The 72,089-nt window shown below is 32.5% G+C and overlaps 2 protein-coding genes across 5 annotated transcripts; one reads left to right on the top strand and one right to left on the bottom strand.

Moving 5' to 3' along the window:
- The first annotated feature begins 23,229 nt into the window (after positions 1-23,229).
- Positions 23,230-59,427, top strand: LOC119603047 (putative phosphatidate phosphatase). Of its 2 annotated transcripts, none has more exons than XM_037954907.1 (7): positions 23,230-23,547; positions 26,652-27,725; positions 43,980-44,131; positions 54,817-55,035; positions 55,224-55,403; positions 55,560-55,736; positions 58,734-59,427. In XM_037954907.1, exons 2-7 carry the CDS (start codon positions 27,239-27,241, stop codon positions 58,749-58,751), a joined length of 1,233 nt encoding a protein of 410 aa, XP_037810835.1. In that variant the 5' UTR covers positions 23,230-23,547; positions 26,652-27,238; the 3' UTR covers positions 58,752-59,427. The 2 variants fall into 2 exon arrangements, with proteins under 2 accessions (XP_037810835.1, XP_037810836.1); XM_037954908.1 differs by having other exon boundaries at positions 26,635-27,725.
- On the bottom strand, positions 50,169-53,198 carry LOC119603048 (ficolin-2-like). 3 transcript variants are annotated; one of them, XM_037954911.1, is made up of 4 exons: positions 53,058-53,198; positions 52,400-53,001; positions 52,170-52,332; positions 50,169-50,284 (listed from the first exon to the last, which is right to left on the bottom strand). In XM_037954911.1, exons 1-3 carry the CDS (start codon positions 53,115-53,117, stop codon positions 52,197-52,199), a joined length of 798 nt encoding a protein of 265 aa, XP_037810839.1. In that variant the 5' UTR covers positions 53,118-53,198; the 3' UTR covers positions 50,169-50,284; positions 52,170-52,196. The 3 variants fall into 3 exon arrangements, 2 of the variants coding, with proteins under 2 accessions (XP_037810839.1, XP_037810837.1); XR_005231390.1 differs by lacking the exon at positions 50,169-50,284 and adding an exon at positions 51,975-51,996 and having other exon boundaries at positions 52,063-52,332; XM_037954909.1 differs by lacking the exon at positions 50,169-50,284 and having other exon boundaries at positions 52,016-52,332.
- Positions 59,428-72,089: the final 12,662 nt, after the last annotated feature.

The raw sequence follows: 72,089 nt of genomic DNA, 5'->3' as shown, positions 1-72,089 counted from the left end.
AGATTTATCTCTATCATCTGATATCTGATAGCCTTCTGGCTGTCGGTATATATTCTAATCCAATTTACGCATTCCGTTATGCTCGGACTTCTGCCTGGAAGCTAGTGTTGTGATTAGGTAAACGGTGGTATATTTCTGTTTCTGTGACTTAAATTTTAAACCCCAGGACTACTTTGTCTCCCAATTTGGAGCCATCCGTGTTGCAATGGATTCCTACTGGTATTTGCTCTAAAGATCCGCTTGACCAAGACATTCTATGTGGGATCAGCGATTCAAAGTTTTCGACATCTGGTATGCAATCGGGCATATCCGATGATTGTATATAGCCTTCCAATGTGTCCAGTATACGTTGATGACGTGTCCTATAACCACTTTTGGCTAGTTCGCCTAAATTTATGAGCATTTTGGCTGTAAATGCAGCCTAATATCTTATACATGTCTCAATAGGTGGAATATCTAGCATTGTTTCCAGAGTCTTGGTTGACATAGTGCTCATGGCTCCACTTATACCCAAGCAGCATATACGCTGAACTAACTGTAGTAGTTTGATATTACAGTTTTTTCCTAAGAAGTCCACCAGATTATTGACGCATAACTTAGAATTGGTCTAGTTACACTTTTATAAAGCCATTGTACCATAGTAGGACTAATGCCCCATTTCATGCCTATAGTTCTTCTATATAGCGCCCAGCACCGATGTTCCTTATTAATCCTTTCCTCTATGTGGTACCTCCATCTTATATACTGGTCAATGATTACACCTAAGTTCTTAACTCTGTCTATCACCGGTATCTTCTTGCCCAGGATACAGGGTTCAATATACTCAGAAATTTTCGTCTTTCTTGTGAAAAGATATATTCCCGTCTTTGCCAGGTTAACATTAAGACCTTCAGCCCTTCTACACAAGTAATTTGGATCCTTTCTCCTTAGCAGACAGGTCTAAGTTCTTTATCGGTTAGGGTCCTTAGGAGGCTATTTATCATGGTTTCCCTGAGAAAAGGGGACAAAGTGCCGCCTTGTGGTGTACCGAAAATACCTGATGGTTATATCGTACATCTCACAGCTTATCCATCTGCTCCTTAGCATGTAGTTGATCCAATTACGGAGCACCCGGTCAACATAAAACTGATCTAAGGATTGGACAAGAATATCAGAGTGTACGTTATTGAAGGCGCCTTCGATGTCAATACATACCGCCAGTGTATAAAGTTGGTTGTCGAAGGATTTTTGTTATTACTACATACATAAACATACATACATATGTATGTATTTAACAAACGCCTTCTTGAACTAACGATGCTCTTCTGTTTTATGTCTAATATGATTTACCCATTCGTGTTTTAAATTATACTTACTAACAAGTACGAATATTTTATGTTTTAATTTAGCATTTTTGTTAACAAATCATAGTGTAGTTTATCTTGACTTTTTGCCTTCCCGAAGCAAACATTTTAACAAACACCTTTGACTTTTTAAGTGCTAAAGCATGGATATATTCTTCTAACATTCATTTAGTGATCGTTTTATGTCGTGTTTATTCGTTAAATTCGTTTATTATTTTTATTATTCGATAAGTATGGGTTTGGGTTATACTATTTTCAGTTACAGTTATGAGTGTGCCAACTCTAAAGTCTGCCTGTCACTTGCAAATGATTATTACGGTGCTTGCCTAGATTTGTTGGATTTTTTTTTCTTTTCTTGTGGTGCAACAAAGTCTACAACATTATTCACACTAGTTAATTGATTGTTTTTAACAAACAGTCAAATTAATTGTGATTTTTCACAATTTTCCGCGCTAAGTTGTGTACATTGTATGCAGTATAGAGTGACAGATATTAATTGCTACATGTTTGAGATTCAGTTTAGTTGTACCAGATCCTTATAACGAATATGGCTCCATTATCATTAGATAATGTTACGGGGGATTTTTAAAACCTGATTTTTGACAAATTACTACAAAGGCAAATAAATTGTTTAATAATTTCCTTTATGTTCTCGTAACTGTTACGGTAGTCATTAAATAGGAGATTGGGTCATCTAGTCTGCTCATATATATCAAAAGTAGCCGGATCTAACAAATACCTACGACCATTGTAATGAGGCTAGGTTCACCACGATGTCGAGTAATTTATCAAGGACTACCATCTGGCGTGAAAAGACCTTTAAAATTTTCTCTGTTTGAGTTGGACCGCCAACTTATGTTAGTTTGTTCGCTATGTTACTCCCAGGTATGTCTAAGCGACATTAAACCCCGAGCAGCTCTAGCTTCGAATGGTTCTGAATTCTGATATTTCTATTATATATCCTGTAGTACATTAGTCAGTCCACTGACCATCTATATCAGCCTAGAAAGAACTCATACACTAGTTGAAGACGTACATACATATATATATGTATGTATATCTCGAGACTAGCATGCTTTGGAGAGATCAGCATGTATTGGAATAACAGTTGATGTGGAGATGAAAATAGGGACACTCGAGGATTTTAAGCAAACTGTCCCCCTAACTATCAGAATATATTACCTCATATACGGACTTAGATAGAATTTTCAAATTCAGAGTTCCTTCCAGAATGAGTGGTGTATAGGGAACTTATTGAACGAATATAAGATCAGTATTTAAAATAGACTGTGGTGTTAGTTCTGAGATAATAATCTATAATCGGCTTCCTAACAACTGAAGCATCTTTCAGGCAGAATATTTGCCGAAATGACAGTCTGTCATTTCATTAAACTGTACTATTTCCCTATTGGCCAGATAATACAAAAATGATCTGTTAAAGTTGGGTGATTGTCTGACATTATCCCTGTTTGGGTCCTGCGTATGAAGACTACTAAGAAAATTAACAGTCTGGAGAGATTGCCAGAATGGAATCTGCTTTGGAAATCACCAAATCTAGGGAACTAATAGCCCGAAATAGGTGGTATATGTTGAGGTTCAAAGTCAACTTGGGCTTCTCTTCGAATCAAGAGGAATCTGTTTTTTACCTTATCTGTGAATGTACTGTTCTTGCTGCTTAACCCGCCCGGAAGATGTTAACTTGGTAATACTACAATCCGGGGTATAGGGGTACTACCTTGGAATGATTTGCACTGATGTCCAACCAGGGAGCCTTATAATCTGGTACCACGGGAACCAGTGGTGCCAGGGAGTTTTGGACTTTGTACCTTCGGCGTGAACCTGGTAGCTGTGGTTTAAACCCAAATTCTAGGGAAGAGAATGTTGGTTAAAGACTGATCGACATTGAAATCTATAATTCGGCATAAGTTCGGTGCTGTTGCCGCGACAACAAATAACCCGCAGAAGATTGACTGTGTGAGTGTGAGTTAGTGTTTGATACGGGATGGAAGTAGCGTTATGCGGCCCTCACCCACCCGTAATTCCTAGTGTGAATGTGTCTGATGTTTTGACACTTGGTAGTTGTGTGTCATTCCGTAGATCGTTCTTTATGGTCTGAGAATAGAACTGATGTAATTGGTGAATTACTTCAGGGAAGTTTTCGGTGCTGTTGCCATCTCAACAGGATGCATATTGTTTCATGCTACTCGATTTATGGTTGAGGCCTTCTACTCAACTTGTTGGGGCAATTATTGTGTTCGAATTGACTTTGGAAATTCTTACATCCTTTGTCGCATTATCTGACATACAGAGGGATCCTGATTTATTTGCTACCAAATACGTCTCTAGGTACTGTTGCCGAATCAACAGAACTATATCAGTTGTATGGTTACGCGGGCTTTAAAAGGTTAAGGAGTGCACTGGAATGGGTCATTAGTTGATGGGGATTGCATTTTAAATAATTCAATCGTTCATGACATCAAAAGGGTGGTCACCTTACGGTATACCGGAAGATTGATTTCACCTGATGTTGGGGTAGTCTCCCCTTCTATTGACTTTAGACCAGTGAAAGCATTTTCCTTGTCGGAGTTTGCATTGGGATTGATCCCATGCTGCCTGTCATTCCGCAACGCGGCAACTATGGCAAGACATTAGGTAGCTCAAGTACTTCAGCAAAGTGCTTGTACATGGTCCGGCACAGCCATGTACAAAAATTGCCACCTGAGTTCTTCAAACATAGTTGGTATTAGGGAATTGTTTTTGAAATATTAAATCAAATTATATGGAATTTAGACTTACATTAGGGATTATATTCTTTTCAGAATAGAAATAAGAAATCTTCACTGTATGAACAACTCCTTGTGATATCGTAAATGTGAATTAAAATGATGTAGGAGTTTATATTTGTGTTAAATTTCATTAATATTGTATTGAATAAACATTTAAAAAGTTTAAATGAATGATTTTAATAATACTTATGAAAATATGTATTTGTATGAATGGATCGGATAGATGAATATTCGTTATACTTAACAATATAATTTCTATAGGAAATGTAGCTTGTTCGTTTGTCATATATTTTATTTGTTAAATATTAAATAAAATGTAGTTGTTTATATGTATTCCGATTTTTTGTTAGAGGCTTTTACAGTGATCGCACCACCACACATTATTGTATTTTTTGGAGTATAAAGCATTTTGTTTGTATCAATATTTTCCACACAGCAGGAGTTAGTAGAAATATGATTTGTTAGTGACTTAAAGTAGCAAATTACGTGCTTGGCAGTTGACTTTTTGTTGCACATGTTTGTTGCACTTTCAGACCAAATAAGAAGTAAGTTTATTAGAAATATAAATTTATGCAAATAATGTAACAATTGGATATAAACAAAATTGTACTAATAGTTTGATAAGACCCAAAAGGAAATTTCTTGTAATCAGATTACATTTATTATATCATTTGATAAACTATTAAAGATTTTCACATTCGATCCAGTACTTCGGATTTTTTTATTGTGATGATTCATTAAGAGATATAGAGAAAATTACTGCTACAGTTGGAGCCTCATTCTAAGACCAAAGTGGTTGCTCATGGACTGGACTAACCATGTTCAAAAATTGACACATATGAGTGCTTTTACAAGTCACAAAGGGGCGATGGGGAACCATCTCTAATGATCCCGGAAAATTTCAAATTTTTCTAATATTTACCTACAGTTAAACTATAACTACCATTAAAGACTTTCGTAATCAATTTCCTCTTGGGTTTATATTAAGTTGCATATTCAAAAAGTAACGCACCCATTAACCAACCAACAATTTTATACCTAAAATATTATGATTCATATTTCGAACATATAATTGACAGCAAATTAAAGAAAACGCCCTCATTTAAAAGTTATGTTTTTTGACGGAATTGTTGAAGGTGTCGTTAAGCTCATTTAAGTAATTGTTTAAAACAAAATCATGCTATAACAATTTAATATATTGCCCAACATTAGTCTAATCGACTGATATCTTAGGTTATTGTATAAAATTTAAGAGGGATATTAACTATTAAGCTTAAACGATTTGAATATTTTTATTTTATAAATATTATAATGATGCTGTTGATGGCTGCTTTCAATAAATGTCAAGATATTTTAATACAAGTCAGAATGATTTTCAACTAAAAATTTAAATATTTTGATTGATATTTTCAAGTATATATGTATGTACATAAATATTATAGCTATACCTAAACTTTACTGATCAGATGTTGCTCTAACTTCGATTTATTTGTATATAGGACTTCAAACTTTTCTATAAAAGGTTTCCTTGACTGGTTTTCTCACATTTAGGAATTAAACCATCTTTGGCCAAGATCATAACTAACAAATTTATCGGTTGTCCATCATCTGACTATTAATCTGCTGCTAGCAGAATAATTAATGATAATACTTGATTATGTGTGTAAATTGCAAAATATTTATAATTTATATCAATGTAATAGTTTTCAGACTTCAACAGATTTAATTTACAGCACCAACTGAGTAAGTTTCCGTTTTGCAAATTAGAATTCATTAATTTCGAAAAAATAATCATGTTATGCTGAAACAACGATATGTTAAATACATTGTATATATCAATATGTAAAAAAAACTAGTTTTATTAAATCATTCCTTTAGTTTTTAAATATGAAGTACTCTGTCAGACGTTTTTTATTGCAAATAAATCATTTTCTTTAATTTTAAAATTAAATTCAATCAATCATTGCAGTCGATACTGAGTTGTGTCTATATCATTCAAAATTTTTGCAAATATCATGTCATGTTGTTTCTATCGTATTTGATACGTCATACTTCAGTATTTGCATATACATATCTATTTACACATGCAAAGTTTATATGCCCTGCAGTTCGTGGTACCTAAACTACTCTAAATATACATGATGGGCAATTATTAGGAGAGCTCTCTGTTTGTAGGTATCTTATGCAGTAGTTTAGTCGTTAGTGTTCTAGTTTGTCAGGCCGGAGGTCGTGGGTTTGATCCCCTAACTAACTAACTAACTAACTAACTAACTAACTAACTAACTAACTAACTAACTAACTAACTAACTAACTAACTAACTAACTAACTAACTAACTAACTAACTAACTAACTAACTAACTAACTAACTAACTAACTAACTAACTAACTAACTAACTAACTAACTAACTAACTAACTAACTAACTAACTAACTAACTAACTAACTACTAACTAACTAACTAACTAACTAACTAACTAACTAACTACTAACTAACTAACTAACTAACTAACTAACTAACTAACTAACTAACTAACTAACTAACTACTACTAACTAACTAACTAACTAACTAACTAACTAACTAACTAACTAACTAACTAACTAACTAACTAACTAACTAACTAACTAACTAACTAACTAACTAACTAACTAACTAACTAACTAACTAACTAACTACTAACTAACTAACTAACTAACTAACTAACTAACTAACTAACTAACTAACTAACTAACTAACTACTACTAACTAACTAACTAACTAACTAACTAACTAACTAACTAACTAACTAACTAACTAACTAACTAACTAACTAACTAACTAACTAACTAACTAACTAACTAAACGAACGAACGAAACTAAGAAAACGAACGAACGAAGAACGACGAACGAACGAACGAACTAACGAACGAACGAACGAACGAACGAACGAACGAAAGAACGAACGAAACGAACGAACGAACGAAACGAACGAACGAAACGAAGAACGAACGAACGAACGAACGAACGAACGAACGAACGAACGAACGAACGAACGAACGAACGAAAGAAGAACGACGAACGAACGACGAACGAACAAAAACGAAAAAACGAACGAACGAACGAACGAACGAACGAACGAACGAAACGAACGAACGAACGAACGAACGAACGAACGAACGAACGAACGAACGAACGAACGAACGAACGAACGAACGAACGAAACGAACGAAACGAAACGAACGAACGAACGAACGAACGAACGAAACGAAAGAACGACGAACGAAACAAACAACGAACGAACGAACGAACGAAAAACGAACAAACGAACAAACGAACAAACGAACGAACGAACGAACGAACGAACTAACTAACTACTACTAACTAACTAACTAACTAACTAACTAACTAACTAACTAAACCTAACTACTACTAACTAAACTAACTAATAACTACTAACAACTAACTAACGAAACTACAAACTAGAACTAAACTAACATAACTAACTTAACGAACTAACTAACGACTAACTAACTAACGAAACTACACTAACCTAACTAACTAACGAACGAACTAACTACTAACTAACTAACTAACTAACTAATAATAAAACTAACTAACTACTAACGAACCTAACTAAATAACTAACTACGAACTACTAACTAACATAAGCTAACTACGAACTAAACTAACTAACTAACTAACTAACTAACTACTAACTAACTAACTAACTAACTAACTAACTAACTACTAACTAACTACTACTAACTAACTACTAACTAACTAACTAACTAACTAACTAACTAACTAACTAACTAACTAACTAACTAACTAACTAACTAACTAACTAACTAACTAACTAACTAAACTAACTAACTAACTAACTAACTAACTAACTAACTAACTAACTAACTAACTAACTAACTAACTAACTAACTAACTAACTAACTAACTAACTAACTAACTAACTAACTAACTAACTAACTAACTAACTAACTAACTAACTAACTAACTAACTAACTAACTACAAAAACAAACAAACAAACAAACTAACTGACTAAATAACTACCTAACCAACTAACTTAAAAGTTTCTTGCTACAGTCCTTTATGATCTGTATACCGATCATGCTGTTCGACGATAAATGCTAATAGATGCTTTTCTAAGGCCATTCCTTGATTTCTTGTCTGCTTAGTCGGCAAATAGGGTTCATCATCCCTCTCTTTTAACGCTGTCCTTCCGTGGATATTTAGATAGAGGATCGATCCATCCATAACTTTGTTGCTTTCAGTAAAGTTACATCTCTATGGCATTGAATGTTGAAGGATATTTTTTTAAATATGCAAGAGATTTCTCGTCGCTCGCATTCTCCTTCTTCGATCAAACAATATTTTTCATGTGTGTTTCACATGTGTTCGACGTCTAGACGACATTTAGCATTGGAGTTTTGTCTATTAAAACTTTGATGTTAATTTGGTGCATAAACGCTCGTAGGGCGTCAGTCTCTTCGTTTGAATCGTATGGTTCTAAGATACACTTTTCCCTAATCTCGTACATTGCTCTATATTCTCGTAGGCTCTTCCCTCTACACACTTTATAATATACAAGTGAAAGCTAAGGTAACTAAGGCATTTTCAAGTTTTGTTTAATTGGAAAATACCACCTTGGAAGCAGCAGGAACAACACATACTCTCAGATATACAAATCTACTTACATACTGCATATGTGAAATAACCCAGAGCAGTGTTTTTGTCAGCTGTTGAGGCAGTATCATAAATTTACAACTTTTAAACCTGCAGTTGGTTCGATTTTTTGTTGTTGATTTTTCTTTCGCGATTTAATAGAATCACATACATTTTGATTAAAGTTAAAGCAGTAAGTACCAAGTGTTGCCAGTAAGTGAGGTGGTCAAACTCCTTGAGGCGGAGTTATGAGCTTCACAAACATATATAGTGTGTGATTTTGTATTAATGGGTGGATGTGTTTTTGCTGTTGTTGTTCAATTTAATCCAAAATTGTGTAATTTTCTTGTCGTTATTTAGTGCAATTGTTAGTTTGGATCATGTTTGTGTAAACATTTTAAGCCCATTTAGTTAAATAATCGTTATTTTTAAGCCGCTCACACTAAATGAATAAATTATTTTATGTCTCAAGAATTTGCGACAATTTGACAAGGGAAAATAATTGTTTAAATTATAAATTATTACATTTAAGGACTTTGGTAATATTCATATCACTTTATATAGAACTATTTTAAGGCGATTATAATAGAGTTTGAATAGTGAATAGTTGCAACAAAGTATTTAAATTAAATTTGGCTTTTGAAGTGTGAATAGGGGAATTTTTCTGTAAATTAATTAAAGTATTGTTAAGCAATCAAGAGTTTATATCGAGACGAGTGAAAAACTGTGATCACTTACATATATTTTAGGCTAACATTGATTTCATATCATAATCTTTGTAAATATTGGGTATATTGAGACAATTATAAAAATTTATAGTCAGACATAATTTCATACACATTTTTATAAAAATACTTTAAAATAACTCTAAAATTTAGGCCCTTTTCATTACTCTGTGATACCTGTAATAATACCACATAAGCTAACAAAAATTTAAAGGAGTTAAACCAATATACATAGTCATGCCTTTCTATAGGATTGGTATGCGAGGTATCCTACATTTTGAAAACTCTTTCCAAACTAAAGTCTAGTCTAGTCTATAGACTAGACTATAGACTAGACTATAGACCAGGCTATAGACTTTAGAGTAGACTATAGACTAGACTATAGACTAGACTATAGACTAGACTATAGACTAGACTATAGACTAAACTATAGACTAGACTATAGACTAGACTATAGACTAGACTATAGACTAGATTATAGACTAGACTATAGACTAGACTATAGACTAAACTATAGACTAAACTATAGACTAGACCAGCGGTTCCCACCGGTTTTTACTTCGCGGACCCCTTGAGGAACTTATTTAATTTCGCGGACCTCCATACATATTTTGATATCTTATTGTTCTAAATAATTGTTCGTCCGAAAATTGACCTAGTCCATAAATCTCTAGGTCAAATAAATGTAGAGATGTCATATCTATAAAATATTCCCGATAGGTTTTTAATTGCATGGTTTTGAAGATAGAAAGACTTCTTTGTTGAAATGTTAACATGATGTTTAATTTTATGATCGTGAGATCTTTCATGTTCATTTTTCTTCAAGGTAACAAAAAGGTTTCTTTATCAAATATTGTCGGCATGTGCTTAAGGAGTCACGTTTCAAAAATTTATTGCGATTGCAAAGGGGTAAAGTGAGCTAAGTTTTCGGGAAAATAATATAAGAAAGTTGGACTTCATCCATGTTGTTGTGGAATGCATTATCCGCATAATATATGACATGAACACTTTTACTGCATGGTTTTGCCTACATATTTACGCGAAACGCTATGGATTTTCTGATGTTAATTTAATAATATTGGTCGATAAAATCAAGTTAAAAACTTTGTATCACGTCGGAAGGAAATATTTATATTTAAAATTAACTAAATTAACGTATTGAAGGTGCATAAAGAGTCAGCTCAGTTTTTGAAATATATAATTTTAGTCCTTACAAACAAGAACAATTTTGCTTACAATTTGACAAACTTAAATATGGTATAAGCTTGTCTTTGAATTATGAAATGTGATCTAACTTCATAGTCCGGAATACCAGTATCCCTTATTTAATTGTAAGACAGATCATTATCCGTCTGAAATAAAAAACATTGTTTCACTACATATACAGGAAATAAAAATTACATATCAGGCAATATCTTACTCTATATACAATATAGAGTAAGATATTGACTGATACAATAAATTTGTAGGGCCTAGCTTCTTCCTGATAAACAACCGAAAAAATAAAATTCAAAAAGTTACCAAAAAATCTGGGATTATTACATAAAAGCAGAATATTGTTTGTCTTCGCGGACCCCCTAGGATTTTACTACGGACCACTAGGGGTCCACGGACCCCCATTTGGGAACCGTTGGACTAGACTATAGACTAGACTTTAGACTAGACTATAGACTAGACTATGGACTAGACTATAGACTAGACTATAGACTAGACAATAGACTAGACTATAGACTAGACTATAGACTAGACTATAGACTAGACTATAAACTAGAATATAGACTAGACTATAGACTATATACTGGACTATAGACTAGACTATAGACTAGACTACAGACTAGACTATAGACTAGACTATAGACTAGACTATAGACTAGACTATAGACTAGACTGTAGACTAGACTATAGACTAGACTATAGACTAGACTATAGACTGACTATAGACTAGACTATAGACTAGACTATAGACTAGACTATAGACTAGACTATGGACTAGACAATAGACTAGACTATAGACTAGACTATAGACTAGACTATATACTAGACTATAGACTAGACTATAGACTAGACTATAGACCAGACTATAGACTAGACTATAGACTAGACTATAGACTTGACTATAGAATAGACTATAGACTAGACTATAGACTAGACCAGCGGTTCCCACCGATTTTTACTTCGCGGACCCCTTGAAGAACTTATTTAATTTCGCGGACCCCCATACATATTTTGATATCTTATTGTTCTAAATAATTGTCCATACGAAAATTGACCTAGTTCATTAATTCCTAGGTCTAATAAATGTAGAGATGTCATATCTATAAAATATTCCCGTACTTTGAGAATATATAATATTTCAGATAGGTTTTCAATTGCATGTTTTGAAGATAGAATGACTTCTTTGTTGATTTGTTAACATGATGTATAATTTTATGATCGTGAGATCTTTCATGTTCATTTTTCTTCAAGGTAGCGAAAAGGTTTCCTTCTCAAATATTATCACATGTGCTTAAGGAGTCACGTTTCAAAAATTTGTTGCGATTGCAAAGGGTGAAATGAGTAAGTGAGCTAAGTTTTCGGGAAAATAATATAAGAAAGTTGGACTTATTCTATGTTGTTGCGGAATGCGTTATCCGCATAATATATGATTTGAACTCTTTGTTAAAGTACTGTGAATTTGGAACTTAAATTTGAATTTTAAAATACCAACGAATTATTTTACTTCATGGTTTTTGGCTACATATTTACGCGAAACGCTATGGATTTTCTGATGTTAATTTAATAATATGTATTGGTCAACAAAATCAAGTTAAAATCTGTGTATCACGTAGGATTGGAATATTTATAAAGAGATACATAAAGAGTCACCTCTGTTTTGGAAATATATAATTTTAGTCCTTTCAAACAAGAACACTTTTGCTTACAATTTGATAAACTTAAATCTGTAATAAGCTTGTCTTTGAATTGAACTTCATACTCCGGTACCAGTATCCCTAATTTAATTGTAAGGCAGAGTATTATTTGTCTGAAATAAAAACCATTATTTTAGTACATATACAGGAAATAAAAATTACAAATCACGCAATACTTTATTTTATAAAAGTTATACAATAAATTTGTAGGGCCTAGCTTCTTCCTGATAAACAACCGAAAAAATAAAATTCAAAAAGTCACCAAAAAATTTGGCATTATTGCACAAAAATTGGAGATATTTGTACATACATATAAAAGCAGAATATTGTTTATTCATGGTTTTTTTGGTTCGTCTTCGCGGACCCCCTATGATTTTACTACGGACCACTAGGGGTCCGCGGACCCCCATTTGGGAACCGTTGGACTAGACAATAGACTAGACTATAGACTAGACTATAGACTAGACTATATACTAGACTATATACTAGACTATAGACTAGACTATAGACTAGACTATAGACTAGACTATAGACTAGACAATAGACTAGACAATAGACTAGACTATAGACTAGACTATAGACTAGACTATAGACTAGACTATAGACTAGACTATAGACTAGACTAGACTAGACTATAGACTAGACTATAGACTAGACTATAGACTAGACTATAGACTAGACTATAGACTAGACTATAGACTATACTAGTATATACTGACTATAGACTAGACTATAGACTAGACTATAGACTAGACTATAGACTAGACTATAGACTAGACTATAGACCAGACTATAGACTAGACTATAGACTAGACGACTATAGACTAGACGACTATAGACTAGACGACTATAGACTAGACGACTATAGACTAGACGACTATAGACTAGACGACTATAGACTAGCGACTAAGACTAGACGACTATAGACTAGACGACTATAGACTAGACGACTATAGACTAGACGACTATAGACTAGACGACTATAGACTAGACGACTATAGACTAGACGACTATAGACTAGACGACTATAGACTAGACGACTATAGACTAGACGACTATAGACTAGACGACTATAGACTAGACGACTATAGACTAGAGACTAGACTAGACGACTATAGACTATAGACTAGACGACTATAGACTAGACGACTATAGACTAGACGACTATAGACTAGACGACTATAGACTAGACGACTATAGACTAGACGACTATAGACTAGACTATAGACCAGACTATAGACTAGACTATAGACCAGACTAGACTGTAGACTAGATTATACACTAGACTATAACGTTAAGAAAGGGCCCTATATCGACGTGTGCCCCTTTGATCATTCTGTAAACCGTTCAAGAATCATAATTTACATACTTACACATATGTCTGTAGTTTTTGTTTGATATAAAAAGAAAACATTCTATACATTTGCATAAACCAATGCAAAATATTGGACAAGTCAAGGACGTATTTAGTAAAAGATATGCAACATCGAGAACATCATAAATAAAGAAGATTTAATCTATTGTTGAACTTAAGCACTTTTAACTTAACACAACCTAACTCCCCTTTTCAAGTGAATCTAAAAGAAACAGTGTTTTTACGTCAAACTAACATTGAAGAGTAACAAGACAAACGCCGCACAAAAGTGTTTTGCAACAGATAAAAATCAGCATATTACACGGTTAAACGGTCAGCTGCAATAGTAAAACAAGGTAACTGCAACAACAACAATAAACACCGTCACCCCAAACTTCACACATCAAATAGATGAACGAGAATATGTTAAAATGTATGGACATTGCAACGTGCAGCATTTTTAATGCCCAAAATATCTGTATGTATGTGCTAAATCAATGTATCACGGATAGAAACATTAAAATATGCAGTAAAAGGAAAAGAAACATTAAAAGGTGTTGCTTGCATCCGCGACTAATGAAGCATAAAATTATTTTTTTTTGTTTGCCCATAGCGCTACACCACATAGTGTTTCGTTGTCTTTCTATTAAAGATAACAAAACAAACGTGACTGTTAAATATCGCTATATGTATCTAAATCTCAATATTGCCTAGATACAAACATTATAATACTTTTACTGATGCTAACAGATATGTACTAACATTAGTTTGTACTTGCAGTACAGAATGCTGAAATCGTATAAATTTAAGAAGCAAAAGCTCTTTCTTCATTTTCAATCCCTTGAAATCTTAAGTGCGTAGAAGAAACGGGTTTTTTATTTTGAAAATGGCAAAACAATCCCTTTCACACATCGAAATATAAAAAAACATAAAGAAGAAGAGCTCTAAATAATAGTTTTATGAGAAACTATAAAAATATTGAAGATTTATGCGAACATTAGTTAAAAAGGCATTGAAACGCCCAGTCTAACAATTAGATTCGCAACTACATACTGGAGACATACATAGAATACAATGGTATACATAGAAGAATAACTTCCTTCTTGCATATTTTTAAAAACAGAAAACACCCCTCGTTAAATTATTATAAATGGCTACACGGAAAGAAATTTTATGTGCAAATAGCTATTGTGAGAAACTTAATATGAAGAACTCATTTTGACACTGTTTTCTATTAAAAATATCCCCAGACCAGAAACAAATATTTGAAATTTCTGCAAAGTTCCTAAGTTGTTTGTTCAAAGAATAATTTTAATGATATTTTCGGGGATGTCGGTAATATCGAATGCCGTTGTTGAAATGACAATCGTTCGATATATATTGACATTTAGATGTGGATTTTACAGTGTTGGTGTGTATTTTGGAATGATGGCAAAAGTACCGCTAAAAACGTTATTTTATTAGAGGAATTGTATATGATTTTATGTTTAAAATGTGGTCTTTTTTAAACCTACCCATGAGGGCCAGAGATCCTCAAAGTAGAGAGGTAGATGATAAGTATACCAATTTTTTTGTTTCTGCTTAGTAGCTATGTACATATTTATATGTTATAAATGCCGAAGTGCTTTACGTAAACACCTTGCGTATTGGCCTTATTTCACGGTCGGATGAGCTGGATGAGCTTCTTTACGACTCACACTGCCCCATTGTGTATCTTACACTCAGGTTACAAGCACTTTGCTCAAGTACTCGAGCTATGCAATCTCTTGCCATAGTAGCACCGTTGAGGAATGACAGGTATCATGAGTCAATTTCAATCAAAACACGACAAAGAAAAAGGCAATCCCTGGTTAGAGCCGATAGAAGGGACATCAGGTGAAAACACCCTACTGATGCTATGAGGAATGCTCTTGTCTCTACCAGCATTCTCATCATCTAAAGACTCACCCCAGTGCATTCCTTGACTCCATAAAGTCGCCCAACCATACTACTTAGATGGCTCTGTTGTTTCGGCAACAACACCTAGGAACGTAATTGGTGGTTCGAAAAAGCAGATCAATATTTAAATAAGTCTGACTTATTTCAGTGGCTATAAGCACCTACTGTGATAAGTTGAGCATGTTTTAGAGTAAACTCCAAAAAACTCTACAATGAAGGAAAAGCTATTAACAACTTCGCCAACGTCTCAGCCAACTCCTCCGCGACTTCAGCCGTCACTCCATCTGTCATTTCGACATCTCCACAGATATAACTCAGAATCCCTTTCATCCATCAGATACAAGTATGCGATGGTACATCGCAAACCAACGCATACCCAATCTTTGCATTATCAGCTAAAATCCAACATTTTATTAATCCACAGCCTTGTCCTGTGGTTTTTACCGCTCCTAAAAACTAGGAGCGCTAACAAAAACTTATCTCGAATAACTTATATTTCACCGTGCAACAATCTTTTAACACCTTTCCGCGAATTTGGGTTTAAGCCACAGCTATTACATGGATCCCGAAGGAACCTCAACCAACCAATTGGCCATCTGCAGTACCAGGTTATGTGGTGCTCTGGTTAGACCCCATATAAAATCATTCCAAGGAAAGGCAGAGGATATATTTGATCACCAACAGTTTATAGTCCGGCAGACTAGATTTACTGGTAGCACCTCTATAGCAGTACACCAAGAGGAGGTCATTCATCAAGGAAACATGCCCGGGGGAGCTATATGTGATATATAAAAGTTAATGAGAAATTTGATTTGAAGTAGGGTCGAACCGGAGAGCCACATAATCTAGTACCACGGGAACCGATAGCTTGCAGGACAGAGTTTCGGACTTTGCCTTGTCTCGGTTATTGGAGAGGCCCGGGAAGAGAATATCGATTAAAAGGCTGATGCACTGTAAAGTCTATAATTCGGGAGAATATCGGTTCTGTTGCCGAAGTCAACACATACCTCACAGAGGAGTGACTGTGGTATTAAGAATTGGTAATGAGTTGGTGTTAAATGTATATGTTTCAGGATGAATGTAAGGGTATACGGAACTTATCCCGCACGTATACCTAGAGTAAGTGTGTCGTATGTTGTTCTGTATGAGTGTGTGCGAATGAATGAGAACTGTGCTGGGTTGAATGGTGATGGATGAAAGGTATCTTATACAAGCAATACCATTGAATTTTTATTCCATGTCCAGGTGTGTTTAGGGTTTACTCTGTTCATACCAGATCTGCAACAGTGTGTTCTCTGTGAATAAGAACAAAGTCCTTGACTTATTTGATGGATTCGTGTTTCGATCTACCGTATACTTCTCTAGGTGCTGTTGCCGACTCAACAGTGGCTATCCCATCTGCGTAGTTGTAAACGGAAGTGATGTTTTTGCATTTCGGAAGTTAAGCAACGAGGCAGTAATGGTCAGAGATTAGATAGCTCGAGTACTTTGGCAAAGTTTTTGTACACACAAAGGGGCGGTAGTGAGTGGTGGTTTACATTTTACCTGGATTCCAGTACAGGATTCAGTTGTCTAGAGTCTTTCCGGTCAACAATTTAATAAGAGTTAACATTGACGTCTCCAAACGGGATTGAAAGGTGACCGCCTAACTATTGAAGGTAGACCGCCTAACTATTGCAGTATTACTTAGGCAGAATATCGGTAATTTAAGGTCCTGCGAACATGCTGAAGTATTATCACATATCGGCGAATTAATGTATATATCTTAAGCAGAGTTGTTGTGTTACTACGACAGCTATGTTAATCCAAAAGTACCGGGTATATCTAAACAAGACTCTGGGATAATTCTGGTAATGGTCACAGGTGATCAGGAACTATTTCAATGAGAGCAGATGAGGAAATCTACACCTATACTGGTCGCTCGTTAAATTTAAACTACTTGAACAAACTCGAGGTCCAAATTTCGACTATAATGAGAACTACTGACCGACATTTACCGAGTTTAGAGAGCATCATTCTGTCTTTCCACTCTTTTAGATGAGAAGTGTGATTTAAATCTGAAAACAGTGAGTAATGCTCATTATAACTTCCTTTAATCCTAAAGGTATCACAACGGGATTCAGAAATTAAATGAATACAGGCGAGCTGATCATGGAGTAGCAGTTATCAAAACAGATGGGACTATATTGATTTTGTCATTTCGTTAGTAACTTATTGAAATACTGGCCAAAGATCCGCAAATGTATATTAAATATATATTTGGGCCCTTATAAGATTCTATAAAAAGCTTATACTGTTTGTTGAGATCACGGTATGGTCCAGCTCTTTACGTTTGAAGCCTTAAAGTAGTAGCGCAAGTAAATTAGGGCATGGCAAATAATTCAATATGTAGAGGTGTCCCTAAATTTTACTCTCAGTGTAACTATGTTGAACATAAAAATGTTCCTTTTATGCGTTTTGTTTCGGTTTATTACCGCTTAATGTCAATTCTTCTCAACTTGTAAGTCTCACAAAACAAAAATAACCATTCATGCCGTCATTAATTTTATTTTTTACAATTAGCATGCAACAGCAACAATAACAACAACAAAACAATAACACTTACAGTGCAAATGTTTTTGTATTTTTTTTTTTTGAAATTCATAAAAATTATTTTATTACTCTCTGACAAATGTATAAAATTGATATTTTACATTTCAGTTCAATTCCATTCAATGCAAAATGCATATTGTGAATGTAGTTTTTATAAGCCCCATTGTGTTTTATCAACAATGACAACAACATATTTGTTGTTGTTGTCCACTCGCTAGTCACACACACACATTTTTCAAAACATTTTCAATCCCTTAAGACTCTTTGTCAAAGCGACAAAAAGCCGAGTGGTGTTATAATTTCTAATACTTTTTCGCTGTCATTGTCATTTTGCATCGATTTATCATTCATTCATCCACTGTGTGAGTGTGTGTGTGTGTTAGTTACAATTTTCAAATATGAATGAAAAAAATCTTGAAAATTGTGTGTGAACAACAATTACAAAAAGTAAAAAAATCTGAAAATTGTGTTAATGGGTTTTGATTTTGTATTTTCATAAAATTTTGCTTTTATTATTTAGTTGCGCAATAGTTACGAGTGTTTTTGTTTTAATTCCTAAAAGATTGGGCCCCAGTATTTAAATCGGCTATTTCTGATACAATTGATTTTTTTCACTTATTGTTTGATGAAGTCATAGTGTGACAATTTTCTGCTTGATCGATTGGAAATTTTTTTCTTTTAATTTTTATGCGTCTAGAGAAAAGCGTATTAAATACTTAATGACAGTAACATTATAGGAAGTTGTACGTTTCAAATGCAGGTGTAAAAATTTTACTTAAATATTTGATGGATATAATTGTTATAAAAATAACTACTTAAGTCATTTACTAGTAATTCTTGTAAATTAATTATTTGATAATGGAAAGTCGGTATTTTTGATGGATAAAAAATAGATCGAGATTTTTAGACATTAGGTATTGAAAAGTTTTTTACGATGATACGATGATTCTAAACATTCTAAACATTTGTCACGTAATAACCAAGTACACGTATCGAATGTAACCATAATTTTCTCAAGGTCTACTTGAAGACAGTTGGTAGTTTCAGTAGCGGGATCTAATGCAAAATCCTGTACGGGTTTTACAACTTAAATCAAAATATAACTAAAACCAACACAAATAACAGAAAACAATTTGTGAAAACCCCAACAAGATTCGGAAATGGTAACTAATTTTACCATATCTAGTTAATTTTTGAAAGTTTTTATAATATGAAAGTCAACTTTTTATTTTAGGTTTAAGTATATTGAGAAGGTTGGGTGAGGGTGAACAAACAAACTGAGCAGATTTTGATTCTAGAAGCTTTGTTCAAACAATTTAATTGCACAGGGTTTCGAACATAAGCTGGACATCTCACATGTATTTATACTATACGTTCTCAGATATATCCGACAATACAATTCTACAGTCTTCTTGTCTGCCCAATGACATCCTGTGATCGAACTTATGTATATTCTACAGGTAAAGTATTTATATATATTATGCTTAGGATATTCTTCAGAATGTGGCCAATTAAGAAAGTTCTGTTTGAGTTCGATGTAAATAAATGTATATTTTAATCGAGTATGTTACGAAGCACTTATTTCAAAAAACACCACGATCTGATAAGTATGCAGCTCTCAGAAATTCGTATAGCTGCAACATTTATGCCTCATTTACGCTTTCTAAACTTCGCAACGTTTCACAAACAGCTGCGAAATGTTTAATTTTTATTTACGAATAGGCTCGCCGGACTGAGCTCAATGATTTTTTACGGCGATTCAATTGGAAACTTGACAATAATGTCAATGCCATGACGAAAATGGTTGAAAATATAATTATGCTGGTATTGAAAGTGGATCACCTCTCTGGAGCAGTAAAACTTTTTGTCCGTTCATTTAAAGCAAAAAGGATAATGCTAGTTCTTAAATTCCGAAGCTTTTCAATGACAACAAAATATTCACAGACCCGTTTGACAAAGCTATCCTTTTAGCTCAGTTATTTCCAAGAAAATCTTGACGTAAAGCGATCAAGCACTGAATGAGCTGGAAAGGGTAACAGTAACTATGCCAAATATATTTTTTAGAGAGCATGCTGTTAAAAGAAGCTTAGCGGATCTTAACAAAAATAAGTCTCCTGGAGCTGCATACCAGCTGCAGATCGTTCATAGTATTATTAACTTCCATCTTGTCAAATATGTAGAGATCACAGAGTAAATTTAACGACTAATGTTTTAAGAATTCACTCAGAAACATCAAAGACTTTTTGATAAATAATAAATTTATGGAAGACGTAGATATCCGCTATTCTTTTCAATCGGGCAACACAGCAACGGACTCAGCAGCAACAAAATGCGAAGTAGGGGAATGGGGAATGGATAAAGAAACCTTGTTAACTACCTACCAAATGATTGAACTGACTAGAAGAAGTTAGCGATACACAGTGGAAGAAGCACCAAAGTAGCCTTTAAACCGCAAAGGGCTGTATTCGAATGAAGTCAGAAGAACACATACATGACGAGACGAAGATGCATTCGGTTAAGGCACATAACACCATACTATCATAGTAGTCATAGGAGGCGCCACATGGAACATAAATATAAAAAATATAAAATCTTTAACAATGTGAATGCATACCAGCTTTCTAAACTCAATTCGAACAGAAAAGTGTGATATAAAACGTAAACAGACACCAATATCACATCACGACCACCAACCATAGTTCGATGGTACATCCAAACAGAATTAAGGAAACATCGAATATAAAAGACTTTGGAAACTGCGCAAAATTTGATACCAAATTGGTATTTAGATTGTGGATTGTGAAATCCAGCAGTATGATGACCAATTAAAGTTCGAAAACATTAAAAGAATATTTGCAATAATGCTAAGAGGGGCATTTAAAACAGCCCCCCCAATCACAATCCAAAGCATTTTTGCACAAAGAAATGGAAGCATAGCTATGGTCATGTCAAGATTTTGGATATAATCAATGTTAGATATTTAATGGATTTTATAGTATCTTAATCCTTTTCACAATCCGGGATTTGTTAACTACATCCCAGAGGCACCTTTCTAACACATTTCACTTAAGGCAGGATGTCCTCCAAATTTACACAGACTAATTAAAGAAAAGAGTCGGTTGAGGAATCTATTCGAACAACTATTAATCAGGCTGCAGCATAGTCCAGGCCGAAGTAATGGTTATTAAAGTAGCCGAAGTGCAAGTTCAGTATCATAGGATATTAGGCGGAAATATCCTTTTACTTTCTCAATTGCTTAAGAATGTTGGGTTCCTCTTGATGAGTTAGCGAGACATTCGACTGTTACCCTAATGTACATGCATTTGTGACAATGGAAAACAATATATAGCAAAGTAGCTCCAGGAAACCCACTCCCGGGTCATGTTACCTTGTTGAAATCTATATCTTGGTGTTATTGCAATATCCCGCGGAAAAGAGATACTATCAATACCTCTAGACTGCCGGGACTATAAACTGGTGATGATCAAATATATCCTCGGCCTTTCCTTGGAAAGATTTGACATGGGGTCGAACCTGAGCATCAGATAATCTGGAAATACGGGTGGCCAGTTGCTTGCTGGACTTTGTCCAGGCTGGTCAGTTGATTGATTCTTCTTCGGGATTCACGCAGTGGTTTATACCCAAATTCGCGGGTAGAGAATGTTGTTTTAAGGACTGATATATCCTATACCATATATATCTTGATTCTCTCTCCGGTGCTGTTGCCATCTCAACAGATGTCACTGGGTGATATGACAGAGAAACTTATCCTGGATTCCTAAACCCATTAAGTATCTCTTATTCTTCGCGTAGTAGGGCGCCAGTATAGGTTGAAGAATTTTCAGGTTGATACTTGGTAGTTGCCTGTCTTTCTAAAGATCGTTCTTTATGGTTTTAGAATGAAACTGATGTAAGTTGGTGAACGATCGTGAAGGACTTCTCTGTCCTATAGGAGACTAGTACTGATCTAGTTGACCTTTTACTTCATGGAAGATCTCGGTGCTGTTGCCATCTCAACAGGATGCATATTGTTGAGGCCCATCATTCAATTTGTCGGGGCAATTATTGGGTTCGATTTGACTTTGGATATGGACATTGTGATGTGGTTGTGTGACTGAGGAACCAGAAATCTGCCTGAGCGGATCGTTAAAGAATGGAGACGCTACGGCGTCGCTCATGACAACGCTTATGAGTTTGTGAGTTTGTTGGGGTTTCATTACTCCTCTTTTCTGATTGGACCGGCATTTTTCCGCCTGTCGGGATAGTGTTCTTGCTACCTGTCATACCGCAACGTGATCACTTGGCAAGAGATTAGATAGCTCGAGTATTTTGGCAAAGTGCTTGTACATGGACCAGCACAGCCATGTACACAAATTACCAGCTGAGTGTTCTTCATCGAAGTCACTCGATGGCGTGGTAGACCGTTCTCAAGTCTACACATTGGATGAAAAATTCCACCCGTGAAATAAGGCCTTCAAGGCACTTAGACATTTTATGGAAACCAAAAAGATTTGCCCTATTATGTATATAAAAAGGTGACATTCATCTAAGAAAGCTTATAGCGGTTATAACCGGTGATTTCCCAGTTGCAAATCCGCCCTGCAGAAGTTGTATGAAAGAACACTGTGTATTTCTTGTCTGTATTAAATCCAATTAGAATTATATTAGAAACATTTACATGATCCATAAACATTTTATCAAATCAACATGTTTATATTTAACAAGTTCAATGCAACATGTATAGCAACATAATAGGAAATCAACCCTTAAAATTAGAAATGTATCTATTGCTTAAACAAACAACAAATGTTGCAACATTGGTGTAAAATTAGCTGTACGACTAAATGTTGCATGACCAAATACACACACGCACAAGTTGGAAACCCAAACAGCACGATCGGTACACAACAGTTGTTTAGATACGTTTGTTTGCGATACAACCATGAACGCTTAAACGAAACGAACGGTTACAAACGGAAATTGTGAGGAAATAAATTTTATTTATTTAATCGGTACGGCGGGAAATATGTGTATATTAACGGATACTTGACGAAATTTTGTGTGTGAAATTGGAAAGTGTATTATGAAAATTGCAAATTTAAAAAGGATTACAAATTTATAAAATAAAAAATACTTGAAGAAAACAAAAATATTTAAGAAAATTGTGCAAATATTTGATATATCTAAGAGAAAGTGTTAAAAGGATATTTAAAGGATAATTCATAATAAGCTGTTTTTAACAAGGTACTTGAAATTTGGATGGAAATTTGTGTTTTTATTAAGTTGACTACTCCTTGTACTTATCACCTTTAGAACTGACTTCTTGATTTTAGAAAACCTATTTAGGTTTTGTTTACAATCTGTCTACAGAATACCCCTCTGTTGGAATCATGTCAATATGTTTGTTTGTGGTTTTATATCGTTAGTGTAGCATTTGTTCGTTTACTAATTTTTTTTTATTTGTTAAAGATATTTAACAGAAAATTTGTTATTATCCATTAGATAAACAAAACATCCATTAGCACTTACCTTTGAAAACAAAATTTTGAAATTTTTCCTAAAGAGGTTTTTGTTTTTTACCATACATTTCCATTTTCTAATAATGTCTGAAATAATTTATATTTGTTTACCTTTTCTCCGGTGTTTGTCTTAAGTCTCTAAAAAGTGTTTGCATATACATACAGACAGACAGACATTTCAATGAAAAAATATCTAAATATTTGGTAAATATTTTAGATTTTTTATTTATTCTTGAAAACCTCTATATGTACTTGGTGTCTGGGTAATTGCTTTATTGTGGTCGCCTTATGCAAAGGTACTCCTTGAGATTTTATTAATAAGTGGCCATAAATTTTATTTACCACAAAACAAAAAAAGTACAAGAAATCTACAACCAGAGATTATATACATATATAGTTTTTGTTTTTATGCTTAAGGTTTGGTGTTGATTGGTTCTTAAACTTTGTTTTGTCTATTTTTCGATTTTCAACAATAAGCTTAAATATCTAATAAATTTACGGTTGTATCTATATTTGGGTTAAGTCGTTTTGATAAACCTAGGCAGTTGTGCGCTTGATCTATAAATTTATTAGAATTGTCTTACAAACTGTCATGTTAACAATTGTAATTCATTGAATTTGTTTATTTCAAAGGTACCTGTTGTGTGTTCTGTTCAATTTAACCACATTCCTAAATTGTGGAATTTTATATGGATGTCAGTTTGGGTTATGTTAAATTGTTTGATATATGAATCAAGTAGTAACTGATACTCATAGAAGACTTCAAATTGCTCATCATCGTTTTCTATATATCTATTAAATTACATCTATTCAATGTTTCCTCTAGTTTCCACACAAAGCTGCAGTCAATAACAGACGGGATCTCGTTTTAGAAGTGAACATAGCTTCCCTATACGCATGTCATTAAGCTTTCTTGAAGTAATTTTTTTACTTTTTTCCATAATTACGGGGGTGGAATATTGTGGCACTGGATACTAAAATCAGAATTCTTAATCGTAAAGCTTACTGATCGGAATTTTTAAAGTGTTTTTGCAAAAGAGACAGACTTTCGGTTAGAATTATAGCTTCCCTATAAGCATGTGTAAACTCTATTCTTAAATGTTAGATAAATAGGTCATAAAGCTTTCTTGAAGTAATCTTTTTACCTTTTTCCATATTTTACGGGGGTGGAATATTGTGGCTCTGGATACTAAAATCAGAATTCTTAATCGTAAAGCTTACTCATCTGAAATTTTAAAGTGTTTTTGCAAAAGAGACAGACTTTCGATTAGAATTCTTTGGGGTTACATTAAAACGATGGTCTAACAACGTTCGAAAAGCTTCAGGCTAACATCGAATACGTAATTTTCCGTATTTCGGTCGAATCATGCAAATCAGATCCAATGTATTCATTTGAAACCGCTCTGTCGCCTCATATATTTTTTAAACGTCGTTGTATTTTATAAACAATGACCTGCTCGATGAATCGCGAGCATTATCAACTGAAAGTCCATTTTGTGGACTTAAGGGTAAGATATATAAATATGTATATCGAAGAAGATATGTCAGATTATCTTCTTCGATATATTTTTAAAGCTGACAGGAGGCATACAACATTTTATAAATAAGTTGTCTTGGTGCTGCTATGACGTCTCAAAAAGGGCCAAAGATGGCGTTCTATCAAACTTCAGGGCTTAATATTTCGAATCCAAGATGTGATGAGGATATTTTGGGGCCTCTGGTTCAAAAATTTGTCGGCCTGTGTAATTTAAGTCTAAAAACACAGCAAGTGTTAGACAATCAAATTGATGGGTCGATTATGTATGGCAACCGAACTTCAGTTGCATTGCCAGCTTCAAAATAAGTGAATGATTTCAATCTAGAAATGGTTTAAGTCAACCAAAAACTCATTAGACGAATAATATTAATGAATAAAATATTCATTATTTATAAAGTTTCCAAGCTATTGCTAAAACAGCGTCCAGTATCCACATCATTTTAGCAACTGGCAACGCAACTGAAGTGGCAACAGAGATAAACATATAATCGAGCCCTGAGAATGCTCTTTAAATAAAATTTCTCAACCAATTCTCGTGACAGCTTTTGAACCATTAGTGTAGGCTGAAATAGTGTAGTGCCCCGATTTTGCGGCAGACTACTGCCTGTATATCTTTTGTAAGATTTATGGTCTCGTGTCTCAATACGACCGACTCTCTGAGTTTAAGAGATTTAGCAGAAATGCCCTTGATATAAGTTAGGTACTTCTAGCATTGTCTGTGGGGAGGTTGTTGGTAAGGGTTATAGCGGGTACCTCCAGCGTATAATGTAAGGTTGATTCGCATATCTTTGCAAAAATAGAAACTACTTTCGATTCTTAGTATTACAATTCCTCAAGATCTTAGAGTGGTACTTGGCGTCCCCTGAGAATTCAAAATCTTCCAAAATAGGCAAGGATATTTAAAAGGCCGTGCCTTAGTTGCTTTGCGGAGGGGCTGTGGGACATTTTTGTCCACACCTAATAGACAGAGATTATTTGTGGATCTAACATCAATATTTAGTTGTATTATATAGGAAATGTCGATATGTCTTCAATTTTATATAAATTAAGAATTTTACTTGAATTCTTCAGATTTCTGAAAAATAGTTACAATCTTTTCCATTTCGTTGTGGGGTCATATATCATTGTGAGACGTAAAGCTTCCCCGTTACTAACTCTAGAAAGACAATTTCATACATCCTCTATCTGATCAATTATATAATGACTCGAATACAAAATTAACAATTTCTTTCACTCATTTCTATTTTGAACTCAAATTTTGACCTTAATTAATAGTGATTAAAAAATTTCAGGTACCCAACAACACACTAAAATGAAAATCCTTCAACACAATCGCACACAAGTCTATTTATTGAATTAATTTGGATCAAGAGATATAAAAAGGCGAAAGACATAAAAAACACTTGAAATTGAAAAAAAAGAGATCAACAATAAAGCGCCACTAACCAAGTAATTGTATTATTTATTAAAATCATCAGTATTTAACGTAAGATCAACAAACGCCTCTCATAAATTGTAAATAAATAACAGCAACAGACGACAGTCGTCGTTGACGGTAGTAACAGCAGCAGCAGCAGATAACGAAAAGAAATAAATAAATATCACTATCTGTGGTGGACTCATGTGAGAACAATTTATGACGTCACACATAAATAAATTATAAATATTATTACAACTACATTAAAAGACCAACAAAAGAGATAGAGAGCGAGTGATCGTGTAAATAATTTGCACTATATAAAACTCTAAAAAGTAACAATAACAACAATTTAAAGATTACAATTCAACAATACACTCGCGACATCAATTTTCTTGACAAAAAAGAGTATCGGAAAAATTGAAACCATTATTTGAAAAAAAAAAACAAAGAAAATCCACAATGAATAGTTTAAGACCGAACAGTGTTAGTGATACGACTCCCCTGAAGAGGCTGGAGAGTCAGAGCAGTTGTAGTGAACCATCTTCACCGACAATCAATGGTGGTAGTGCCTTGTGTGTGGGTGTAACGACAACAGCAACAATTGCCGCAGCAGCAACAATCGCTAATGGTGGCTGTTTAGTGGGTGTAAATGGTCTCGGTGCTACTGGTCACGGTAGTGATACAACAACTTCGTCATCGACCACAACAACAAGTACAACATTGTCTTTGAATAATCATCATATTAATAATTACAGCAACAACAATAATAATAAAAACGAGAAAAGTTTAAATATTTTCGGAAATTCCGGTATTATTGGTGGCGTCTGTGGCGGTGGCGGCGGTGGTTTAATTGGCATTGGAACAGGTGATAAACATAAAATGGAGTTGTATGGTACCCGGAAAATATGTTGCCGTTTATTGGTGGATTTAATGATACTGGCCTGTGGTAAGTGATTGTATCCATAAGCAGTTTTATGGATTGCAAATATTTGGAATTCCATAAAAATAAATATTTTTGTAAACAACTTTTTTAAGTGTTGAGGAAAATAATAATAATAATCTAAGAGAAACAAAACTTGCTCAAGTGGGTTTAAAAAATATATATTATGGGTATTCACTTTAGTTAATCAAGTAAATTAGTCAAGTTATATTACTACCGGTATGTTAATATACATACATATACATATGTATGTATGTATGTATGTTGACCAAAGGCTTTGCTATCTACAAAGCTATATCCGGTACTACAGACCATACTATAGAATAGACTATAGACCAGACTATAGACCAGACTATAGAACAGACTATAAACCAGGCTATAGACCAGACTATAAATCTAGACTAGACTATAGACTAGACTATAGACTAGACTATAGACTAGACTATAGACTAGACTATAGACTAAACTATAGACTAAACTATAGACTAGACTATAGACTACTAGAGACTATAGACTAGACTATAGACTAGACTATAGACTAGACTATAGACTAAACTATAGACTAAACTATAGACTAGACTATAGACTAGACTATAGACTAGACTATAGACTAGACTATAGACTAGACTATAGACTAGACTAGACTAGACTATAGACTAGACTATAGACTAGACTATAGACTAGACTATAGACTAGACTATAGACTAGACTATAGACTAGACTATAGACTAGACTATAGACTAGACTATAGACTAGACTATAGACTAGACTATAGACTAGACTATAGACTAGACTATAGACTAGACTATAGACTAGACTATAGACTAGACTATAGACTAGACTATAGACTAGACTATAGACTAGACTATAGACTAGACTATAGACTAGACTATAGACTAGACTATAGACTAGACTATAGACTAGACTATAGACTAGACTATAGACTAGACTATAGACTAGACTATAGACTAGACTATAGACTAGACTATAGACTAGACTATAGACTAGACTATAGACTAGACTATAGACTAGACTATAGACTAGACTATAGACTAGACTATAGACTAGACTATAGACTAGACTATAGACTAGACTATAGACTAGACTATAGACTAGACTATAGACTAGACTATAGACTAGACTATAGACTAGACTATAGACTAGACTATAGACTAGACTATAGACTAGACTATAGACTAGACTATAGACTAGACTATAGACTAGACTATAGACTAGACTATAGACTAGACTATAGACTAGACTATAGACTAGACTATAGACTAGACTATAGACTAGACTATAGACTAGACTATAGACTAGACTATAGACTAGACTATAGACTAGACTATAGACTAGACTATAGACTAGACTATAGACTAGACTATAGACTAGACTATAGACTAGACTATAGACTAGACTATAGACTAGACTATAGACTACTATAGACTAGACTATAGACTAGACTATAGACTAGACTATAGACTAGACTATAGACTAGACTATAGACTAGACTATAGACTAGACTATAGACTAGACTATAGACTAGACTATAGACTAGACTATAGACTAGACTATAGACTAGACTATAGACTAGACTATAGACTAGACTATAGACTAGACTATAGACTAGACTATAGACTAGACTATAGACTAGACTATAGACTAGACTATAGACTAGACTATAGACTAGACTATAGACTAGACTATAGACTAGACTATAGACTAGACTATAGACTAGACTATAGACTAGACTATAGACTAGACTATAGACTAGACTATAGACTAGACTATAGACTAGACTATAGACTAGACTATAGACTAGACTATAGACTAGACTATAGACTAGACTATAGACTAGACTAGACTAGACTATAGACTAGACTAGACTAGACTATAGACTAGACTATAGACTAGACTATAGACTAGACTATAGACTAGACTATAGATTAAGCTATAGAATAGACTAGACTATAGAGTAGACTAGAATATAAACTAAACTATAGACCAGACTGTAGACAAGACTATAAACTAGTGTATTAGTGTAAATTAGTCTATGGGATATTCTTATGAAAAGTACGGAAAATGATGTAAAAAAAGTACTATAGAACTGTAATGTCCATGCCTGATATGTAACAAGCGCTATGATCAAGGTCTAGGATCAACTCACGATATAAATATATAATAAAAAGTTGTTTTGTTGTTATCTTTACAACATACATGACCCACTACCGTTAGCAAATGCTACAGTTTTATTGATTAAGTTCAAGTCTGTCAATATTTAAATATCAACAGACAAGATTTGAGTTGATACAGTAGTAAGTAATATTGACAAATTAAATAAAGAAATCAAATAGTAAATTTTGCATTAATTCTAAGGAATGGGTAATAACATATTTAATTCATACTACATATAAGTGTGGAATATAATTAAATTTTGTTTTTCTTTTGTAAAGTGCAGTTTTTATTACAAATTAAACTTTTAGCTTTTTTATAAAGAAATAAATTTATACAAATTTTCTCTTTCCTGATCTTTTTGAATACCCCTATTATTTATATTTATTGTTTTTCTCGCAACATGAATCACCTAAAAATTTCGGTTGAAGATGTGTATTAGTATAATAAAATTAATAATTTAAGATGTATTTTTTTGCAAATTATTTTCCACTGAATTGTTTATTGAATCTTCTTTATTCTTAATTAATTATTCTTATTGTGTTTATTAATTTCTATACTTTTACTTTCATTCATGAAGAGAATTATTACATTCTATTTCTTTTTGAAAATAAATGTGTCGTTATCATCATTTATTCTCAATTGAACTATTTGCACTTTGCTCGTGATCTTAAAAAGCAACAACAATATGTACAATAATATCATCATTTATGAGTTATAGTATGAGTATTTAATTTTACATTTTAATGTGAGTAATTTAAATAAAACATATATTATTGTTTGTGTGAAATAAAAGAAAAAAACTAAGAGGCGAGTGCGATCAATTAGCCGAATCTTCCGCAAATGTTCTCATAAATCAATTAAAAGAGAGAGTGAGAAAACGAACGTATTAGCAATTCGGAAGCGTTGAAAGTAGTGTCTTTTTTAAAGTATTTAGTCGATGTTCTAGTTTACATGTTCTTTAGTTATTCTTAATGAACTTTTGGTTATAGGTTATGGAACTTTTGTCGTATAATTTCTGATCCTCAATTTGATCGATAAAATTTTAGAAGGAATGTTAGTTAGAAGGCTCACAATGAGTTGTCTTCAAATGTATCTGCGATCTGTAGTGATCACAAGGGATGGAGAAAATTCGAATGCCGTTAAAGCTGGAAGTGATTCTGAGCAGTTTCATCTAGTTTATAGTGGATCTAGTACCTCAGAGTAAAGGTATGAAAATGTATTGTTTAAATCGCATCTCATTGATTAAATTGTTATAAAAAAACTTTAATTTTAAAACCTTTTGTTGAACCTTGTTCTCTCAAATGCATCATGAAAAAGTTTGTAATGAAATTTTTGAAGAGATCACTTCATAAATCCCTTAAGGTTCGAATTAATAAATATGCTAAAATTGCTATGCAGAGTGTATAGGTAAACATTTATTAATTAATAATCATTCATGGTGAATTATTCTGATTGTTTTGTTTAGAGAATATTTAGAATAGAAAAAAATGCAAATACGCAGAAAATGAAATAAATAAACCTCGATTTGTTTTCATTATATTATGAATATTTTTGCGCATTTTCATTGTTTATTTAATCAAAAGTGTACTTCAACCAACACAACATGCTCTACATCTAAACAAAATATTCATTAAATTTAATATTTCTTCTTTTTGTTTGTTTTTGTGTTTTACGACTGTAAAAACTGAATATTCATTTATATATAATTTACATACATTCTTCATTCATTTATCCAGTTCCCCCTAGAGTTGGTTATTTCAAATAATAAATTTTAAAGCAAATGTTAGTCCATAATATTCAAATAATACACAGTTGGATTTATGCTTTATGTTTTTTTCAAAATATTTATGCTTTTTATTTGGTACCCTAATCACTAGTAAATATTTATTTCCCTATAAGTACGTACTACATATATACATATGTACCTAGTTTTTGCAAATACATAAATTGGTTTAGATTTTTATGTTGATCGACAGAGTTTTCCCCTCTTTTTTAGATTTGTTTTTTTTTCAATTTACATTTTTAGTAGATTTTTTATTTATGTTTGCAAGAGGGGTATCAATTAGATCGTTTGGTGTGTGAGATTTTAATTTTAAGTCTAGTTTACTAGTTAAATGTACATACTAAATGCGATAAAGTACCCTTCGACCTGCTTTTGTTTAGCATATTTGAAATTTTTTAACAGTATGAGACTAAACCAACATGTTGAACCTTGTACTGGTTGCAGAAATTTTACAACAAATAGAAATTGTTCTCATTGAATATGAAAGTATGAGAAAATCTTTAAACCAAAATCTATTTAAGTTCCACAAAGAACAGAACAAGATGTCAGTGAAAATCTAGAAAACTTTCTCTGTCAATTGTCAGGTTTCGTTGAAATTTATGGACTGGACTATAGACTACTCCATAGACTAGACTAAAGACTAGAATGTAGATTTGATCTGAGACTAGACTAGACTAGAGACTAGACGATAGACTAGATCTATAGACTAGACTATAGACTAGACATAGACTAGACTATAGACTAGACTAATAGACTAGACTATAGACTAGACTATAGACCTAGACTATAGACTAGACTATAACGACTAGACTATAGACTAGGACTATAAGACTAGACTATAGACTAGACTATAGACTAGACTATAGACTAGACTATAGACTAGACTATAGACTAGACTAGTAGACTAGACTATAGACTAGACTATAGACTAGACTATAGACTAGACTATAGACTAGACTATAGACTAGACTATAGACTAGACTATAGACTAGACTATAGACTAGACTATAGACTAGACTATAGACTAGACTATAGACTAGACTATAGACTAGACTATAGACTAGACTATAGACTAGATTATAGACTAGACTATAGACTAGACTATAGACTAGACTATAGACTAGACTATAGACTAGACTATAGACTAGACTATAGACTAGACTATAGACTAGACTATAGACTAGAATATAGACTAGACTATAGACTAGACTATAGACTAGACTATAGACTAGACTATAGACTAGACTATAGACTAGACTATAGACTAGACTACTACTAGACTATAGACTAGACTATAGACTAGACTATAGACTAGACTATAGACTAGACTATAGACTAGACTATAGACTAGACTATAGACTAGACTATAGACTAGACTATAGACTAGACTATAGACTAGACTAGACTATAGACTAGACTATAGACTAGACTTAGACTAGACTATAGACTAGACTATAGACTAGACTATAGACTAGACTATCGACTAGACTATAGACTAGACTATAGACTAGACTATAGACTAGACTATAGACTAGACTATAGACTAGACTATAGACTAGACTATAGGACTAGACTATAGGACTAGACTAATAGACTAGACTAGACACTAGACTATAGACTAGACGATAGACTAGACTATAGACTAGACTATAGACTAGACTATAGACTAGACTAGACGAGAATCGATAGACTATAGACTAGACTATAGACTAGACTATAGACTAGACTATAGACTAGACTATAGACTAGACTTAGACAGACTATAGACTACTATAGACTAGACTATAGACTAGAACTATAGACTAGACTATAGACTAGACTATAGACTAGACTATAGACTAGACTATAGACTAGACTCTAGACTATACTATATGAATAGCTATAGACTAGACTATAGACTAGACACCCTATAGACTAACTTAAGACTAGACTATAGACTAGCCTATAGACTAAGACTATAGACTATACTATAGAACTGACTATAGACTAAGCTATAGACTAGACTATAGACTAGACTATAGACTAGACTATAGACCTAGACTATAGACTAGACTATAGACTAGACTATAGACTAGACTATAGACTAGACTATAGACTAGACTATAGACTAGACTATAGACTAGACTATCGACTAGACTATAGACTAGACTATAGACTAGACTATAGACTAGACTATCGACTAGACTATCGACTAGACTATAGACTAGACTATAGACTAGACTATAGACTAGACTATAGACTAGACTATAGACTAGACTAAGGACTAGACTATAGACTAGACTATAGACTAGACTATACACTAGACTATAGACTAGACTATAGACTAGACTATAGACTAGACTATACACTAGACTATAGACTAGACTATAGACTAGACTATAGACTAGACTATAGACTAGACTATAGACTAGACTATAGACTAGACTATAGACTAGACTATAGACTAGACTATAGACTAGACTATAGACTAGACTATAGACTAGACTATAGACTAGACTATAGACTAGACTATAGACTAGACTATAGACTAGACTATAGACTAGACTATAGACTAGACTATAGACTAGACTATAGACTAGACTATAGACTAGACTATAGACTAGACTATAGACTAGACTATAGACTAGACTATAGACTAGACTATAGACTAGACTATAGACTAGACTATAGACTAGACTATAGACTAGACTATAGACTAGACTATAGACTAGACTATAGACTAGACTATAGACTAGACTATAGACTAGACTATAGACTAGACTATAGACTAGACTATAGACTAGACTATAGACTAGACTATAGACTAGACTATAGACTAGACTATAGACTAGACTATAGACTAGACTATAGACTAGACTATAGACTAGACTATAGACTAGACTATAGACTAGACTATAGACTAGACTATAGACTAGACTATAGACTAGACTATAGACTAGACTATAGACTAGACTATAGACTAGACTATAGACTAGACTATAGACTAGACTATAGACTAGACTATAGACTAGACTATAGACTAGACTATAGACTAGACTATAGACTAGACTATAGACTAGACTATAGACTAGACTATAGACTAGACTATAGACAGACTATAGACTAGAACTATAGACTAGACTATAAGACTAGATATAGACTAGACTATAGACTGACTTATAGACTAGACTATAGACTAGACTATTAGACGAGATATAGACTAGGACTATAGACTAGACTATAGGACTTAGACTAAGACTAGACTATGACTAGGACTATTTAGACTAGACTATAGACTAGACTATAGACTAGACTCTAGACTAGACTATAGACTCGACTATATGACGACTATAGAACATTAGACTAGACTATCGACTAGACTATAGACTAGACATAGACTAGCTATAGACTAGACTAAGACTAGACTATAGGACTAGGACTATGACTAGACTATAGACTAGACTATAGACTTAGGACTATAGACTAGATCTATTAGACTAGACTATAGACTAGACTATCGGACTAGACTATAGACTAGGACTATAGACTAGACTATAGACTAGACTATTAGACTCGACTATAGACTAGACTATAGAACTAGACATAGACTAGACTAAGACTACTATACTAGCCTATAGACTAGACTATAGACTAGACTATAGACTAGACTATAGACTAGACTATAGACTAGACTATAGACTAGACTATAGACTAGACTATAGACTAGACTATTAGACTAGACTATAGAACTAGACTATAGACTAGACTATAGACTAGAACTATAGACTAGACTTATAGACTAGACTAATAGACCTAGACTAATAGACTAGACTATAGACCTAGACTATAGACTAGACTATAGACTAGACTATAGACTAGACTATAGACTAGACTTATAGACTAGACAATAGACTAGAACAATAGACTAGACTATAGACTAGACCTATAGACTAGACTATAGACTAGACTATAGACTGAACTAATAGACTAGAGATAGACTAGAAATAGACTAGACAATAGACTAGACTATAGACTAGACTATAGACTAGACTATAGACCTAGACTAACTAGACCTAGACTAATAGAACTAGACTATAGACTAGACTATAGACTAGACTATAGACTAGACTATAGACTAGACTATAGACGAGACTATAGACGAGACGTATGACTAGACTATAGACTAAGACTAGAACTAGACTATAGACTATACTATAGACTAGACTATAGACTAGACTATAGACTAGACTATAGACTAGACTATAGACTAACTAAGACGACTATAGACGAGACTATAGACTAGACTATAGACTAGACTATAGACTAGACTATAGAAACTAGACTATAGACTAGACTATAGACTAGACTATAGACTAGACTATAGACTAGACTATAGACTAGACTATAGACTAGACTATAGACTAGACTATAGACTAGACTATAGACTAGACTATAGACTAGACTATAGACTAGACTATAGACTAGACTAGACTATAGACTAGACTATAGACTAGACTATAGACTAGACTATAGACTAGACTATAGACTAGACTATAGACTAGACTATAGACTAGACTGTAGACTAGACTATAGACTAGACTATAGACTAGACTGTAGACTAGACTATAGACTAGACTATAGACTAGACTATAGACTAGACTATAGACTAGACTATAGACTAGACTATAGACTAGACTATAGACTAAACTATAGACTAGACTATAGACTAGACTATAGACGAGACTATAAACTGGATTGTAGAATAGAAGATATACCATGCTAGACTTAAACCAACGATACATACAAATATATTTTATATATCTAATGATTCGCCAGTTTATGCAGATGTACTTAGTTGACCAACGGAGTATGCATCTAATAAACTCTATTCTCTAATAAGCACAATGAGACGTTTACTCTTAAAGCATATATCAAGTCCTTTTCTCTTTCTGAAAAATAGAGAAAGCACCCCACTATGTTATAAATAGTGATTTAAAACTTAAACTTAAAAGAAAATTAATTTTCCAATAAACTAAATGTTTTGTTAATTTGTTTCCTTAATTTGATAATATTTTACACAATTTCCAATTTAATGCTAATATTTTTTCCGCAGCCCCTTAATGGAATGCTGCTGTGAAACCCCCCAGGTTGCACACACCCAATTATTTCGCTTATTTGTTAAATATTAGTGTGCGTGTTATTTTAGTGTATGTGAATATTTGTACTTAATAAAATGTATAATTTACTATTTTCTATTTATAACTCTCAAAATTAAAAATAACAAAAATTTTAAGTCTTAAAATTTTAATATTTAAACATTTTATAGTCAATTGGTTTTAGTTAAATTTTTACACTTGTAAGCATTTTTATGAACACTTCAGGTATTTGATTACATCTTAAAAAAGTCTGATATAATCAATGAATCTGTGAAGTGATATAAATGCCAATGTATTTAAGTAACTAATTGAATGCTAACTTACTTGTAGTTTGTTTAATCAAGTTGTAAAATTTACTTTCTCACACAATGTATGTATCAGATGAAATAAGATAGGTATCGTATTATATACGAAGAGTGAACAAATTATCTTCAATCTGCAAAATATAAAATTTTAACGTTTTTATATTCTTATATCTTTTTTTGTTGCTTGCGAGCAGATTTTAATTAACTTTTTTTAATTACTGATTTGAATTATGCATTTTTTAGATTTTCTTTTATAGTTTTTACTACCGAATTTAATCGTTTTGTGAATAGATATTGTAAGATAATCTTTCCTAAAATCAGGCCACTATTAAAAAAATAAGCGTGTTTTGAAATTGTTGTGAGAATATATTTTATGGAATTTTTTAATAGAAATAATAATTGCAGTATTATTATATCTAATCTAGAAGGAGGAAAACTGACATAAAATCAGTACTTGCTCTAGGTTGATGCTGTCACTTAATATGATTATATTTAAAGGCATAATCTAAAGAGTACGGGGTGTCTTGTGTTCTAGTCTGCCATTCCGGAGGTCTAGGGTTCGATTGCCACCAGAGAGGCTAGTTTCAAACTAACTAACCTAGTCAACAGTCTAATCAATAGATTAGTCCGTAAATTACCCCAGCTTAGAAAATAGTCTAGTCTATAGACAAGAAAATAATCTTGTCCTTAGACTAGTTAATACTATAGTCCATAGACTTGTCAATAGTATAATATATAGACTAGTCTAGGGTTCGATTGCCACCAGAGAGGCTAGTTTCAAACTAACTAACCTAGTCAACAGTCTAATCAATAGATTAGTCCGTAAATTACCCCAGCTTAGAAAATAGTCTAGTCTATAGACAAGAAAATAATCTTGTCCTTAGACTAGTTAATAGTATAGTCCATAGACTTGTCAATAGTATAATATATAGACTAGTCAATAACCTAGTCAATAGTCCTGCCCATAGACTAGTCAATAGTCTTGTCCATATAATAGTCTAGTCTATAGACCTCGAAATAGTCCGTACCATAGTCTTGTAGAAAAACTAATCAATAGTCCTTTCTATATTTTAGTCAATAGTATAGTCTATGGACTATATGTCTAGCCTGTAGACTAGTCTATATACTTATCTGGTTAATAGTCCATATACTTGTCTATTCAATACTCTAGTCTATAGCCTAGTTAATATTCTAGTTTATATACTTATCAATAATAAAGATTATATACCTATCAATAGTCTAATCTTTAGACTAGTCAATAGTGTAAAATATGGACTAGTCGGTAATCTAGTCTATAGAGTAGTCAATAGCCTAGTCTATAAACTAGTCAATAGTCTCGTCTATAGACTAGTCAATAGTCTCGTCTATAGACTAGTCAATAGTCTAGTCTATAGACTAGTCAATAGTGTAGTCTATAGACTAGTTAATAGTCTAGTCTATAGACTAGTCAATAGTTTAGTCTATAGACTAGTCAATAGTTTAGTCTATAGACTAGTCAATAGTCTAGTCTATAGTCTAGTCAATAGTGTAGTCTATAGACTAGTCAATAGTCTAGTCTGTAGACTAGTCAATAGTCTAGTCTATAGACTAGTAAATATTCTAGTCTATAGACTAGTCAATATTCTAGTATATAGACTAGTCAATAGTCTAGTCTATAGACTAGTCAATAGTTTAGTCTATAGACTAGTCAATAGTCTAGTCTATAAACTAGTCAATAGTCTCGTCTATATTCTAGTCAATAGTGTAGTATATAGACTAGTCAATAGTCTAGTATATAGACTAGTCAATAGTCTAGTTTATAGACTAGTCAATATTCTAGTCTATAGACTAGTCAAAAGTCTAGTCTATAGATTAGTCAATAGTCTAGTATATAGACTAGTCAATAGTCTTGTCTACAGACTAGTCAATAGTTTAGTCTATAGACTAGTCAATAGTTCAGTATATAGACTAGTCAATAGTCTAGTCTATAGGCTAGTCTATAGACTAGTCAATAGTCTAGTCTATAGGCTAGTCTATAGACTAGTCAATAGTCTAGTCAATAGTCTAGTCTATAGACTAGTCAATAGTCTAGTCAATAGTCTAGTCTATAGACTAGTCAATAGTCTAGTCTATAGACTAGTCAATAGTCCAGTCTATAGACTAGTCAATAGCCCAGTCCATAGACTAGTCAATGGTCTGGTCAATAGACTAGTCAATGGTCTGGTCAATAGACTAGTCAATAGTCTAGTCTATAGACTAGTCAATATTCAAGTCAATAGTCGATTCTATAGTCTAGTCAATAGTCGATTCTATAGACTCGTCAATAGTCTAGTCTATAGTCTAGTCAATAGTCTAGTCAATAGACGAGTCTATAGACTAGTCAATAGTCTAGTCTATAGACTAGTCAATAGTCTAGTCTATGGACTAGTCAATAGTCCAGTCCATAGACTAGTCAATGGTCTGGTCAATAGACTAGTCAATGGTCTGGTCAATAGACTAGTCAATGGTCTGGTCAATAGACTAGTCAATATTCAAGTCAATAGTCGATTCTATAGTCTAGTCAATAATCTATTCTATAGACTAGTCAATAGTCTAGTCTATAGTCTAGTCAATAGTCTAGTCTATAGAGTAGTCAATAGTCGAGTCTATAAACTAGTCGAAAGTCTAGTCTACAGACTAGTCAATAGTCTAGTCTATAGACTAGTCAATAGTCTAGTCTATAGACAAGTCAATAGTCTAATCTATAGATTAGTCAATAGTCTAATCTATAGACTAGGCAATAGTCCAATCTATAGTCTAGCCTATAGACTAGGCAATAGTCCAATCTATAGCCTAGCCTATAGACTAGGCAATAGTCCAATCTATAGTCAACAATCTTGTGCATAGAGTAGTCAATAGTGTAGTTTATAGACTAGTCTAGAGACCAGTCAATAGTTAAGTTCTTAAACTATTCTATGGTGTGGTCTACAATCTACTCCATAAAGTAATAAATAGACTAAGATGTTTCAGATATGAAAATCGTTAATTGTATTGTAAAAATATTATCTGGACACCACAAATTTCAAATAATTTTAACATATTTTTTAAACAAGTGATGCTAATTGGACAAGTTATTTGACAGTGATATATCCATATAAAAACTATTTTTATGTTTAAATTTATGTCTCCAAATAATCACACTTCATCATCTACAACATTCAATAAAAAAAACAAAAATCATCTTAACAAATTTTACTTTTTCATTACATAAATAAGTACTTCGTAATATTTACTAACGAAGTATTCAAAATAATTATGCAAAAACGTTGATATTTAAACAATTCGATAGTAACAAGTATTTAAAATAATTTTGTACAAATTTCCCAACATTAGACAATAGTCCGTATTACTGCATATTTTCCTTCTTAAAGCTATTTGGCAAAAAAAATCTTAATATCAAAATTGCCATTCATAAAGAAACGACATTTAATGTATGACTAGCTGTCTCTACGTCCGTCCTTCTGACTGTTTGTCTGTACATACGTGCGAATAGTGAACAAGTACAAATGGTTTGACTACAATTTGTTGGGTAATACAACTAAACTCCTATACTTACACCTAACGTACATACATATGTACATATATTGTTGATATGGTTGTGTGTTTGTTATTGATACTGAAAAATATTTAATTGCCATATGTGAACGAACACCTGCCTTCTTAATAGTGACTCCACCATATACATTCAAATACTTACATGACTACTATTTAATGATTAGGCACAATGTAATTTAATGTGATCGTATCAAATTTAAACAAAAAAACTTAAAATTTCAAAGAAGAAAGACATAAAAATAAGAATGATTGTCTATAATGATTCCCTACTATTTTCAACATTAACTTATCTAAATCCATTTATATAATTAGATCTTGAACTGGATGATCGAAGAATACTATTACTTTACTCTGTTTCACAAGAAATCCAAAACAGGGTCGCAGTACTTAGGGCCCTGTCTAATCTAATCACTTTACTCTAATTTAAATATCTTCCAGTGTTATTGTTATGATCATTAGTATAGTGATGTTACTCAATTATATGTATACTGGTTATCTACGGTTAATACATCAATTATTGGTCTTAAAGAAAAGTTTTTGTTTATTTTCAAATCTTTCAAATATTATTTCTAAAGGAAATACCTAAAAGGATCAATTATAAACCGATCTTTATAAAGTTTGTTATTAATGCTTATACTATAAGTACATTGTTAACGTTAAAGAAATGTAATGAAGAATATTTTATGGGGCCTAGGATCAAATAAGTAGCGACTTTCTTAAAACTTTGAAGTATGATTTAAACTAAATAACTGACTATTTTAATTGTTAAAATAAAAACAGAAATTTGATATGATCTATGGGCTAGTCGGTTATCTATTCTAATAACTAGTATATGGTCAAGTCTATGGACTAGTCAATAGAATTATCTTTAGAATAGTTCATGTACCGCTACATTTATAAGTCTTTGGACAAGTCTATTGACTAGGATATGAACCAGACTTTGAAGAACATAGTTAGTTAGTTAGTGAGTTAGTTAGTTAGTTAGTTAGTTAGTTAGTTAGTTAGTAGTTAGTAGTTAGTTAGTTAGTTAGTTAGTTAGTTAGTAGTTAGTTAGTTAGTAGTTAGTTAGTTAGTTAGTTAGTTAGTTAGTTAGTTAGTTAGTAGTTAGTTAGTTAGTTAGTAGTTAGTTAGTTAGTTAGTTAGTTAGTTAGTTAGTTAGTTAGTTAGTAGTTAGTTAGTTAGTTAGTTAGTTAGTTAGTAGTTAGTTAGTAGTTAGTTAGTTAGTTAGTTAGTTAGTTAGTTAGTTAGTTAGTTAGTTAGTTAGTTAGTTAGTTAGTTAGTTAGTTAGTTAGTAGTTAGTTAGTTAGTTAGTTAGTTAGTTAGTTAGTTAGTTAGTTAGTTAGTTAGTTAGTTAGTTAGTTAGTTAGTTAGTTAGTTAGTTAGTTAGTTAGTTAGTTAGTTAGTTAGTTAGTTAGTTAGTAGTTAGTTAGTTAGTTAGTTAGTTAGTTAGTTAGTTAGTTAGTTAGTTAGTTAGTTAGTTAGTTAGTTAGTTAGTTAGTTAGTTAGTAGTTAGTTAGTTAGTTAGTTAGTTAGTTAGTTAGTTAGTTAGTTAGTAGTTAGTTAGTTAGTTAGTTAGTTAGTTAGTTAGTTAGTTAGTTAGTTAGTTAGTTAGTTAGTTAGTTAGTTAGTTAGTTAGTTAGTTAGTTAGTTAGTTAGTTAGTAGTTAGTTAGTTAGTTAGTTAGTTAGTTAGTTAGTTAGTTAGTTAGTTAGTTAGTTAGTTAGTTAGTTAGTTAGTTAGTTAGTTAGTTAGTTAGTTAGTTAGTTAGTTAGTTAGTTAGTTAGTTAGTTAGTTAGTTAGTTAGTTAGTTAGTTAGTTAGTTAGTTAGTTAGTTAGTTAGTTAGTTAGTTAGTTAGTTAGTTAGTTAGTTAGTTAGTTAGTTAGTTAGTTAGTTAGTTAGTTAGTTAGTTAGTTAGTTAGTTAGTTAGTTAGTTAGTTAGTTAGTTAGTTAGTTAGTTAGTTAGTTAGTTAGTTAGTTAGTTAGTTAGTTAGTTAGTTAGTTAGTTAGTTAGTTTGAAAGGAGGATGTATGTCACATCAAGTCCGAAGAAACACACCTACGCCTCTATCGGCCCTGTTGTGCGCTCCTTAACCAGTGCCTCAGGTGGGAATCAAACTCACCGCCTCTGGTCTATCAGAGTAGAACGCTAACAACTAACCTACCGGAGGAATTCCACTATTGACTTGTCTACAGTGTAGTCTTTAGACTAATCTATTGGACAGGTCCATTGGTTAGTTGCTATACTACTTCAACAACTATATAATACAGATAAAATACTTAATATATGTACGTTGTAGCCCTATATTGGGATGTTCAAAAGTACCAGAGAAAGAGGTTAAATCGGTTAAGAGTTTCTACAAAATGCGGGCCGTACAAAAATTACAAACATTATATTAAGGGATGATGGGCTTATCAGTCCACCTAATACTATGCCAATGTTCTATTTATTTCAATTCATCTACGAAGTACTTTCTTTCCTCACCTTGATGGATAGTTTATGTTGTGGACAAAATCGGAAATTGATTGGAGACTTAATACATTAAGACTAGCAGTGTATATCTAGTGTATATAGCTTTAAATTCGAAATCCTCTTTTTTAGAAAAATGTTAAAGTGAATTTTCTTAATCGTGTTTCTGGTTTCTCCTAAATTCCTATAACAGATCACTCAAAATTTTCTTTCTCTAGGATCTCTATTGTACTAAAATCACAACATGGATTCAGAATTACAATTACAATTTTATATTTTACCATAAAAAATTTAAATTAAGGAACTGCAACTGAACACATTGCAAAATTACATATTCATGTGTCAGTTATATTTTAAATGACTGTTGTCATTTATACTGCTACTGTTGTCATTTATTGGTTTTGTACAATTGTTTGACAGCTATTAAAAGCGATCAACATTTTTATTAGTTTTTTTTTTCTTCTAAATAACGAAAATGAAACAATATGGGTTTCAAGTAATGACAAATTTTTTGCCATTAAGTAAAAAAATAAACAATTGACAAAAAGAATGGAAATTAAATGCAAAAAGCTGGGCAATTTTGTTAGCTACAGAAATCCAAATCCAAAATTTATTAATATAGTGTAAGAAGTTTATAGGTTTAGACAAAATTTACATAAGTCATATGTGGTTAAATTGAAAAGTAGGGTACACTTAGCTTACAAATTTATTACAATTAAATTTTATTTTAAAAATAAATCTTTAAAATACTTATTTTTTTATTATTTTTATTTATAATAAATTTTATAAAATTTTGTTTGTTTACCATTCTTAATACTTGCAGTTGGTCTACCCATATTAAGTTTCAATTTATGGGGTGAATCGTATAAACGTGGCTTCTTCTGCAACGATGATTCGCTAATGCATCCATATCACGAATCGACCGTGGCTAGTTGGATGTTGTATTTGATGTGTTTTTTAATACCCATTTCCATGGTGAGTAGAGACAAGATTTCTGAATTTTTCTAAATTTAATATCAATTCAATTTAATGTACCATTAAATGTTTTGAATGTCGTTTTAATTTGTTTTTACAAGGCAACAAGAAACTCAAAAGTTTAAAAAACGAATTCAAATTAAAGATGAAAATTGTTTATTTAACTGCTGCTGTTATTTACAATTATTGTTTGTAGTTATTGTTGTTGTTTTAATGTTGTCAGAACTGTCTGTGTATGCTGTTGTTCTTATTGTTGCTCATATTTACAGACAACAAATAGTCGGCGAGAAGCTTAAAACCCCCAAACAAAAAATTAAGAAAATCTTTTTTTACATCATTTAATTGTTTATGTTTTTCAATGGATTTTTAAACGAATAAAATGTATGTTCTTAATTAAACACAATTTGTCTTTGCTAGTAGTTCAATGGCATAGAGAATAGCGAGTGATCTTAAGTGTAGAGCAAAAGAAATTTCAGATATGTTGTAAAGTCCATAGAGTATACCATTGATTAAATTATAGACTTGACTATAGCCTAGACTATAGCCTAGACAATAGCATAGACTAATAGACTAGACTATAGACTAGACTATAGACTAGACTATAGGACTAGACTACAGACTAGACTATAGACTAGACTATAGACTAGACTATAGACTAGACTAGACTATAGACTAGACTATAGACTAGACTATAGACTAGACTATAGACTAGACTATAGACTAGACTATAGACTAGACTATAGACTAGACTATAGACTAGACTATATACTAGACTATAGACTAGACTATAGACTAGACTATAGGACTAGGCACTATAGACTAGACTATAGACTAGACTATAGACTAGACTATAGACTAGACTATAGACTAGACTATAGACTAGACTATAGACTAGACTATAGACTAGACTATAGACTAGACTATAGACTAGACTATAGACTAGACTATAGACTAGACTATAGACTAGACTATAGACTAGACTACTAGACTATGACTAGACTATAGACTAGACTATAGACTAGACTATAGACTAGACTATAGACTAGACTATAGACTAGACTATAGACTAGACTATAGACTAGACTATAGACTAGACTATAGACTAGACTATAGACTAGACTATAGACTAGACTATAGACTAGACTATAGACTAGATAGACTAGACTATAGACTAGACTATAGACTAGACTATAGACTAGACTATAGACTAGACTATAGACTAGACTATAGACTAGACTATAGACTAGACTATAGACTAGACTATAGACTAGACTATAGACTAGACTATAGACTAGACTATAGACTAGACTATAGACTAGACTATAGACTAGACTATAGACTAGACTATAGACTAGACTATAGACTAGACTATAGACTAGACTATAGACTAGACTATAGACTAGACTATAGACTAGACTATAGACTAGACTATAGACTAGACTATAGACTAGACTATAGACTAGACTATAGACTAGACTATAGACTAGACTATAGACTAGACTATAGACTAGACTATAGACTAGACTATAGACTAGACTATAGACTAGACTATAGACTAGACTATAGACTAGACTATAGACTAGACTATAGACTAGACTATAGACTAGACTATAGACTAGACTAGACGACTAGAGACTATAGACTAGACTATAGACTAGACTATAGACTAGACTATAGACTAGACTATAGACTAGACTATAGACTAGACTATAGACTAGACTATAGACTAGACTATAGACTAGACTATAGACTAGACTATAGACTAGACTATAGACTAGACTATAGACTAGACTATAGACTAGACTATAGACTAGACTATAGACTAGACTATAGACTAGACTATAGACTAGACTATAGACTAGACTATAGACTAGACTATAGACTAGACTATAGACTAGACTATAGACTAGACTATAGACTAGACTATAGACTAGACTATAGACTAGACTATAGACTAGACTATAGACTAGACTATAGACTAGACTATAGACTAGACTATAGACTAGACTATAGACTAGACTATAGACTAGACTATAGACTAGACTATAGACTAGACTATAGACTAGACTATAGACTAGACTATAGACTAGACTATAGACTAGACTATAGACTAGACTATAGACTAGACTATAGACTAGACTATAGACTAGACTATAGACTAGACTATAGACTAGACTATAGACTAGACTATAGACTAGACTATAGACTAGACTATAGACTAGACTATAGACTAGACTATAGACTAGACTATAGACTAGACTATAGACTAGACTATAGACTAGACTATAGACTAGACTCTAGAGACTAGACTATAGACTAGACTATAGACTAGACTATAGACTAGACTATAGACTAGACTATAGACTAGACTATAGACTAGACTATAGACTAGACTATAGACTAGACTATAGACTAGACTATAGACCAGACTATAGACTAGACTATAGACTAGACTATAGACTAGATTATAGACTAGACTATAGACAAGACTATAGACTAGACTAGACTAGACTAGACTAGACTAGTCTAGACTAGACTAGTCTATAGACTAGACTAGACTATAGACTAGACTATTAATTCAAGAACTATAGACTAGACTATAGACTAGACTATAGACTAGACTATAGACTAGACCATAGACTAGACTATAAACTAGCCCATAGACTAGACTATAGACTAGACTATAGACTAGACTATAGACCAGACTATAGACTAGACTATAGACTAGACTATAGACTAGATTATAGACTAGACTATAGACAAGACTATAGACTAGACTAGTCTAGACTAGACTAGTCTATAGACTAGACTAGACTATAGACTAGACTATTAATTCAAGAACTAAAATTATCAGTTTGGCCAGGACCGATCTGCCAGAGAAGATTGGATATGCATGTTAAAGTTTATCTTATTCCTTTGAAGTGATTATTGTTCATGGAAAAACGGCGCCAGGTTTATTCTATCAAGATTGCTAACGTATGAATATTAATCTGTAGATATACATATTTTTTTAAGGTTTAACTTAATTTAATACTTAATGATCTACTAACATGACAAGTCATAAAGTAATGAAACATGTAGCATTACACTCACGTGCACATCTCTAATAATTTATACGGAAAAAAATTAAATAAATTTTATTTTTCTTTGTACGCAAGTACATACAAGTTATTTTGCACTAAAGTTATGTAAATGAATCTGCTGCACATTACAAAAGTGGAAATAAGATGCCTTCTGAAGTAACAAATATAAATAAAACTAAACTATTCAAATTGCAGATATAAAGATACATCTGACTCGTAGAACTTAAAGTTTCTGACGGCAACATATTTGTATTCTTTTTTATTTTTTTATTATATAGGAAATCATAATGTTAAATATTGTTTATCTGCATTAAAAGATTTAACATTAGAGCATCGTTGGCAGTATTATTTATGCTTGCTTTGATCTTAATCCAAACATAGATACAGATTCTAACTACACTGTATGGTAAATATGAATGTATATATGTTTACCACAAGTATCTGTAACTTTAGGCATTTTAACACAAAATATTACACCGTATTACAGCAACAATTCTGTTCTTGTGGTTGCATATTTGTTTGTTTTATTTAATTTTTTTATCTTAAAGAACTTGTTAAACTTTTTAACTCTTTACATAAACTAAAACCAACAATGACTGAAATGCCGGCAAATTGAATTTAATTATTTACAATAAAGATATTTTGAAGATTTGTTTAGAGATTAAAGTAGAAGTCTTTAAAGGCGGCTTTTTATAGTTTAGATTGTATATGTGTGGCAAAGAGTATTATAAAATAAGTAGTGACTTTGTGTATACAGTAGAGAAAAGAGATGTTAATTAGAATGCAGCATATGGTGAGCTACACTGCTATGTGTTGACTAACTATGTCATTACGTTTGCCTTCACTGCCGCCGCGCTGAATCCGAATCTATTCAGATTTTCTGCATCATATCTGGAATTTGAGTTAACTAACTAAGTTAGTTAGTTAGTTAGTTAGTTAGTTAGTTAGTTAGTAGTTAGTTAGTTAGTTAGTTAGTTTAGTTAGTAGTTAGTTAGTAGTTAGTTAGTTAGTTAGTTAGTTAGTTAGTTAGTAGTTAGTTAGTTAGTTAGTTAGTTAGTTAGTTAGTTAGTTAGTATTTAGTAGTTATTTAGTTAGTTAGTTAGTTAGTTAGTTAGTTAGTTAGTTAGTTAGTTAGTTAGTTAGTTAGTAGTTAGTTAGTTAGTTAGTTAGTTAGTTAGTTAGTTAGTTAGTTAGTTAGTTAGTTAGTTAGTAGTTAGTAGTTAGTTAGTTAGTTAGTAGTTAGTTAGTTAGTTAGTTAGTTAGTAGTTAGTTAGTTAGTTAGTTAGTAGTTAGTTAGTTAGTTGTTACTTAGTTAGATAGTTAGTTAGCTAGTAGTTAGTTAGTTAGCTAGTTAGTTAGTTAGTTAGTTAGTTAGTTAGTTAGTTAGTTAGTTAGTTAGTTAGTTAGTAGTAGTAGTTAGTTAGTTAGTTAGTTAGTTAGTTAGTTAGTTAGTTAGTTAGTTAGTTAGTTAGTTAGTTAGTTAGTTAGTAGTTAGTTAGTTAGTTAGTTAGTTAGTTAGTTAGTTAGTTAGTTAGTTAGTTAGTTAGTTAGTTAGTTAGTTAGTTAGTTAGTTAGTTAGTTAGTTAGTTAGTTAGTTAGTTAGTTAGTTAGTTAGTTAGTAGTTAGTTAGTTAGTAGTTAGTTAGTTAGTTAGTTAGTTAGTTAGTTAGTTAGTAGTTAGTTAGTTAGTTAGTTAGTTAGTTAGTTAGTTAGTTAGTTAGTTAGTTAGTTAGTTAGTTAGTTAGTTAGTTAGTTAGTTAGTTAGTTAGTTAGTTAGTTAGTTAGTAGTTAGTTAGTTAGTTAGTAGTTAGTTAGTAGTTAGTTAGTTAGTTAGTTAGTTAGTTAGTTAGTTAGTTAGTAGTTAGTAGTTAGTTAGTTAGTTAGTTAGTTAGTAGTTAGTAGTTAGTTAGTTAGTTAGTTAGTTAGTTAGTTAGTTAGTTAGTTAGTTAGTTAGTTAGTTAGTTAGTTAGTTAGTTAGTTAGTTAGTTAGTTAGTTAGTTAGTAGTTAGTTAGTTAGTTAGTTAGTTAGTTAGTTAGTTAGTTAGTTAGTTAGTTAGTTAGTTAGTTAGTTAGTTAGTTAGTTAGTTAGTTAGTTAGTTAGTAGTTAGTGTTAGTTAGTTAGTTAGTTAGTTAGTTAGTTAGTTAGTTAGTTAGTAGTTAGTTAGTTAGTTAGTTAGTTAGTTAGTTAGTTAGTTAGTAGTTAGTTAGTTAGTTAGTTAGTAGTTAGTTAGTTAGTTAGTTAGTAGTTAGTTAGTTAGTTAGTTAGTTAGTTAGTTAGTTAGTTAGTTAGTTAGTTAGTTAGTTAGTTAGTTAGTTAGTTAGTTAGTTAGTTAGTTAGTTAGTTAGTTAGTTAGTTAGTTAGTTAGTTAGTTAGTTAGTTAGTTAGTTAGTTAGTTAGTTAGTTAGTTAGTTAGTTAGTTAGTAGTTAGTTAGTAGTTAGTTAGTTAGTTAGTTAGTTAGTTAGTTAGTAGTTAGTTAGTTAGTAGTTAGTTAGTTAGTTAGTTAGTTAGTTAGTTAGTTAGTTAGTTAGTTAGTTAGTTAGTTAGTTAGTTAGTTAGTTAGTTAGTTAGTTAGTTAGTAGTTAGTTAGTTAGTTAGTTAGTTAGTTAGTAGTTAGTTAGTTAGTTAGTTAGTTAGTTAGTTAGTTAGTTAGTTAGTTAGTTAGTTAGTTAGTTAGTTAGTTAGTTAGTTAGTTAGTAGTAGTTAGTTAGTTAGTTAGTTAGTTAGTTAGTTAGTTAGTTAGTTAGTAGTGAGTTAGTTAGTTAGTTAGTTTGAAAGGAGGATCAGCCCCTATAAGTAAACCCAGGTCCCTATCGGCCCCCGTGTGAACTTCTTTACTAGTCTGAGGGGATATCGAACCCACCACCTCCGGACTGACGAAATAGAAAACTACCAACCAACCTTCCGAAGGCACCACAACAAAATAAGGATAGATAATTTGATAATCATATTCCCAGTAGCTGTTTGGGATCACACATCACTTTTCCAAAACAACAACAATTTCTAGACTGAATTTATTATGTGTGAAATTATATACAAATCGACATATATTTTACTTCATTTAATCAATATCTACATAATTAATAGGCAAGACGATTTTTTGTGACCCCTTTTTCTCTTACAGTATACATCTGATCTTGGCAAAAAATATATCATTTTAGAGGTATTTGTTCACAGATGTGCACAATATATATATTAATGAGATCGGTTCAGAATTTTAGAAGCTATAAGAGTTTAAAGTTGTTACTAATACATAGAAACAATAGTCACACGTACGTATTCTTGAAATTAAAAACAAACAAAGCAAGAAACAAAACAAAAAAAGTAAACAACACGGCTTTTTGAAAAAAGAGAGGAGAGTGCAGAAACGTTTAACTTCTCTGTTGCTGTTTTCTTTTTGTATTTTGCATGATATTTGTTTTTGTTGTTGTTTTTTAATAAGATTTTTGTAAACAAATAAGTATGTAAGCAGGCTTAGGCAATGCGAAAATAGGATTTTATTGTTTTATATTTTTGTGTAAAGTGCTAAATTGTGAATGAGATAATGATATATTTTGTTATAATATCCTTACGATTGTTACCAAATCGAAAGGAATATTTTTATAAGAAGTAGGACTTCAGTTTTATATTCAGAGTTTTCGAATGGAAGTTTTTCGTTATTTAAACTTTTCAAAATAGTTAAATTAAAGGACATTCCCGAGGAAACAAAGAACTGGGAATATAAAAACATGTGTAAATAATGCTTGGGGACACCTAAAGATATGCCGAACAATGTAATGATATTGGTGTTTGACCTGGAAAATTATTGGTAGAACATCAGTACCAGAATACAGTAATTTTTTTTTTTTTTCATTTTAAGTATTGATATCGTAAAGTAATGACAAATCAGTTACATTAACGAATTTTCAATTCCGTAACTTTTTTACGACCGTAGAATATTTTAAAGACAAATATCGGAAAAATATAAGAATGTCAAAAGTTATGTATTGAAATATTTTTAAAATATAAAATTATTAACGTGAACTTTTTATTTATTTTTTCGATTATGTTTAACGAAAAAAAAAAATCGGTGAAATGAAATTCAGAATACATACCACACAACGACAATTATTGTTAACTTAAGAATTTTTACTATTTAACGACAAAATGTTGTAGTTAAAAAAAATACTGAATTGCGATACATAATTATTAGTTTTGATTGATTTGGAAGATTTAAATGATGGATTAACGAATTGATTCAGTGTGAGTAAGAAATAAAATGCATATCGTTATGCGCTTCTATATGAAGGCTAATAAAAGGCCCATTAGAAGGCCTCATAGAATATCTACTATTTAATTTTATTAGAAGACATTAAAATTGAATAAATGTGTGTCTGCTGAAGTCTTCGTGCTGAAGTCGAGTGTTATAAGGGAGAATTTATACAGCATATATCTGATGGATGGACTACTAATGACATCCAAATAAAATTTATTTATAATTAGATAAGACATTATTTATTTTAAAATATTTTTATTGTTTTGACAAATTCTTTAGAACATTTCAATTCTGTATTTTGAACAGCTAACATTTTTTTACTGGTGTGTACACTGTACAGTAGAGTACTCCAGCAATGTGAACGATGCGTAAATATGTAGGGGATAATAAGTCGATAGAAGAAATGTTCGTTACTTTTTATTATTTTTAAAATAGTTGAAATACTTTTGTAAAACAAGTTGTATAACTAATTTTGACAATTGAGGTTTTAAACTTCTGATGGGACTTTTACTAAAACCCATCACATTTTCTAAAAGAAAACATTATTCAAAGCAAATTATACACTTTTATAATATCAATAAAGTTAATTTTTTACCACAGATTTGAACTACAAAAATAAGGTTTTATTTTAGCTTATTTATGCAATTTTTACAGCATTGGTTCTGGTTCTGGTCGAATATCGACCGCTGGGCGAACTCTAGTTTACTTAAATACATGAAACTAGTCTTACTACCTCGAACAAATTCTTGGTCGAATTTTCATTTCAACAAATTTTAAAGATGTTGTATAATCGGTGACTTTATACCAATGAATTCCATTCGGTTTTTGGGTATTCTCTGTTTTATGATAACGTCCATTAAGATTACTAAATAAAAAAACATAAATTTTAAAATATTTGATGTTATTTTTACTAACAAAATGCCTTGAAATACCTGAGATGACATTCATTATACCACCAGCCGCCTTCATATGACTTGGCACAATCTTCATAAGGATTTTGATCATTTTTACGATCTTTCGTAGAAAACCATTGATGCAAGTGATAATTTAAACTGTCACCAGCATCACCATGATATCTGCCTAAATTTTTCAGCTTATAGTATTCAGGTTCACCACCCACTATAAAGTGGCTATAGTTAGCATGGCGTTTAATTCCCTTAAATGTTTCCATTGTTATTAATAATTCATATGGAGTGCCACTGTCCGTAAGTTGATGTAAAGTTTCAAGACCTATGAAAAACTCTCCACTTTTGTTGCCGAAACCTTCTTTGTATTCATTCCAAGTGCGAAAGAAATCAACACTGCCATCCATACGTCTTTGTATGACAATCCAAGCACTGTCTTTGGCATCTACACAATTTTGTTCATTCGATGTTGTAGTTTCTTTAGTTTCATATTTTAATAATTGTAATTCCAATTTGTTTAAACGTTCACTCATGCTAAGGACATGTAGTGAAAGATTTTGATTCTTATTAATGTATTGCATTAATTGTGTTAACAATTCACTGTCCTGATTGCAGTCATCTTCTAAATACTGAAAGTTTATTTAGAAAAATATGGAGTTTAATAGAAGTACTATTTTTTACTTACATTTTCAATGCTGTTAACAAATAGTATATTGAGACTTAGAAGTAACAAATATAATAGCATGTTTTAATTTGGAAATAGGTATTCTGTATTAAAATTTGGACCTTATTATAATAATTTAATCTTGTATTCACAAGATCTAAGTAAGAAATGATTTTAATTTTGCTCAATTAAAAGTTATCAGTGAATTTAATGCTTCGTTTCAATTTAAGCGATAAGAATGTAAACAAATGATTTTTGCAAAATCTGAATTATTAAGTGCTTTAAATAAATTTGGAATAGGGGAACCCCTTTGGAAAATATTTTTTTTCTATTAAACTGATAAAAATACATATAAACAAATGATATTTTTATAAAACATATAAATAATTTCAATCCTATATACTGATTTGTGTAAAATAGGTACTCGTTATTCGAATATTCCGGACGTCCATATTATACTGGACGTTTTGAGCTACTTTTTTTCGAGCATTTCTGGCCCCATATCACAATGTTGGCCTGCAAGACGTCAACTGTTGGTTTACCGCATAAATTAGTGCCGTCATATGGTTGCAATGTGTCAAATCTCATGACTTAAGAGGCCAATTGACAGATCCATCGATAACTAATTTTCAATGAAAATTTGGAAGCGTTAAACATCTTACATTTTTTATGTAAAATGATATCTATTTTCAAAAAATATCTATTATACCCTTCACCTTTTTGAGAAGGCTATATATATTCCCGAACCTATAAAGTATGTATAAGTTTGTATATTCCGAGTCTTTATAGATAGCGGAGTCGATTAAGGTATGTCAGTCCGTTTGTCTGTCTATCTGTCTGCCTGTCCATGTAAACCTTGTAATCAAACTACTGGTCACAATTTTGAAATTAGAGAAGATAATTGAAATTTGGTACATACATTACTTTTGACCCAATAACGGTAGGGTTGATGTTGGTCCATTATTTCACCTAGTCCCCATATAACCGGACCCCCTGAATTGGGATTTGAAGCTCATAATTATACCAAATATACTAATATCCCTACAAAAATAGGCACAACTACGTTTTATATATAGGTTTTTCGTAATGAGCGGCCCTTTGCAAGGGGGCTAGGGTTACCCCCTTGCAAAGTCCCCCTCTGAAAATGCTTGAACGTCGTTAATACCCTTATAAACACGTGTTTTTCCAATGAAGTTCGGTATAATTAACTTTAATGTCAACAAAAATCCCTCCATCACATTTTTTTAGGATCGGTTCATAATTGACCCTAGCCCCCATATATGTATAAGCCTCCATCAGAAATTAATTTTTTCATCAGAAATATATCGAAGTTAAGGAAAATTCAACATAAATGCTTTATTATTAAAAATACTTAATACCTATTTTAGATATGCTCATAATTGGTATAGGTTATCATATGATCGGCCACGACCGACTATACTTTTTTGCTTGTTTTCTATAATATTGAACTTAGAAATATAAAATTAAGCATGTCGATTCCGGAGTAATTGAGATCATACAATAAAAGGGGACTTTTGATACGTTTTCATTCTTCAAAACTGTCTCTTCTTGGTCACTATTGGGTCTATTGAGAGTTCCTTTACCATAGCCACGGTAAGCATTAAATCCATCGGACCTTCGGACTGACCGATTAGAACACTATCCACTAACCTACAAGAGGCATTCAAGAACATTTTTTTTGTCTTTAATTGACTCGTACTATTAATTAATTAATTTATTTTAACACACCAATTCTTTTTTCTCTCTTTTCTACTTCCAGATAACAATCGTTGAATTTTTCAAATCGAATTCACATAAAATGCATACTTTTGGCAATTTATCAAGCAGCAATTATTACTTTTTACATTTGGAAATACCCGACTGGCTGGTGGAGTGTTATAAACGTATTGGTTTGTTAATATTTGGTTCAGGTGTTTGTGAATTAACTACAGATATTGCCAAATATTCGATTGGACGGTTGAGGCCACACTTTTTTGCGGTAAGTGCAAGTATAAATTAGAAAAAAAACACCAATAGTTGGGCAACAGTTGAAAAATTTAATCACTTTTTGGGAGGGTATACATTTTTTATATAAATATATGTTGATAGTTATAATACCAACTAAAAAATCTTTTTTGTACACATCGTTTAAAAGTTAAATTTGATCCATATTATCTCCCATTTCAGGTCTGTCAACCCATATTACCCGATGGCTCAACATGCGATAATCCTCTAAATGAAGGTCGTTATATTGAAGATTTCACTTGTCGTGGCTTGGGTTATTCTACGAAAATCATAAAAGAAGCCTATTTATCATTTCCCAGTGGTCATGCCAGTTTTACATCATTCACAATGATCTATATAGCGGTAAGTAACAAAGAGATAGACAGCTCCAAATAACAGGAAAAATAGATAAATGTCTTTGTGTGGCAAACTACTGTTAGTTGCAACTGCATCATAAATATAATAGATTTTTTTTAAAACATGTTACATTTTATATATATTTTTTTCTATATTTTATAGATTTATCTACATAAACGCATGACCTGTTCGCGCAGTAAAATGTTTAAGCATTTATTACAATTTATGTTTCTTATGTTCGCTTGGTATACATCATTGACACGTGTTTCCGATTATAAACATCATTGGACCGATGTTTTGGCGGGTTCATTGATTGGCACACTGTATGCCATAATAGTGGTAAGTATTAATGTGAATATGTAGCGAAAAATTTACACTGGGTAACATTTGATCAGTTTAGTCTATGAACTAATCTATTAAGTTTAAGGGAAAGTCTATTACTTATTATTTAACCAGTCTATGGGTTGGACTATTGACTTGTCTACGGGCTACTTTTTGAACCAGTCTGCTGACTAATATATTGAATAGTTTATTGTCAAATCTAACTAGATTATGAACTAGTCTACAGAATAGTCAACAGATTAGCCAAGAGACAGGTCAGCTGACCATTCTATAGGTTTGCCAATAGACTTGTAATAAGCTAGTCTATAGATTACTTAAAGGCCAGTTCATTCCCTAGACAATAGACTTCTCAATAGAGTAGACAATAGACTAGTCATTTGAAGCCGTAGTATATCAGTCAATATGCCCTTCAATAGACTAGTCCATTAGGTTCTCAATAAACAAGTGCATAGACTACTCATATGACTATTCTATAGGCCAATCAATATGTATTTAGACGTGTCAAAAGACTATTCAATAGACTGATAAAAAAAATTGTCAATAGAATATCCGATAGGCTCTCAATAGGGAAGTCATATAAACTGGCTTCAAAAGATTGATCAACAGACTAGTTAATAACATAGTTAACAGTTAACAGACCAGTCAATAGATTGGTGCATAGACAAGTTATGGACTATCTAGCCAACAACCTACTCAATAGGCTAGTCAATGCACTGGTCAATATAGAAATCAAATCAGCGGATTAGTAAAAACACCAGGTAATAGTCTAATCAACAGACTAATCAATAGACAAGCTTATAAACTTGTCAATAGAACTGCTGACTACTCTAGAGACTGGACTGATCCATATAAAAGCTAATCGATAGAATATTTCATTGACTGTTAGTTTGACTAGTCTATTATCAGCCCTATTTAATAATCTGTTGACTGTCTATTGACTATTCTATGGACTATTGTGTTAACTAGACTAGTTTATTGACTAGTCTGCTGACCGGTCTATTGACTAGTCTGGTGACTAGTATATTTTCCAATCTATTGACTTGTCTGTTGTCAAGTTTAAAAGTCTAGTCTATGGAATAGTGTATTAACTAGTCTATTGACTAGTCTGTTGACTAGTCTATTATTTAGAGTATTATCTAGTCTTTTGGCTACTGTAAAGGCTGTTCTATTGACTTATTTCTTAACTAGTATGTTGACTATTCTATTCTTATTCTATGGATTGGTATATTGACTAGTCTATTAACTAATCTATTGACTAGTCGATTAACTAGTCTATTGACTAGTCTATTAACTAGTCTATTGACTAGTCTATTAACTAGTCTGTTGACTAGTTAGTGGTAACATCCTCGCTTTTAGGATTTGACTCCTCAACGCTATCAGTAGTGGCTACTGATGCTGTGGTCTTAGGTTCTCTAGTGTCCTTTTCGGAGCTTGTTGTAACAGCCCTTCCAATCGGTTGTTACAACCAGCCACCAAGAATTTCAGTATTCGTTCATTAGCCCGTTTACTGCCCCATCATTTTATGTAGACAGTAGACTTTAAGAGCACCGGAAGCTCGCTCTTCTTTGCCAGTCCCAGCATAGCGCCGTCCTAGGGAGGATGGATACTTTCTACCAAGTTCTTTAGGGTGTTAACACATTGGTGAGATGCCAACCGCATCAACATTATGCCCATGCTGAACACGCAGCTCACGCTCTATATTGGTTGTTTGCCATTTGAAGCGATTGCTTGGTGCACTCTTATTGTTGACCAGGTATTCTATTAACTCTGTTGGTCTATAAAAATTTTGCCGGCATCGGTAACTGCATAGCAGAGATCGTCCCGATGTCTTCTTCTGGCAACTTTGGCGGCTCTTTTCCTATTTCACTGTCTAGCTTCTCCTTCGTTTTTCGGGTCTTCTTTTGAGATACCCTTGCCTTCGAGGTTGATTTTGCCGACGTGGTCTTCTTCAGAATATCTTGACACTTACTCGCAGGATTCTGACTTGAGGTTCCTTTGAATGAAGTATGGCTTGGCTTTGACTGTGTATTAGAAGACGGGGGAGCTCTTTTTCTTCTTAGGTTTAATCTCAGTTGTCAACTCTTCGGTAGACCTGATCCTCTTTGCCTCAGACCTTGTGAGAGAGTCCGATTTTTCTTTTGAAGTGTCTTGGAATTGACTAACTATGATTTCCTGAAGCCTATTTTTCAACTTCCTCCTCTGTGCTCCAGAAAGTCTTTTCTTAGTAATAGGTAGTTTAGCTATGCTATCACTCACCTCTTTCACCATTTGCACTACTTCATCCGTTTTGGGATTTGCTACAATGGTGTTGTTATTATCATCTGAGGATTCAGAGTCGAAGCCCTCGCCTATATTTAAAGGCTGAGTTAGCTTAGAACTCTCTCCGGGTACATTATTCTCTTTCACCCCTATGTTTTTGCCAATGGCATGCTGTGCACTTGACGTATTGTCCATCACGGAGGGGTACCTTGGCCTCCGTAGTAGTATTTTGCTAACGATTGCAGTATGATGACACGTGAATCGAGTGTAGATCAACACTTGCCGCCGGTACTGGGTTATTTAGGCCCTGCACCGTAACTTTTATCTTTTTACTTTTATTTTCCATGTTTGTATTTCCATTTTTTTGTTAGACGGGGAATATAATATTCCCAGGTGGTGGACAATCTGCCCTCACTCAGCTTAAGTGACTCTAAAGCTGGTAGAAGACAGATGATCCATCTCCACACCCTATCCATCACCCGGGGACGCGCTCGGTAGGAAAAAAGAGAAAACTCCCCCCGACTAGTCTAATTACTAGTCTATTGACTAATCTGCTGCCAGGTTTATTAACAGACTAGACTATGGAATATTGTATTAACTAGTTGATTGACTAGTTTATCGACTAGTCCATTGATTAGTTGAATAGTCTATTGACTATTATATTCTCTTTATTCTTTGTTCAGAAAATTTCCGAATTGATATTATTAAAACAATTTTTTTTTTTTATTTTTTCAGACATGTTCTATGTGGTAGAACGAAGATGATAACTTGAGTTGAAGGAGTGTATCCATGGTTGGGTTGGAGATTATTATTTTAAGGCTGCGTTTACACCTGCAAACATATAAATTTTTTTAAACTGAAAACTACTAAGCTGCCACCTATGTATGCTGAAAAAATCGTTTTTAAATTGCAGGTGTAAACGTTGTTATAATTTGGGATTTAATCCCCTATAAATTTAATTTCTTTTAAGTATAAATATTTACACATTTTTCTTTGGTTTAAATTGCTTTAATTTTGCTTTTAAAATTAATTTTATTTAAAATTCTTTTTAAAAAAGTTTAAAATATTACAGTAACATAAAAATATTACCATCATTATATGCTAACATCAACTAACTGAACACATTTTTTTCATTATAATAAAATAATTTGACACTATTTTTTATGTTGAACATAAATTGTCGGTTACGTGATGTCTATATTGTCATTATGGTAAATATTTAAAACTAAAAAAATTTTAATAATTTTACTTTATATTCGTGCATTTGTAATCTCATTAAGTTTGTTCATCTTTTAGTTGTAAGTTTTAATTTTAAACAAATTTTTTTCAAAGTATTTATTGTAATTTAAAATGTATTATTTTTTTTAAACACATCACACATCAACAGACAAGCAACAAAAACTTGTAATAAATTTTAAGCAACAAAAACAAAATATAAAAAAATATCAAAAAAAGTAATAAAAATAATAATTTGTATTTTAACAAATGTTTGTTTTACCGTTATGTTTACATAGATAAATCCAAGGTAAGTTTTTTTTTTAATTTATATTTAAATTTATCTTTTCTGCATTCACAAGTTACAAAAAAAACTTTTGAAAATTTAAACTGTTTGCATGCAGTTTTTCTCTCGTTTTTTGCGCCATAAAAATAGTTTGTTTTTCTTTTTGGAAATTTAAAAATTCATAGAAACATGAATTTTTATTCCACCATAAATGCCAATATTTTGATTTGGACAAAGTCTTTTTTTCAGACTTATTTTATACGTTTTGTACATGCTAAAAAATATTTTAGTATTTTTAATTACATCGGTTATTTTTAATTCGACATACAGTAGAACTTGGTTATTACGGTCTACAGAAATAATAAATATTTTATTAGAAGTTTTGTGTTCGAAATTTCGTTATTCTGGAAAGTACATGTAATTAAAATAAACTGGATTCTTTTTAAAGACAAAACAGTGGTTAGAATGTTCTAAAATTATATTCAATTCTAATGGTGTCTTATATCATTATTACGACTTTTTTAGCACTACGTCATATATAAACAAGTAAGAAGTTATAGTCGGGCGATGCCGACCATATAATACCCTACACCTGTTACAAAAATAAAATGTGATTTTGTTTTTATAATAAAGCATTGTAGTTGAATTGTACCTTGCCTAATATATCCTTAAGCCATTTATTGTTGAATAAAATTGTGGACATTTAAGTCAAATTTTGAAGGGGGCTTTGTATAGGTGCTATGATCAACTGAGACCCCATAATTATAAAATTCTTGAGAGTCATCAAGGCTAGTATAGGTTTAGCAGCTTTTTGTTGAGATACGACTCGTATCATACGAGTATATTAAACATAATTATGAATTTAAAAGTCCTATTTGTCGGGTTGGGGGCTAGGTGAAATAATGGACCGATGTTAACCATTTTCAATAGGCTTTGTCTCCGGTACCTAATTTCATTGAATTATCTTCAAAATTGCGACCTGTAGTTTGATTACAAGGTTTACAAGCCCTATTCAGAGTTTCAGTTGTATGGGGGCTAGGTGAAATAATGGACCGATGTTAACCATTTTCAATAGGCTTTATCCCCAGTACCATAGAAGATCATTTGCCAAATTTCATTGAATTATCATCAAAATTGCGACCTGTAGTTTGATTACAAGGTTTACAAGCCCTATTCCAGGGTTCAGTTGTATGGGGCTATGTGAAATAATGGACCGATGTTAACCATTTTCAATAGGCTTTATCCAGTACCATAGAAGATCATGTGCCAAATTTCATTGAATTATCTTAAAAATTGCGACCTGAAGTTCGATTACAAGGTTTACATGGACGGACAGACGGACATAGTTAAAGCGACTCAGAAAATGATTCTATGCCGATTGGTATACTTTAAGGTGGGTATAGGACCAATATTATTGTGCGTTACAAACATCAGCACAAACCCAATATACCCTCCCCACTAACAAGAAAGTATAGTCGGGGGGTGGCCGACCATATGATACCCTACATCAGTTAAGAATATTAAATGTGATTTATTTTTCATAATAAAGCATTTATCTTGAATATTACCTTGATTCCGATTTATTTAAGCAATTTATTGACGTAAAACAAATATTATGAAAGAGGCTTTATATAGGGGGGATAGGAGCAAATATGGACTGATCCCGACAAAATGTGCTGAATAGATTTATATAATATTTATCTGTGCTAAATTTCATTGCAATATTAGTGTTATTCAAGTCAATTTCTGAAGGGGACTTTGTATTGGGGCTAGGGTCTAATGAGGCACGATCATTTCGAAATTTGGCAAGGTCTTCTAGGCTTGCATAAATCTTAGTTGTGTCACCTTTTGTCGGGGGGTTCAATTGTATGGGTGCTAATGGTGAAATAATGGACCGATTTAACTCTTTCACGTATACGGGATACCGGTGTCCCAAGATTTTTTTAAATTTTTCTCGATTTAGAGCGTAATTTTGACATCAAATTATTATTTCCAAAGAAAAATATGTTATTTTTTACAATTTGATGTCACTACATGCTAAAAAGGATAACATCCTGCGATATCCTTCGAAAACACTTGTTCCATTTTTCATCAAAAGTGGTCGATATACGTCAAAATAAAGTGTGTGGTAAAGTCATATCCATAAAAAGTCCAGCGGTTTAGTTTTGTGCGTGAAAGGGTTAACCAGTTTAAATAGGCTTCGTCCTTGCCAAATTCCGTTAACACACGGACGAACGGACATCGTTAAATCAACTCAGAAAGTGGTACTGAATCAATCGGTACATTTTAAGGTGGGTGTAATACTAATATTTTAGTGCGTTACAAACACCAGCATAAACGCATAATACCACTATAGTAGTGAAGGGTATAATAACGAGGCTTCTTTAACAGCAGACCGGATTTTATCTCTATAGTCGAATTAGTCAAAGCCGGTTACATACAAGACACTCCATCATTGTATACCACACATATTGGTAGGTTATAAACATACATGTGTACACCAAACGTGTCCCATCGGGCATATTCGAAAACTGTGAAAGATTGGTCCCAGATAGGCGATCATAGTCAAGAGGATCATCAGATCTAAACCTTGTGATAATCTGTTGTTACACGGATGGTTCAAATCGTAAGGCAAAAAGGTGTCTGGGTATCTAACTCTTCCAATTCGCATTATTAGCTTGCAGGCAGAAGTCCGTGCTATAATGGATTATGTAGAATGGACTGAGAATTGCGACAACAGAGATTGCGTTCAACGGTATTGAATAATGCAATACCCCGCACACGCTTGTAAAGAGTACTCCTCAAGGGAATAGGACTGATCTTAAACTTATCCAAAGATATCGAAAAAACATAAATTATTTAACATTGAGATGTCCTAGGAGAAACCTATGTAATCCATTCTTGCACTACATCAGAGTAATCTCAAAACTACTCCCTTTTCATAAAATTAACATGATCCCTGCCTGCATTACAAAGGACTATTAAACGGATGATCACGTACCCCTATAACGTTTCAGGGGTGTAGTTTTGGGATTGCATAAATGAATCATACTTTTTGCAGGGTACCGTAACGTAAGGAGTAATGGTACAGAGAGTATGAGCACTTATATTCAATCTATAGGGTGAGCCCCCATACTCTCATACAAGATTATGAAGTCTCTTCAGAATGAATGAAGTCCGGGGTACATACACACATATGTTGGTACGTATTCATAGATTTACGGGCACAACTATACAAAATTGGATCAAGGGTTGGAGATCATGTGGAGAAGATAGTGGAACGCGGACATTTTTTCTTTTTCATTGCCAGACTTTCGTCGAAATTATATATAAATATCACACACCATAGAAACACTTTTCTATGGAACTATAATCGAATAAGTAAGTACGGTTTTACTTTAATCAAGTATGATCAGAAAAGTACGATAGAATTTTCAGTTTCTTGTAACGTCTTCTTTCCACTATTTATGAATATATTTAACTAGCTATACCCAGTGTGCTTTGCTACACAATATAAATACAAATTCCACTTTACGATTTTTGAGGATTCTGGCTCTAAAATTTTCCAGATGTATGATTATCTATATATACTTTTTTATACCCTACACCACTATGGTGATAGATAATTTGATGAAATTTGGACCAAACATGTTTTTTGGCACAGGGACGATCCATTATTTCACCTAGCCCCCATACAACCGTACCTCCCGATTTGGGCTTTTTATGCCATAATTACGTCAAATATGCTATTATCTCTCTAAAAATTGGCACAAGTATGTTTTATATAAGTATAAATGACACTGCAGATTTTCGTAATGATCGGTCCTTATTTGAACCTAGCCCCCATACAAACCCCCCTTCAAAAAATGTCTTAAACGTCTAAAATTGACTTGTAACCATTTGTATCGCAATGAAACTCAACATAACTAACTGTTATTTAAAAATATATCCTTTTCCCAAATTGAATGAGTATCGGCCCAAGTTTGACCTATGCTCCTATATAATTATATATTTATATTCAGAAAATTAGTTTTTTTTTTATCAATAAATTGCTTAAATACTTTGGAATTAAGATAAAATTCAACATAAAAGTTTCTTTATGAAAAATAAATTTTTTTAAAATATACTTGTGGTGTAGGGTATTATATGGTCGGCCATGCCTGACTATACTTCTCTACTTGTTTAATTTTATATGGGAGCTACATAGCCCCCCAATTTATTTCCTAAATGTAATCATGGATGCCAAAGTTGTTCCTGCAAAATTTGAGGATTTTAGCTCTAATTAGTGGTGTAGGGTATTATATGGTCGGCCATGCCCGACTATACTTCTCTACTTGTTTAATTTTATATGGGAGCTACATAGCCCCCCAATTTATTTCCTAAATGTAATCATGGATGCCAAAGTTGTTCCTGCAAAATTTGAGGATTTTAGCTCTAATTAGCTCTAATAGTAGTCTAATAGAATTAAATACAAAATTCTTATATCTGTCAAACTATTAGAGCTAAAATCCTCAAATTTTGAAGAACTTTAATATCCACGTGAAAATGTGGGCGGAAAATGGGTGGACTTTCTTTACCCTAATGAAAGTCCACCCATTTTCCGCCCACATTTTCACGTGGATATTAAAGTTCTTCATGCAAAATTTCAAGATTATTGCTCTAATAGTTTGTCCGATAAACGAATTTAAGTATTCAATTTATATGGGGTGTACACGCCTCCTATTGATATTCCGCCCATTTTTTGCCTTAAATACAGATATTGACCTTAAAGTGGTTCCGACAAATTTTGAGAACTCTAACTCTTATATTTTCTCAGATATTCTAATTTAAGATTTGAGGGCTTTAGCTGTTATAGTTTTTGAAATATGCGACTTTTGATACCTGTTTCGTGGGCGTGGCACCTCGTCCACTTAAAATTTTGAAATAAAAAGTATTTCATAATTCCTTCCAGACGTACAGGAACATACTGAAAGCTGCAGTTTTTGAGATATGGGAATTTTAAAGTGCCACGCCCATACATAATATAAAAAGTAACCTATAGTTCCTTCCAGACTAAGGAATTCCCTTGCCCCCATATAACACCTCTTTCAGAAAATCACTTTTCTTGTCAACAAGTTTTTGAAATATTTCGGAAGTGGCGTGTCATAATTTCCAGTGACATAATGTCCATGGACGTTATGACACACTAAATTGAGTCATAGTGTCCACAATATCTATGAGCATAATGACATAAAGTCCATGGATTTCAAAGAGTCCATTTATCAAACAAAGCCTAATTTAGCGAAGCCGGTATTCGAAATACCCCAGAGTTTAAAACCCCTGCGGCCGGCCGAAGTCCGGCTATCCAGGACACTTTTTTAAAGGAATCCAAAACGCAACATTCATCAAATTTCGGAACAATTCTATTCTGGATAAGAGTGTCCCTTTACTAAATTCTAAACAAAATTTCCAATACATATTTGTTTTAGAAGTGTCACAATGTTCATGGACGTTATGACACTTTTAAGAATTGACATAACGTCCATGGACTCTATGACACTTTCTGGTGTGACATACCTTCCATGGACATTATGTCACTGGACATTATTACACGCCACCTATTTCGGAATTAAGGTATAAAACAACTCAAATGCTTTCCCGGTTTTTTACTTGTTCTGTTTAACACAGTAGTTCTTGATTGTTTTAAATGTTATTCTGTCGGGATTCAAATACATAAATCATCAAACAAACAACCACTGTGCAATATCTACAAAATACAAAAAACAACAAACTTTTGAGAAAATCGAAATTACATTAAATTGCATACTTGCGACCATTAATAGGTTGTCACATATCTTTTTCTACACATTTTTTTCTCAGTCATTTGTTTGTGTGGTGGCGTGTATTTTTTTCCGTTTCCCTCCAAAATCAGGCATTTATTTGTGGCTGGTTATTTAAAACGATATGTTTGTTTGTTTTACTTTACGATTATTGTAGTAAATGTCATTTGAAATAAATTAATTTGCCTTCAAACTACCATCTAAATAACACACATACAACATAGATACATATGTATATAGATAGATACAGTTTCAGATTTTCATATAAATATTTATTCCAGCATTAGTCATTCTTCATATAAATATACAAACACTATTAATTCGCTGCTATATAAAAAGCGTTCAGTTGTATAAATATTTATTTAATAAATTTTAATTGTACAAAAATAAATATAATTCCTTTCATACAATAAAGTACTTGCAAGTAATGCTCTTGCAACTGCCGCAAACTTACACTTAAATTAATTATTCGTACGAGTACGTTGAGTAAAATTTAATGTAAAACAATTAATCAAATTTACGAACGAATTTCATAGATTTAAATGTATGTTTGTAGTTTATTTAATAAATAACTGTAGGTAGCGTACAATTATTAATAGTTTTCGTAATGTAGAGGCATGTGAGAAGATTGTTGCTGCTGCAACAATCACATCATAATGAATTGTATCTTATAGATTGTATAATTATTTGTAAGACACAAGTATGACTGATATTGTCGTAGATAATATAATGTTTTGTATTTTTTTCAATTTGAAAGTATTGATACCTATATGATAGATCAATTAATTGTTGAATGTAGGAATAATATCCCGGCAAAAACTGGGTAATAGCTATCAATTGTAATTACCTACCTAAAAGCATACTTTTCATTGACTACTACATATCATCTGGATTACGTAGAAGTAGTCTAATAAGGACTTACTAATAATGTATTATATAAATACTTTCTAATTCATTAGTCATCTTGCCAAAGAAGATATAAAAGCTGTATACGTTTTTTCATTCGATTTACAATGATTGTAATCGTTTGTGGTAAACACTTGCCTCCAATGACATCAACGTGTTAAAATAATCACTTAAAATTCTATTGTGTAAGTAACCTTGTGTAACAGAGGAGATACGGAACCTTGGAAAAACTCTTCGCGAACTATTTAACTGGGCACGGCCTAAAAATACCGCAGTATACTGGGATGAGTATCGTAGTAAAATTGGTTTGGTAAAATTGGAATAAAAATCGTTCGAAAAGCCAAACGAGACTCCTGGAAACATTTATGTGAACAGGTAGATAGCGTAAATGACGTATCGATAATAAAAAATTCCTTTCCAAAACTCATGACCAACCGGAATCTATGATTAATGACACGGGCAGGAGGCTGGAGGATATGGAAGAGACAATGAAACTCCTAATGGACTCTCACTTCCCACCTGGTACCATAAATGAAGCGTATTGGAGGCGAATGTAATAGCTTTATAGGAAAGGGAATTCAAGGAGGAACACAAAACCATTTGACGCAACAAGGGTAGAATTAAAATTATGGGTGAGAGAAACCCTCTTGGAATAATGAAACCGTGGTAGAACCACAAAGATCCTGTGGGGTGACCCTAACGAGAGCAGGACGAGATGCCTCCTCAAAATGAACAAGTGTGAGGTTAGTACGATGGTACGTATTCTGAGTGGACACACAGGATTTCGGGCACACCTATACAAACTTGGACGTGCGGATTCAGACGAATGTAGAGCATGTAGAGAGGATAGTGAAACACTTGGCTTTCGCCGAAATTAGATCCAAATATCTTGGAAGTGATATTATTCCGGATATAATATCCCTCACGAACACTGATTGAAAAATTCTTAGGAATTACGTCCAGGAAACTGAGTTCTTGAACATCGGAAGATAATACATTTAGTAAATACTATATAAGGTTTTTTGTTTTTACCAATAAAAATTTTCCATGAAAAGGAGCGCACAACAGGCCCGATAGTGGCCTAGGTGCATTTCTTCCTATCAACCTAACCTAACCTAAGTAAATTTAGGACTGTAACCCCTTACATGATAATTAAAGTTTTTGCTGGGAATATCTATGGATTATAATGCCCAGTATTTTTTTAAATTAAAGAGTTTTTAATATTTATATTTATTATTAAAAATATTTTATAATATTTCAGGTATTTGTTATTCATAATAAGAATGTCCGACTATATGACCATATGTTCAAATGGATGTTAAAATTGTTGTGTAAAATTTGAAGATTCCAACTATAATAGTTTTTAAAATATACGAATTTTTGTATTTAATTCATATGGGAGGCGCCACGCCCCCTATTTCTAGTTCTCCCAGTTTGTATTTAATATTCAGCATCAGTACTAATGTGGCTCCGATAAAAAATTAGGACTCTAACTGTTATATTTTTACAGATTTCCACATATTTTCACAGTCACTCCCACTAAAGTCATACCTTTCATTTTGTCCACAAATGTTCATATGGTTGTTGTAGTTTCATAGATATGTGACTTTTAATACTTATTTTGTATGTAAGATTGACACCACACCACGCCTACTTGAAAGTTGCAAATAAAAAGTAGACTGTAGCTTCTTCCAGACAGTAATACGCTGTAATAATTTCATGGAAAACTGTGCAGCCATTTAACTGGCAACAGACTTCAAAACTCTTTTTTATTCTACAAAAAAATGTGGGCAACAATATTTTGGTCACGCCCATTTCATTGTGTGATTTACGAGTTTTAAGAATTATATTTTGATCACTACATAAAGAAAATTTTATTAAAATCTGCATTAAATTTAACAAATAGAACTAAAACTGTTGTATTGACCATGCCCACGGTTTTACTAAATTACTAAAAAAACAACTAAGAGTTCTATATTCGGCTGTGCCGAATCTTATATGCCCTTCACCATGATTTGTTAAAAAAGGTAGTCATGACCTACAATTATTGCTAAATATCAGAAAGTCACCTTTCATTGATTTTCGTTCAATCACGGTGCTGCGTATGTGTATAAAAAGCAAAGAGTGTACCAGTCATAGAACAACAAAGGTATAAAAAATCGTTTCCTCCAGATTTGTATTAACTTTGGGCTCTTAATGTTTAATTTTATGTTGCTTGGTTCAATATTGGAAAAAAATTCAAAAGGTACTCTTTAAAAAAGGAAAAAGTACCAAAAAGTCCCCTTTTACTTGTTCTCACTTACCCTACATGTTAAATTTCATGTTTCTGAACTCAATATTATAGAAAATTCAAAAAGTACCTTTTGAAGACCGAAAAAGTACCATGAAGTTCCCTTTTATGTGTTCTCACTTAATGTGGCTTTTTCATGCTTAAGTTCATGTTTCTAGGTTCTACATTATAGAAATTTGTAAAAGTACTTTTTGTAGAACGAAAAAGTACCAAAAAGTCCCCTTTTATATGTTCTCGCCTAATCAAGGCCCTACATGCTAAATTTCATGTTTCTAGGTTCTATATTATAGAAAATTCAAAAGATACCTTCTGTAGAACGAAAAAGTACCAAAAAGGCACCTTTTCGACATTCATGGTTAAATCGACTCCGCTATCTATAAGGATATCTAAAACTATCATTTAATCATTTAATAAAATTTGGTGCTGTACAAACATTATTTTAAAAATTTTTACAGCTTAAATAAATTTCAAAGATGTCATTCTTTTAAATCTTTAGTTGTGGCTTCATGTAATAGATTATTTGTTTATTAATAATCGTACATCAACTTAATTTAAATTAAGGTAGTGTATCTCCTTAAAATAAAACATTTAAATAATGTTTATATTTTATACATTTTTCTTATCTCGTTCGTAATTTATTTCTTGTCATCGTTATTACGTTGTAGGGCTTTCTTTATTCTATAAGATGATGGACGGTATTGCTTTCAAGTATTTAAAATGGAAAACAAGTACATAAGTGTGCTATATTCGTTTGTGTCGAGTTTAATACACCCTTTAGGAAAGTGTATTTAAATTTGTTTTTATTTAATAGAAAATATTGATTTTTTAATTTTTTATTAATTTTGTTTTTATCTTTTACTTAATTTATAAATTGTTTAGAAATTTTGCACATATTTTCATTGTACCGATGAAATGATTTTAAATATGAATATTCACGAAAGCATGTCTAATAATATTATTGAAATCTTTGATATCAAGGTATCACACATACAAATGGACGGACAGACAGACGATTATAGCTTAATCGATTCCGCTATTGATTTGGATCCATAATAAATATTCTTTGTATATGATTGGAAAATTATATTGTTGTAATTACAAACGGAATGACAAACTTATTACAATGTAATAAGTATAATTACATATACAAACTTTAAACTTACACTTAAAGAATTTAGAATAGAGTCGGAAGTAAACTTAATAGTATTTGACACAGTTAAATATTAAGGATCAAAAACCGTAGCCTTCACCTTCGTGAAAAAAGGGTATAAGTCATAGTGCTTTAGGTGAAAACCTGCCATTATGACCATATATCTCTCTGGTAGTTTCACCACAACCCCTTTGTGTGGTTCCATCGGACCATGTACAAGCACTTTAATCAACTACTCGAACTATGTATCTAATCCCTGACCATTACTGCCCCGTTGCGTCATCACTTCCGATGACAACCACGCAGATGGTGTGGTCTCTGTTTATTCTGTAACAGCACCTAGAGACGTAATCGGTAGATTGAAATACCAATCCATTAAATAAGTCAAAGACAAGTTCTTCCTGACAGAGAACACACTGTGGTAAGTCTGGTAAGAGCAGAGTAAACCCTGAATATAAATTGACAAGGAAGTGAAATTCAATGATGATCATCATTCAACCCATCACATGTCTAATTTATCTGACACGTTCATTGAGAAAAACATCTGAATCATTCACTCTGGATATACGGGAAGCAAGTGAGGCCGGGAGTGAGATTTTTTAGTATAAGATTCACATAAAAATTATTATATGATAAGTATAACCCAAATGAAGTTCTTCTTAATCTGAAATTTTATTTTTATAAAAATTTTATTGAAATTCATATAAAAAATTATTCGGCTATGCCGAATCTTATATACCCACCATCAAACCACCATCCGTAAAAAGAATGTTCCGCTATAACATCAGGGTGATATTTGGAATGGCCCAAAAATACTCTACAAAAATTTTAAGACTATTTTTCCGTAATCTTTTCAAGATTACTTAGGTAGGGATTTCCATTCCAAAAAAAAATATTTTTTATTTTTCTCGTGTTCAGTACATTAATACGCATCGCAGTTCCTCGGGACACTCTAATGAATATACATATGTATATGGACGGTTGGGGCAATTATACACCGATTGTCATAAAATTTGGTGCATACATAGATTTCGGTTCATATAGCACTTATTTGTTTCGAATTTCATCGCTGTACTCGTATTTTTAATTCAGTCATGAGCGTTTATATCGAATTTCATCCCTGTACTCGCACTTTTATTCCAGTACTTAGTATTAATGTAATTTTCTGAAGGGGGGCTTTATATGGGAAGTCAATTATGGACCGATCCTCATAAAATTTGGTAGACAGATTTGGTATCGTTTAAATTTATTTGTCTTGAGTTGTGATATAGTCGTACTTTTATGCCAGTAATAAGCGTTAAAGTCATTTTCTAAGGCGACCTTATATAGGGGGTAGGATCAGTTATGGACCGATCCTCAAAAAATTAGTTTAAGAGATGTTTGCTCGTAAGAATTTCATCGCTATTCTCGCATTTTTTATACAGTAATGGGCGTTAAAGTCATTTTCTGAAGGGAAACTCATAGGGAGGGTAGGCTTAATTATGGACCGATTCACAAAAATTTTGTTTGAGAGATTTTTTTCTCGTAAGAAACTACTTTATATCGAATTTCATAGCTATGCTCGTATTTTTTTCCAGTAATCAGCGTTAAAGTCATTTTCTAAGGGGAACTTATATGGGGAGTAGGATCAATTATGGACCGATTCCCATAAAATTTGGTACAGAGAGTTTGGCTCGTAGGAAACTTACCATTTCATCGCTATATTCGTGTTTTTAGCCAGTAATAAGCGTTAAAGTAGTTTTCTGAAGGAGACCTTATATGGGGGGTAAGGTCAAATATGAACCGATCTTCATAAAATTTGGAACAGAGATTTTGGCTTGTAGGAAACTTACCATTTCATCGCTATACTCGTGTTTTTTTTTAGCCAGTAATGAGTGTTAAAGTAGTAAGGGGATCTTGTATGGGTGTAGGGTCAATTATAGACCGATTTTCATTTAATTTGGTACATAGATTTTGGTTCTTAGGAAACTTACAACATATGCCTTAATTTCATTGTTATACTCTTATTTTTAAAACAGTTATGTCTGTTAAAGCTATTTTTCGGGAGCCGCTTGTATGGAGACTATGTGAAAAAGTTGACTGAGATAGCTCATTTTCAATACCAAACAAACCTATAGGGAATACCTATAGGAAATATTTGAGTAAAATTTTAACGCTCTAGCTCTTTCCGTTCGGCCTCTATCGTGTTTGCAACAGACAGATGGACGGACATTACTCGATCATCTTAGAATAAGGATCCATAATATGTATATACTTTTTTGGTCTAGGACCAATATTTCGATGTGTTACAAATGGAATGATAAAAACAATATATCCCCATGTTTTTTGATGTTGGGTATAAAAATAAGGAAACTTACATGTTAATAATTAGCTTGAGAAAACAATAAAAAGCTTTATGGATTTAATAATACTAAATGCATGATTC

Source organism: Lucilia sericata, unplaced genomic scaffold, assembly GCF_015586225.1.
Source record: "Lucilia sericata isolate MDLA Ls3-8-SP2 unplaced genomic scaffold, ASM1558622v1 Contig000271F_arrow, whole genome shotgun sequence".
Lineage (NCBI taxonomy): Eukaryota > Metazoa > Arthropoda > Insecta > Diptera > Calliphoridae > Lucilia > Lucilia sericata.
Note: the sequence above shows the minus strand (reverse complement) of the source record. Positions and strands in the feature narration are given on the sequence as shown.

Coding starts and splice junctions, on each gene's coding strand:
- LOC119603047 (XM_037954907.1), top strand. CDS start 27,239: ATGAATAGTTTAAGACCGAACAGTGTTAGTGATACGACTCCCCTGAAG. Junction 44,132..54,816: donor TTTTAATACCCATTTCCATG/GTGAGTAGAGAC, acceptor TTCTACTTCCAG/ATAACAATCGTTGAATTTTT. Junction 55,404..55,559: donor TCACAATGATCTATATAGCG/GTAAGTAACAAA, acceptor TATATTTTATAG/ATTTATCTACATAAACGCAT.
- LOC119603048 (XM_037954911.1), bottom strand. CDS start 53,117: ATGCTATTATATTTGTTACTTCTAAGTCTCAATATACTATTTGTTAAC. Junction 53,002..53,057: donor TTGTTAACAGCATTGAAAAT/GTAAGTAAAAAA, acceptor ATAAACTTTCAG/TATTTAGAAGATGACTGCAA. Junction 52,333..52,399: donor TATAATGAATGTCATCTCAG/GTATTTCAAGGC, acceptor TTTTTTATTTAG/TAATCTTAATGGACGTTATC.